This window comes from Hemiscyllium ocellatum, unplaced genomic scaffold (assembly GCF_020745735.1).
Source record: "Hemiscyllium ocellatum isolate sHemOce1 unplaced genomic scaffold, sHemOce1.pat.X.cur. scaffold_908_pat_ctg1, whole genome shotgun sequence".
NCBI lineage: Eukaryota > Metazoa > Chordata > Chondrichthyes > Orectolobiformes > Hemiscylliidae > Hemiscyllium > Hemiscyllium ocellatum.
Genome location: NW_026869302.1, coordinates 8,765 through 80,853, shown reverse-complemented (window position 1 = coordinate 80,853; position 72,089 = coordinate 8,765).

Here is a 72,089-nt window from a genome sequence, read left to right as displayed (position 1 = left end):
ATTTGCTGTCATTCAGTCTTCTGGTGCTATTACTGTAGAGAATGACAACATAAAGATCAAAGCCAAAGGCTCCGCAATCTCCTCCCTGGCTTCCCAGAGAATCCCATCTGGCCCAGAGGATTTATCTATTTTCACATTTTACAGAATTGCTAGCACCCCCCCCTCCCCGCCCTCCACCCCCTCTGGTGAAACGCAATCCCATCTAGGCTAGTAGCCTGTTTCTCAGTATTCTCCTCAACAACATTATCGTTTTCCAGTGTGAATACTGACAAAAAATATTAATTTTGCACTTCCTCTATCTCCTCTGACTCTAAGCACAACTTCCCAGTGCTGTCCCTGATTGGCTCTCATCTTACTCTTGTCATTCTTTATCCCTTTTATACCTATAGAAAGTGTTAGGATTTTCCCTGGTCTTATCCGCCAACAAATTCTCACGTCCCCTCCTCGCTCATCATAACTCTTTCTTTAGGTCTTTCCTGTCTAACTTGTAACTCTCAGTCACCCTAACTGAGCCTTCACATCTCATCCGAACATAAGCCTTCTTCTTCCTCTTGACAAGAGATTCAACTTCCTTTGTAAACCACAGCTCCTGCGCTTGAGAACTTCCTTCCTGCCTGACAGGTACATACTTATCAAGGACACACATTAGCTGTTCCTTGAATATGCTCCACATTTCGATTGTGCCCATGCCCTGCAGTTTCCTTCTCCATCCTATGCATCCTAAATCTTGTCTAACTGCATCGTAATTGCATTTCCCCAGCTGTAGCTCTTGCCTGTCTACATACTGTGTCAGAATACACTCCTGTGCACATTGGACAAAAACTGACACATCTAAAGTACTTGAACTATAGTATTCCCATTCAATGTTTGGGAAGGTGAAGTCTCTCATACAACTCTCTGTCACTCTCACCCCTATCTAGGATAATCTTTGCTATCCTATCCTCTAAATCTCTGGAACTTTTCAAAGGATTATAGAAAGTTCCCAACAGGGTGACCTCTCCTTTCCTGTTCCTATTCTCAGCCCATACCACCTCAGTTGACGAGTCCTTCAAAGTCCTTTCTGCAACCGTAACAACGTAACCGCAACAAATCCCAGGTTCCGACCCATGCTGCAAGTTCACCCACCTTATTCCAATGCTTCTGACATTGAAAATAGACACACTTCAAACCAACGGTTTTGCTTGCGACTCTGAAACCTTATTTCAGACCTCCCTATTCTCAACCTCCTCTATCCTCAAACTGCAATTTAGTTTCCCATTCCCCTGCTGAATTAGTTTAAAGACACCCAAACAGCATGAGCAAATCTCCTTCCCCTCTCCCCCTCCCCCAAGGATATCGGTATGCCTCTGGTTCAAGTGAAGACCATCGGGTTTATAGAGGTCCCACCTTGACCAGAAAGAGACCCAATTATCCAGGAATCCAAAACCCTCCCTCCTGTACCATCCCTGTATTCACGTGTTCAACTCCTCCCTCTCCCTATTCCTCACCTCGCTAGCACGTGGCACGTGTAACAAACTAAGGATAATAACTTTGTTTATACTAGCTCTAAGTTTCCATCCTAGCTCCCTGAATTTCTGCCTTAAATCCACATCTCTCTTCCCACCTATGTTATTAGTGCCTATGTAGACCATGACTTGGGGCTGCTCCCCCACCCCCTCAAGGATCCTGAAAACACGATCAGAGACATCTCGAACCCTGGCACCTGGGAGGCAACACACCAACCATGAGTCTGTCTCATTCCCAATGAATCTCCTCTCTGTCCCCCTAACTATGGAGTCTCCAATGACTAATGCTCTGCTCCTCTTCTGCTTTCCCTTCTGAGCAACAGGGACAGAATCTGAGTCAGAGACCTGTGCCCCATTGCTTACCCTGGTAAGTTGTTCCCTTAACAGTGCCGAAAATGGTATACCTGTTGTTGAGGGGATCGGCCACAGGGGATTCCTGCACTGCCTGCCGGTTCCCTTTCGGTCCCCTGACGGTAACCCATCCACTTTCTTCTTTTAGCTGAGGTGTGACTACCTCCCTATAACTCCTTTCAATAATCCCCCTCTGCCTCCCGAATGATCCGAAGTTCATCCAGCTCCAGCTCCAGTTCCCTACCACAGTTTTCGAGGAGCTGGAGTTGGATGCACTTCCCACAGATGCAGTCAGCAGAGACACTAGTGGTGACCCTTACCTCCCACATTCTGCTGCAGGAACCTTTTAACTGCCCTAACCACCATTCCCACCACTCTAAATTCCAAACGAGCCGACTGAAAAACTAAAAAGAGGAAAAAACGAGTCACCGTATCAATCTGGCGCTCAGGACCTTTCAGTTAGAGGCGGAGGACAGGTGGGAGACACTACTCCGGTAGTGTTGTGGGTAAAGCAACCACCCAAACATAAGGCCTCACTTACCCAGCAGTCCTGTGTCCACTCCTGCTCAGTGTGTGCTCTGCCTATACACGAGGTGAGTTCATAAACTTTACTCCAACTTTCCTGACGGGTCTCTGGTCCTCGCTGTCACTCCTCCCACTGAGAAAATCCCTCTAATGCGAGGGATTGGGTATTTATCCAGAAGCAGTTTACTGTTTGTCATTAAATAGACAGGGGGTAGCAGCAAAGGAAGAGGTCATACAGTCCAAGCAGAGGGTCCTGGCAGTACCTCTCCAGGCAAGCAGTCAGGGTGGTCATTGGTAAGTAATGAGGCTATTGCAATTCATTTCCACAACCAATATCTTTGATGAAGTGATGTGACACACACAGATTCCAATGATCGATACCTTCAATAGGTTGCTATTATTATTGAGCTCTGGGCCTGTTACTCACAAACAGGACAATTCCACTTCAGGCTCTCGGTTCCTGTTAGACACAAACAAGACCACTCAGCCCCTTTAGTCCATTACATTGGACCAGTATAAGGTCCATCCAGCCCCGGAAGCCTTGAGCACAGGAACAGGAGGAGGCCCATTCAGCCTCTCAGGTCTGTGAGAGAGGAACAGGAGAAGCTCCATTCACCCCCTTGGACCATGTTCAATGCTGCCCAGGTCTACAGAGAGACAATATCAGGAAACACAAAGGGTTAACAGTTTGTTTGTATTCTGGGGCTAATTGCTGCTTTCTCACTTTGACCCAGCTTCCTGCTTTCACTCACTGTGACAGACAGCAGTTCTGACTAAATACTCAAGGGGAACAATACAGGAAGTGGCCATTCCACCCTCCCCAGGCCAGCAGTCAGACAGGTCCAGAGTAACTAAAGTCACAACAAGAACTTACTGCCGCAACCAGGATCATTCCGTGCTGATGTTGTGAAAATATATTCCAATGAACAATTTCGGTTGTTAGGAAGATCTCGCTGTAGGGCTCAAAGTCTGTCATACAGGATATCTTTCTCGATCAAGGAGCGTGGGTAATGCAGAGACAGGAGCTTTGGGACATCTAGAGGAGGTGAAAGCTGCTCTAGAATTTCAAACATTTTATTGTTTTACCTTCTTGAAGCCTCCTGACTCTGAGGCGCGCCCATCAACCCAGAGGGACTCAAAGTAGTCTGCAAGGACATGGTCTAAAAGCAGTTCTGATCTCTCGAAAGCTGGTGACAAGAGGTGAGGTCTCATTAACTTCTTTCTGTTTCAGAGCTTGAGAGGGTGAGGCTGATGAAATATCTGGGAGCAGACACTGATCAAGAAATTTTACTTCCTGCTGTTACTTCTCCAAGGTAATGATATCGTCAGCTCGGACATGCTCATGGTTAATAATCTTTGTACAAGATTGGTATTATCGAGCTCTGTTTGGGAACCAGTGCAGCAGTGAGGCAGTGTACACACTCATACCTCGTCCTGGTCACCCATCACCCTGTGCTCACTGATATACACTGGCTCCCATCCTGACAACAGTCATGGAGTAACACAGAGATCCCACAGTGTACATTGCAGACCGAGAGGAGGTTACAGAGGGAGGGAGTGGAGAGCGGTGACAGAGAGACGGGAAAGCAGTGGTGATTATCATAAAGCTGAAGCTTTGTTAACCAATGGAATTCAGTGAATAAGGATTCAGTCATGAGGATGAGCTGGAATAAATACTGGGGAATGATGTTTACTCTGACACTGCAAGTTCAGTTACAATTTACTGAAACTTATGTTTTTTACTGATTTAGTTAGAATTTCCCACAAAGACAGCACAGCAGCTCCTAGAATAGACAGACTGGTCAGCGTCGCACTTCCTGTTCATTCTCACTGCTAGAAACCTCAATAAGGGTGTGAGATAACCGACAGAGAGAAGGGAGAGTGCAGGGCTGACATGTTCCCATGAAGGTGAAGGGAAGGACCAATAGGCTGAGAGAACCCTGAACGTCAGTTAATGCACAGGATTGGATACGGGAAAAAACCCTTTTGACAGGCACCAAGGGCTCCAAACACAATGTTTCAGAGGAGAAAATACAGGGGGTTCCTGAAAATGGGAATTAGGAGAACAACGAGGGGACATGAAGAAGCAATGGTGGGTACCATTACGGAAAACCCAAAGGTGGTTTATAAGTATATTCAGGGACAGAGAAGGAGCCGACCCCATTAGGGACCAAACGGGCAAACTGTGTGTGTGGGGCCAGATGACACAGCTGAGGTTCAAAATGAGTATGTTGTATCTGTGTTCACTGTAGAGAGGGACAAGGTAAGTCTGGGACTCAGGGAGGGAGAATCTCATATATTACAGTGAATTAGCATTGAGAAGGAGGAGATATTAACTGTTTTAATGGATCAGTCCCTTTGGCCCAGATCACATGTACCTCAGGCTGCTGTGGGAGGCAAAGGGAGGAGATTGCAGGCACCCCGACATTAATTTACAAATCCTCTCGTTTTGATGTGTTTTGATTTCTGATTGTCACATGCACATCAGTCCAGTGAAAGGTTTTGTGTGCAGTACAGATAGACCATACTTTACAAAGACCACCGTGTGATTGTACAGAGGGGGGAACACGGCTGCACAGAATTTGTACATAAAGCAAGATGAACATTAGGTTTGAAATTTGAGAGGTCCATTCAGAATCTAACATCAGCAGCAGGGAAGAGTCTGAACATGAACCTGTCGGTATCTATGTGGAAGGTTTTGTATCTCCTGCCTGGTGGAAGGGTTGGAAGAGATTAGAACCAGGGTGGGAGGCCTCTCTGATGCTGTTGGCTGTCACTCTGAGGCAAGGAGAGGTGTACATGGAGACAATGGACAGATGATCAGCTTGTGTGATGGTCTAGGCTGTGTTCACAACCCTCTGTCGTTATTTACAGGCCTGGGCAGAGCAGTTGCTGTTCCAAGACGTGATGTATCCAGCTAGAATGCTCTCCATGGTGCATCTGGAAAGGTGGGTGAGGGGCCTTATGCTGAATTTCCTTCACCTCCTGACATTAACGTGCTTCTTCACCATCACATCTACTTGGGGTGATCCAGGACACATTGTTGGTTATCGTCACTCCGAGGAATTTGATGCTGTCCACCCACTGCTCCTCATCCCCCCTCCACCTTTCTTCCAACCTCTATAACCTCCTCCAGCCCCTACACCCCTACCCTATCTTTGTAACCCCCTGCAGTCCATACACCCCCTCCCTATCTCTATAACCCTGTCCAGTCCTTACACCCCCCCATCTCTGTAACCTCCTCCAACCCCTACACCCCCTCCCTATCTCTGTAACCCTCTCCAGCCCCTACACCCCTCCATATCTCTGTAACCCCCTCCAGCCCCTACACCCCCTCCCTATCTCTGTAACCCCCTCCAACCCCTACACCCCCTCCCTATCTCTGTAACCCTCTCCAGCCCCTGCACCTCTCCCTATCTCTGTAACCCCCTCCAGCTCCTACACCCCTCCCTATCTCTGTAACCCCCTCCAACCCCTACACCCCCTCCCTATCTCTTTCACCTCCTCCAGTGGGTATGAACTTTCGAGATCTCTGTGCTCCTCCGATTCTCGAGTCCCTCCTGATTCCTTGGCTCCATTATTCTCCGATGTGCCTTCAGCTGCCAAGGGGCCCTGAGCCCAGGGATGAGTTCCTAAAACTCTCCAACTGTCATCTCTATCTCTGATGCTTTCTCTTACTCTTTCTTTCTCTCTCTGTATCTCTCTCTTTCCCTTGCTCCCAACATTTCACCACAGTATGTCATCAATGTCCTCTCTGACTCAGCCTTTTGTCACCTGTTTCCTGATATCCCCGGTGAACTCAGCATGAGACGATGGTGGATTCAGATGAACGGTCAGTCCTCAGCAAAGGACTCACCTTCATCTCCCTCCGTTCACGCATCAATGAATTTAATACACGCCGTGACGTCGAACACTTCTTCCGTTGCCTCAGCCTCCGAGCTAACTTTCACAATCAGGATTCCCGCCCACCTTCCAAGGACCCCTTCGCCCACCTCCAACACACTGCATCCACCTGGACACCCCGCACTGGCCTATTACCTGCCCTCGACCTCTTCATTTCCAACTGCGGCCGGGATATTAACCGCCTCAACCTGTCTACCCCCCTCCCCCACTCCAACCTCTCACCCTCACAACGCGCAGCCCTCCAATCCCTCTGCTCCAATCCCAACCTCACTATCAAACCAGCAGATAAAGGGGGCACAGCGGTAGTCTGGCGCACTGACCTCTACACCGCTGAAGCCAAACTCCAACTCGAGGACACCTCTTCCTACTGCCCCCTTGACCATGACCCCACCCCCCCATCACCAAACCATCATCTCCCAGACCATACAGAACCTCATCACCTCAGGAGATCTCCCACCCACAGCTTCCAACCTCATAGTCCGGGAACCCCGCACTGCCCGGTTCTACCTCCTTCTCAAGATCCACAAACCTGACCACCCTGGCCTACCCATTGTCTCAGCATGCTCCTGCCCCACTGAATGCATCTCTACCTACCTCGAAACTGTCCTATCCCCCTAGTCCAGGAACTCCCCACATACGTTCGAGACACCACCCACACCCTTCACCTCCTCCAAGACTTCGGTTTCTCCGGCCCCCAATTGCCTCATCTTCACCATGGATATCCAATCACTCTACACCTCCATCCGCCATGACGAGGGCCTCCAAGCCCTCTGTTTTTACCTCTCCCGACGTCCCCAACAGTACCCTTCTACCGACACTCTCATTCGTTTGGCTGAACTGGTCCTCACCCTTAACAATTTCTCCTTCAAATCCTACCACTTCCTCCAGACCAAAGGGGTAGCCATGGGCACCCGTATGGGCCCCAGCTATGCCTGTCTCTTTGTTGGCTACGTAGAACACTCGATCTTCCATAATTACACCGGCACCACTCCCCACCTCTTCCTCCGCTGCATTGATGACTGCATTGGCGCCACCTCGTGCTCCCGTGAGGAGGTTGAGCAATTCATCAACTTCACCAACACATTCCACCCTGATCTTAAATTTACCTGGACCATCTCTGACACCTCCCTCCCCTTCCTGGACATCTCCATCTCCATTAATGACGACCGACTTGATACTGACATTTTTTACAAACCCACCGACTCCCACAGCTACCTGGATTACACCTCTTCCCACCCTACCTCTTGCAAAAATTCCAATTCCCAGGAGGACCAGTTCCACCACAGAACAGACCAGATGGTCTCCTTCTTTAGAGACCGCAATTTCCCTTCCCACGTGGTTAAAGATGCCCTCCAACGTATCTCGTCCACATCCCGCACCTCCACCCTCAGACCCCACCACTCCAACCGTAACAAGGACAGAACGCCCCTGGTGTTCACCTTCCACCCTACCAACCTTCGCATAAACCAAATCATCCGCCGACATTTCCGCCAACTCCAAATGGACCCTACCACCAGGGATATATTTCCATTCCCACCCCTTTCCGCCTTCCGCAAAGACCATTTCCTCTGTGACTACCTGGTTAGGTCCACGCCCCCCCCCCCCAACGACCCACCCTCCCATCCTGGCACTTTCCCCTGCCACCGCAGGAACTGCAAAACCTGTGCCCACACCTCCTCCCTCACCTCTATCCAAGGCCCTAAGGAGCCTTCCACATCCATCAAAGTTTTACCTGCACATCCACCAATATCATTTATTGTATCCGTTGCTCCAAATGTGGTTTCCCCTACATTGGGGAGACTGGGAGCCTCCCAGCAGAGCGCTTTAGGGAACATCTCCGAGATACCCGCACCAATCAACCACACTGCCCTGTGGCCCAACATTTCAACTGCCCCTCCCACTCTGCCGAGGACATGGTGGTCCTGGGCCTCCTTCACAGCTGCTCCCTCATCACCAGACACCTGGAGGAAGAACGCCTCATCTTCCGCCTCAGAACACTTCAATCCAGGGCATCAATGTGGAATTCAACAGTTTCCTCATTTCCCCTTCCCCTACCTCACCTCAGTTCCAAATTTCCAGCTCAGCACTGTCCCCATGACCTGTCCTACCTGCCTTTCTTCTTTTCTACCTATCCACTGCACCCTCCCCCGCCTCCGACCTATCACCTTCATCCCCTCCCCCACTCACCTATTGTACTCTATGCTACTTTCTCCCCACCCCCACCCTCCTCTAGCTTATCTCTCCACGATTCAGGCTCTCTGCCTTTATTCCTGATGAAGGGCTTTTGCACGAAACGTCGATTTTACTGCTCCTCGGATGCTGCCTGAACTGCTGTGCTCTTCCAACACTCCCTGCCTTCTGTCAGCCAGCCAATTCTGAATCCAGATAGCCAAATCTCACTGTATCGCATACCTTCTGACTTTATGAGCTTATCAGGGGAACCTTCTCAAATACCTTGCTGAAGTCAATATACACCATATCAACTGCTCAACCTTCATCTCCCTGTCTCGTCACCTCCTCAAAGAACTCAATAAGGTTTGTGAGGCATGACCTGCCCCTTACAAAACCATGCTGACTGCCTTTAATCACGCTATGCTTTTCCAAATAGTCACAAATCCTATCCCTCAGAATTCTTTCCAAAACCTTGCTGACCACAGACGTAAGTAATTGCCAGGGATTTCACCTTTAAGCAACCACCGACCCTCAAACAGATCACTGTTTGGAGCAAACTGCCCAACTTTCAGGACAACACCATACAACCCTGTTATGGTAGACACTGCAAGGTGTGTCAGAGTGTCAACATGGATACCACCATTACACATGAGGACACCGCCCACCGTGTACGTGGCAGGTACTCATGCGACTCAGCCAATGCTGTCTACCTCATACGCTGCAGACAAGGGTGCCCTGAGGCATGGTACATTGGCAAGACCGAGCAGAGGCTACGTCAACGGATGAATGGACACCACACAATAATCAACAGACAGCAAATGGGATGGCCTCAACTGGGACCTTGGGTTCATGTCACACTACAGGTGACCCCATTGCACTGTACACACACAGACAGACATACACACACACACACACACAGACACTCCTAAACACACATTCCTACAGACGTACACACTCTCCTACTGGCCCATACACTCAAGCAGACCCTTTCTCATCCGCTCACACATACACTTACACATGCACCCTCTCACAGACGTATACCCCTTTACACTCACACACATGCACACACTCTCTCACAGAGACTCGGCGCCCCCCTGCGCAGACAGACACCCACATACACATATAAGTTTGTGGTGTGAATTTGTACTTGCAGAATTACTTTTACTTTGCTCAAAAACTGCATGAATCCATGTAAGATTCTGTAAATCTTTTTTTTAGATTAGATTCGGTCTGCCCACTGTGGGACAGACAGCCTCACACAGGGCAGCTCACACCTTCAATGCATTATCTGGGCTGACATGACGCCAGTTGTTAAAGTTCATTGAGAACATAACTTTTACATGTTTTGCGATTTACACATGAAAGAACTGAAACCAACATGTTCATTCTAAAAGATGAGAGACTTAACAAACAATATATAATTTTAGTTACATCATACTACACTTTTGCTGTAAATTCTGTAACTTGCGATCTTATGCTCCACACCATCTGATGGAGGAGCAGCGCTCTGAAAGCTAATGCTTTGTTGTGTGATTTTTAACTTTGTACACCCCAGTCCAACACTGGCATCTCCAAATCATAATCTAATGATGGCCAGATGAACACTTTTGGACAAACCAATTGGGGTCACTGATATACTTCAGAGAAGGAAATCTGCCATTCCTCTCCAGTCTCACCCTACATGTAACTCCAGACCCACAGCACCCAAAGATCCCTCTGTGTATCAACGCTCCTTAGGGTCCTGCCATTTATTTTATATTTTCCTAAACATTTGTCCTGGAAAAATGCATCACCTCACACTTATGCAGATTAAACTCTATCTGCCATTTCTCTGTCCAACTTTCCAGATGATCGAGATCCTGCTGAATCCATTCACAACCTTCCTCACTATCCACAACTCCACCAAAGTTCACGATGTTTGCAAACTTATTAAACAGACCGCTGACATTATCATCCAAATTATTTATCTGTTTCATAAACTACAGGGGGCCCAGCAGTGGACCCTGTTTAACACCACTGGTCACAGGCCCCCATTTCCCCCACATCTCTCCACAGGGACTCTCTGTGCTCTCTGACCAAGCCAAATTTGTATCTAACTGACCAACTCACCCTGAATCCTGTGTGCCTTTATCTTCGGAGCAAATTTACCATGAGGGACCTTGTCAAATGCTTGAGTTAAGTCTGAGTAGACAACATCCACTGCCCTTCCCTCATCAGTCATCCTCATCACTTCCTCAAAGCACTCAATCAAGTTTGTGAGGCAGACTTCCCCTGCATAAAGCCATGGGGATATCCTTCATCGGAACATTCTTTTCCAAGTATGAGTAAATCCTGTCTCTCAGAATCTTCTCCAATAAATACCGATGAGAACTTAAAATAATTTCTAACACTTTTGGAAAAACACTCATTGTTTTCACCTTGCTTGCTTTCTGTGACAGTGCGGCACATCCTTCGCACTGACCTTCTGACAGTGCAACATTGCTTCTGTACGAACCCACTCCGACAGTGTGACACTCCCTCAGCACTGACCCTCCGACAGTGCAACATTCCTTCAGTACTAACCCACCAACAGTGCAGCACTCACTCAGCACTGACCACTCTGACAGTGCGACACTCCCTCAACACTGACCGTCCAACGGTGCAACACTCTTTAAGTACTAAACCAACGACAATGGAGTGCTCCCTCAGCACTAACCACTCCGACAGTGCGACACTCCCTCAGCACTGACCCTCCGACAGTGCAGCACTCCCTCAGCACTGACCCTCCAACAGTGCGGCACTCCCTCAGCACTGACCCTCTGACAGTGCGGCACTCCCTCAGCACTGACCCTCCAACAATGCCCACTCCTTCAGCACTGACCCTCCAATAGTGCCCACTCCCTCAGCACTGACCCTCCGATGGTACAGTTCTCCTTCAGTATTAACCCACTGACAATGCCACACTCCCTCAGTCCTGAGCCCCTCAGATGTCTGCCTTAATGCGGTTGGTTCAGACAGAGAGTATAAATTTCAACAATGATGATGTAAATCTTTTCATGATTTGTCTCCATTTCTCTTCAGGTCTTTGCCAATGAAGTGGTTCCTCCTCTTGTCACTGCTCCTGCCTTCAGTCTGTGGTATGTGTCTTTCTCAATGTACATCTACATATGCAGAGGAGCCTTGTGAGAGAGGAGGGGAGACAGAGAGGGAGAGAGAGAAAGAGAGCGGGGTGGGGGAAGAGAGAGACGGGAGAGAGAGATACACAGAGAGACAGCAAAAGGCAGAAAGGATGAGGAAATATCTGTCGCAAAGACAGACCCTAATTAGAAATTGGAATGTGGAGAGACTGGGATATTATTAAGGGCAGCATGTTAATAAGTTTGACTGGGTGGGATATTAAAGGGAGCAGGGAGTGAGGGGGGGAGTGGGATTAGACTGGGTGGGATATTAAAGTGAGCAGGGAGTGAGGGGGAGAGTGGGATTAGTCTGGGTGGGATATTAAAGGATGTGGGGAGTGAGGGGAGAGTGGGATTAGACTGGGTGGGATAGGAAGAGGAATGAGGAGTATTATGACATGGGTATCCCCTCCTGCTTAATTTAAACCTGCAGCACAGGGAAGATTTATCCCCTGCAGTCATCTGTGAAAATCCGAGAGGTCAAGAACTATTTGAAGGAAAAATTAACAACTTTATTTCTAAAGGTATACGAGAGAATAACTATCCAGCAACTGTTTTCATCTCCTTCCTCTAACCTGTCTTTTACTTTCCCTTCTGCAATACTAGTCTCATTAAACCCCGATTAAAATTTACAAAACAAAACTTCTTATCTCAAAAGGCAGCTTTCTGTTCTTCTCTGTATTCCTGTCTTCATTCCTCCTTCTAGGGGATTCTGCTTCACAGGTTATTGATCAATAAAGGTACCTTTAAGAGAGCGATTTTTCAGGCAGTCTCTTCATGCTGCTGGCTTGGCAGCTCTCCTCCCAACTGTTCGATTTTCCTCAGTCTTTTACCCCCAAACAATCGGATTATGTCATTGCCATTTACAATTGTCAAAAAACTAAATTCAAACTTGATTGGAATGTGGTATTTTTCAGGGTATAATTTAAACTGACTGGCCTCACTCAAATTTGTTTTGTCGATTCATGGCAACCCAGCTAACCTAGCTTTTGACCAAGTGTTACATTGTTAGGTCAATGAGAACATTTGGTGCTGTCAGGTTATTCTGTGAGCTTTTAACTCTCTGACAAGTGCAGTTCACCCACATCCTCATAACAGGAGGCAAGGGGGAGCATAGGATTAGTCTGCATGGGATTTCAAATAATTCCTACCTATCTCTGCAGCCTCCTCCAGCCCATACACCACCTCACTATCTCTGTAACCTACTTTGGTCCCTACAGCGCCTCCCTATCTCTGTAACCTCCTCCAGCCCCTACACATCTTCCCTCTCTCTGCCACTTCCTCCAATCCCTACGACCCCTCCCTATCTCTGTAACCCCCTCCAGCATCTACACCCCTACCCTATGTCTGTAACCTCCTCTAGCACGCACACCCCACTATATCTCTACAACCCCATCCACAATCTACAGCACCTCCCTATCTCTGTAAGCCCCTCCAGCCGCACCACTCCCTCCCAATTGCTGTAACCTCCTCCAGCCCCTACACCCCTTCCTTATCTCTGTAACCCCCTCCAGCCCCTACACTCCCTCCCTATCTCTGTAAGCCCCTACAACCCCTCCCTATCTCTGTAACCTCCTCCAGTCCCTACACCCCCTCCACTTGTGTGTGTGTTGGGGAGGGGGGCGGTACAGTGGGAGGGAGCGACCGGAAGGAGAGGCCGTCGGTCAGAGACAGTCCTGAATAACTCCCATTGTGAATTTGGAGAAACGTCTTCACCCAGAGAGTCGGGGGAGAGAGGCGAATGTGGGACTCACTCCCACAGGGAGTTAGAGGGCAGGGCATGTGGGACTCACTCCCACAGGGAGTTAGAGGGCAGGGAATGTGAAACTCACTCCCACAGGGAGTTAGAGGGCGGGGAATGTGGGACTCACTCCCACAGGGAGTTAGAGGGCGGGGAATGTGGGACTCACTCCCACAGGGAGTTAGAGGGCGGGGAATGTGAGACTCACTCCCACAGGGAGTTAGAGGGCGGGGAATGTGGGACTCACTCCCACAGGGAGTTAGAGGGCGGAGAATGTGGGACTCACTCCCCCAGGGAGTTAGAAGGTGGGACTCACTCCCACAGGGAGTTAGAGGGCGGGGAATGTGGGACTCACTCCCACAGGGAGTTGGAGGGTGGGGAATGTGGGACTCACTCCCAAAGGGAGTTAGAGGGCAGGGAATGTGAGACTCAATCCGACAACTCCCTGTGGAAGTGAATCCTTTCCATGCATTGGTGCAGGGGAAGCTGGTTAAACACACGAGGGAGAGAGGGAGATGAAGATGAGGTGCTGAGGAAGCTGATCTGGAGCAGAAACCCTAGCATGGAGCAGAGAGGCCGAATGGAAAGTTCAGTGACAACACCATCAGTAAAACATTTCCCACCATGTCAACACTAACCGGATTGGTAACACATCTCTGTTTCAGATAAACCGAGAGATTTTCAGATTGTACACAGTGTGAATGGTGACGATAAGAGAGATTTAACGTCTGTGAATGAGCGGGACACTGTGAATATTAGCTGTACCAGTCAGAACAGTGACCCTGCAGTCTCAGGGTACAGCTGGTACAGACACACTCAGAACAAGCCAGTCAGCGGGCAGATACTGCTGTTTGAAAGCATCACCAAGGACGACAGTGGGAATTATCAATGTGAGGCTAGAAACAACGTTGGGACAGGGAGATCACACACCATCACCATCAGAGTGCAGTGTGAGTATCCCCAGAAACACAGCTCCTGAATTCATTCACCTGGTATTTCCAAACCTGGTCAAACAGCTTCTGGACAGAAACCATTAAAGGGCACATGCAGATAGAGTGCGGCACTGTCGGAGGGTCAGTGCTGATGGAGTGCCGCACTGTCAGAGGGTCAGTGCTGAGCGAGTGGGCACTGTTGGAGGGTCAGTGCTGAGGGAGCACTGCAATGTCGGAGGGTCACTGCTGAGGGAGTGCCGTACTGTCGGAGGGTCAGTGCTGAGGGAGTGCCGCGCTGTCGGAGGGTCAGAGCTCAGGGAGTGGGCACTGTGGAGGGTCAGTGCTGACAGAGTGGGCATTGTCGGAGGGTCAGTACTCAGGGAGTGCCGCACTGTGGGAAGGTCAGTCCTGAGTGAGTGGGCACTGTGGAGAATCAGTGCTGACGGAGTGCCGCACTGTCGGAGGGTCACTGCTGAGGGAGTGCCGCACTGTTGGAGGGTCAGTGCTGAGGGAGTGCCACACTGTCGGAGGTTCAGTGCTGAGGAAATGCCACACTGTCGGAGGTTCAGTGCTGAGGAAATGGGCACTGTCGTAGGGTCAGTGCTGAGGGAGTGCCGCACTGTCGGTGGGTCAGTGCTGAGGGAGTGTCGCACTGTTGGAGGGTCAGTGCTGAAGGAGTGCCGCACTGTCGGTGGGTCAGTGCTGAGGGAGTTGGCACTGTCGGAGGGTCAGTGCTGAGGGAGTGGGCACTGTTGGAGGGTCAGTGCTGAGGGAGTGCCGTACTGTAGGTAGCTCAGTGCTGAAGGAGTGGGCACTGTCGGAGGGTCAGTGCTGAAGGAGTGGGCACTGTCGGTGGGTCAGTGCCGAAGGAGTGGGCACTGTTGGAGGTTCAGTGCTGAGAGAGTGGGTGCTGTCGGACGGTCAGTGCTGAGGGAGTGGGCACTGTCGGAGGGTCAGTGTGGAAGGAGTAGGCACTGTGGAGTGTCAGTGCTGAGGGAGTGCCGCACTGTCGGAGGGTCAGTGCTGAGTGAGTGGGTACCGTGGAGGGTCAATGCTGAAGGAGTGCCGCACTGTCGGAGGGTCACTGCTGAGCGAGTGCAGCACTGTCGGTGGGTCAGTGCTGAGGGAGCGCCGCACTGTTCGAGGGTCAGTGCTGAGGGAGTGTCGCACTGTCGGAGGGTCAGTGCTAAGGGAGTGCATCATTGTCGGAGGGTCAGGGCTGAGGGAATGCTGCACTGTCAGAGGATCAGTGCTGAGGGAGTGGGCACTGTCGGAGAGTCAGTGCTGAGGGAGTGGGCACTGTCGGTGGGTCAGTGCTGAGGGAGTGTCGCACTGTTGGAGGGTCAGTGCTGAAGGAGTGCCGCACTGTCGGTGGGTCAGTGCTGAGGGAGTTGGCACTGTCGGAGGGTCAGTGCTGAGGGAGTGGGCACTGTTGGAGGGTCAGTGCTGAGGGAGTGCCGTACTGTAGGTAGCTCAGTGCTGAAGGAGTGGGCACTGTCGGAGGGTCAGTGCTGAAGGAGTGGGCACTGTCGGTGGGTCAGTGCCGAAGGAGTGGGCACTGTTGGAGGTTCAGTGCTGAGAGAGTGGGTGCTGTCGGACGGTCAGTGCTGAGGGAGTGGGCACTGTCGGAGGGTCAGTGTGGAAGGAGTAGGCACTGTGGAGTGTCAGTGCTGAGGGAGTGCCGCACTGTCGGAGGGTCAGTGCTGAGTGAGTGGGTACCGTGGAGGGTCAATGCTGAAGGAGTGCCGCACTGTCGGAGGGTCACTGCTGAGCGAGTGCAGCACTGTCGGTGGGTCAGTGCTGAGGGAGCGCCGCACTGTTCGAGGGTCAGTGCTGAGGGAGTGTCGCACTGTCGGAGGGTCAGTGCTAAGGGAGTGCATCATTGTCGGAGGGTCAGGGCTGAGGGAATGCTGCACTGTCAGAGGATCAGTGCTGAGGGAGTGGGCACTGTCGGAGAGTCAGTGCTGAGGGAGTGGGCACTGTTGGACGGTCAGTGCTGAGGGAGTGTCGCACTGTCGGAGGGTAAGTGCTGAGCGAGTGTGGCACTGTCGGAGGGTCAGTGCTGAGGGAGTGCATCACTGTCGGAGGGTCAGTGCTGAGGGAGTGCCGTACTGTCGGAGGGTCAGTGCTGAGGGAGTGCATCACTGTCGGAGGGTCAGGGCTGAGGGAGTGCCGTACTGTCGGAGGGTCAGTGCTGAGGAAATGCCGCACTGTCGGAGGGTCAGTGCTGAGAGAGTGCCGCACTGTCGGAGGGTCAGTGCTGAGGTAGTGGGCACTGTCAGAGGGTCAGTGCTGTGGGAATGCTGCACTGTCGGAGGGTCAGGGCTGAGGGAATGCCGCACTGTCGGAGGGTCAGTGCTGAGGGAGTGCTGCACTGTCGGTGGGTCAGTGCTGAGGGAGTGTCGCACTGTCGGAGGTTCAGTACTGAAGGAGTGGGCACTGTCGGAGGGTCAGTGCTGAAGGAGTGTGCACTGTTGGTGGGTCAGTGCTGAGGGAGTGGGCAGAGTCGGAGCGTCAGTGCTGAGGGAGTGGGCACTGTTGAATGGTCAGTGCTGAGGGAGTGGGCACTGTCGGAGGATCAGTGCTGATGGAGTGGGTCCTGTTGGAGGGTCCAATCCCTACACACCCTCCCTGTCTCTGTGACCCCCTCCAATCCCTTCCACCCCCGCCCTATCTCTGTAACCTCCTCCATCCCTTCCACCCCCTACCTATCTCTGTAACCTCCTCCATCCCTTCCACCCCCTCCCTATCTCTGTAACCTCCTCTATCCCTTCCACCCCCTCCCTATCTCTGTAACCTCCTCCATCCCCTCCACCCCCTCCTATCTCTGTAACCCTCTCTAGCCCCTCCATCCTCTCCCTATCTCTGTAACCCCCACCAATCAATACACCCCCTCCCTATCTCTGTAACCCCCTCCAGCCCCTACACCCCCTCCCTGTCTCTGTAACCTCCTCGAGTCCTGGCCTCTAGAGTAGCACCTGAATCCCACCACCGGCTCTGCTTTCAGCCGCCTATGACCCTGAGCTCAGATATTCCCTCGCTTCACCCCTCCATCTCCCTCTTTCCTCTCAGACATTGAGGAAAGCCGACCTCTTCTCCTGATGTTGTTGAAGCAACTTGCAGTCTCATTGCTGTTTCATCCTTTTCAATACAACACCTTATGGAGCAGGCGCTATGTCAGTGCAGGTTGAGTGTTGTTACCTTTTTTTTGTCACATTTCCTGGTTTCATTTCTGATCAGCAATCTTTCTGATGTTCCCCCACCCCACCCCTCAGAGACCCCCTGTCTCCTGTGGACCCGGATATGTGAGGGATTCTGAAATCTCGGAATCACGTCTCTCTCTCTCTCTCTCCCCACAGACGGACCGAGAAACGTGGGGATTATTTCTGAGGATACAGTGAAGGAGGGGACCGAGATCACGTTAACGTGTCGAGGTGAAGCCAACCCCCCGGTTCATACCTACAGCTGGAGGAAAATGTGCAACAGACAACGGAAAGGTCTGGGAGAAAATACCGACACGATTAGGATTCAACCCACCAGGAATGATACATCTTGTAGCTACATCTGTACAGCAGGGAATTCTGTCAGCTCCCGGGATTCTACACCCAAACACATTAATGTACAGTGTAAGTAAAGATGGTGTGGGATAACCAGAAAATAGCCCCCAGACCACACTCGGAGCACTGTGTTTAGATCCCTGGTCACCACAGTACAGTTGGATAGTCAGGCATGGGATTTGGGAGAATGTGCCATGATGTTCCACAGCTTTATCCCTCTCCCTGACCTGAATCGAGCTGTAATTCCTCTTATAGATGGTCCTGGAGATGTTACCATTGTTCGCAATGAGCCACAGGGAGAGGTGAAGGAGGGAGACCGGGTTACCCTGACCTGTAACTCCAGGAGTAATCCAGGAGCTCTCTACACCTGGTATAAGGACAGTGTGAACACAGCAGCTAACAAGGGGACAGGGAACATCCTGACCATTCGCTCCATCACCCCAACGGAATCTGGAGATTATTACTGCAAAGCGGAAAACGTTATTGGAAGACAAACTTCAAAGAGCTTCAGGATCGAGGTGCTCTGTGAGTGACATTCCCAGGTTGACCTTTTCCCAATGTAAACTCCCCGGTCTCTGTCACTACTCACTGCATGAGAGCTCCTTATCCAAAACATCACTGTCCCCCGGTCTCTGAACTCACAGCGAGTCCCTTTCCCCAGTCACCCTCCTCTCACTCCCTCTCCTGCATCGTTCCCCAGTCCAGCAACACATCGATTGTAAAACTCCCATTCTTGGCATTCAACATCCTCCATCACCGCCTTCCTCTCTCTGTAACCCCCTCCAGTCCCTACACTCCCTCCCTATCTCTGTAACCCCCTCCAGCCCCTACACTCTGTCCCTATCTCGAGAAACACCTCCAGCCCCTATATCCCCTCCCTATCTCTGTAAACCCCTCCAGCCCCTACACCCCCTCCCTATCTCTGTAACCCCCTCCAGGCACGACACCCCCTCCCTATCTCTGTAACCCGCTCCAGCCCCTACACCCCCTCCCTATCTCTGTCGACCCCAACATCCCGTACAACCCCTCCCTATCTCTGTAATGCCCTCCAGCACCTCCACCCCCTCCGTATTTCTGTAACCCCCTCCAGCCGCTACTCCCCCTCCCTTTCTCTGTAACCCCCTCCAGCCCCTACACCCACTCCCTATCTCTGCAACCCCCTCCAGACCCTACACCCCCTCCCTATCTCTGCAACCCCCTCCAGACCCTACACCCCCTCCCTTTCTCTGTAATCATATCCAGCCCCTACACCACCTCCCTATCTCTGTTACCTCATCCAGCTGCTACACCCCCTCCCTATCTCTGTAACCCAATCCAGCCCCTACACCCCCTCCCTATCTCTGTAACCCCCTCCAGTCCCTACGCCCCCTCCCTATCTCTGTAACCCCCTCCAGCCCCTACATCTGCTCCCTATCTCTGTAACCCCCTCCAGCCCCTACATCCCTCCCTATCTCTAACCCCCTCCAGGCCCTACACCCCCTCCCTATCTCTGTAACCCCCTCCAGCCCCTACACCCCCTCCCTATCTCAGTAACCCCCTCCAGCCCCTACAATCCCTCACTATCTCTGTAACTCCCTCCAGCCCCTACACCCCCTCCCTGTCTCTGTAACTCCCTCCAGTCCCTACACCCCCTCCCTACTCTGGCCTCTAGAGTAGCACCTGAATCCCACCACCGGCTCTGCTATCAGCCGCCTCTGACCCTGAGCTCAGATATTCCCTCGCTTCACCCCTCCATCTCCCTCTTTCCTCTCAGACATTGAGGAAAGCCGACCTCTTCTCCTGATATTGTTGAAGCAACTTGCAGTCACATTACTGTTTCATCCTTTTCAATGCAACACCTTCTTCAGCAGGCGCTACATAAATGAAGGTTGTGTGTTGTTGCCTCTTTATTTGTCACATTTCCTGGTTTCATTTCTGATCAGCAATCTTTCTGGTGTTCCCCCAACCTGCCTTTCGGAGCCCCCTGTCTCCTGTGGACCCGAATATGTGAGGGATTCTGAAATCTCGGAATCAGCTCTCTCTCTCTCTCTCTCCCCACAGATGGACCGAGAAACGTGTAAGTAAAGAGGATGTGGGATAACCAGAAAATAGCCCCCAGACCAAACTCGGAGCACTGTGTTCAGATCCCTGGTCACCACACTACAGTTGGATAGTCAGGCATGGGATTTGGGAGAATGTTCCATGATGTTCCACAGCTTTATCCCTCTCCCTGACCTGAATCGAGCTGTAATTCCTCTTATAGATGGTCCTGGAGATGTTACCATTGTTCGCAATGAGCCACAGGGAGAGGTGAAGGAGGGAGACCGGGTTACCCTGACCTGTAACTCCAGGAGTAATCCAGGAGCTCTCTACACCTGGTATAAGGACAATGTGAACACAGCAGCTAACAAGGGGACAGGGAACACCCTGACCATTCGCTCCATCACCCCAACGGAATCTGGAGATTATTACTGCAAAGCGGAAAACATTATTGGAAGACAAACTTCAAAGAGCTTCAGGATCGAGGTGCTCTTAGATTAGACTTACAGTGTGGAAACAGGCCCTTCGGCCCAACAAGTCCACACCGACCCGCCGAAGCGCAACCAACCCATACCCCTACATTTACCCCTTACCTAACAATACGGGCAATTTAGCGTGGCCAATTCACCTGACCTGCACATCTTTGTGACTGTGGGAGGAAACCGGAGCACCCGGAGGAAACCCACGCAGACACGGGGAGAACGTGCAAACTCCACACAGTCAGTCGCCGGGTCTACAGGCGCTGTGAGGCAGCAGTGCTAACCACTGTGCCACCGTGCCGCTTGATGTCACTCTGTGAGTGACATTCCCAGGTTGACCTTTTCCCAATGTAAACTCCCCGGTCTCTGTCACTACTCACTGCATGAGAGCTCCTTATCCAAAACCTCACTGTCCCCCGGTCTCTGAACTCACAGCGAGTCCCTTTCTCCAATCACCCCCCTCTCACTCCCTCTCCTGCATCATTCCCCAGTCCAGCAATATCTCGATTTTCCAATTCCCACTCGTCACTTTCAAATCCATCCATCACCCCCTCCCTATATCTGTATCCTCTTCCAGCCCCTATATCCCTTCCCCCTGTAACTACCTCCAATCCCTAATCAGTCCCTATCTTTATAACCTCCTCCATCCCCTACATCCCTCTCTATCTCTGCGTGCTCCTCCAGCCCTTACACATCTCTCTATCTCCCTAACCATCTCTAGCCTTGACCCCCCCTCCCTATCTCTGTAAACCGCTCCAGCCCTGACACCCCTCCCTATCTCTGTAACCACTACCAGTCCCTACACCCCCTCCCTATCTTTGTAACCCCCTCCAACCCCTACAACCCCCCGTGTCTCTCTAACCTCCTCCAAACCTTGACCAATCTCTATCTCTGTAACCTGCACCAGCCCCTTCAGACCCTCCCTATCTCTATCATCTGCTCTAACTCCTACATCCCTCCCTGTCTCTGTACTTTCCTCCAGCTTCTACATCCCCACCCTATCTCTGTAAACTCCTTCAGCCCCTACACCATATCTCTGTGACCTCCTCTAATCCCTATATCCACTCTCTATCTCTGTGACCCCCTCCAGACCGTAGATCTCCTCCCTATGTCTGTAACCCCCTCCCTACCTCTGTAACTCCTCCAGCCTCGAGATCCCCTTCATATCTCTGTAACCCCCTCCATCCGCGGGATCCCCTCCCTATTTCTGTAACCCTCAACAACCCCTTCCTATCTCTGTAACGACCTCCAGCTCCTATAACCCTCCCTATCTCCATAACACCCTCCAGCCCCTAACCCCCTCCTCCCTCTCTCTGTAACCCCCTCCAGCCTCGACACTCCCTCCCTATCTCTGTAACCCCCTCCATCCCTGACACCCTCTTCATATTTCTGTAACCCCCTACACGCCATCCCTATCTCTATAACCCTTCACCAGCCCTTATGCCCCTTCCCTATCTCTGTAACCTCCTACAGCCCCTACAACCCCTCCCTATCTCTGTAACCCACTCCAGCCCCAACCACCTCCCTATCACTGTAAGCCCTCCAGCTCTTACACCCCGTTCCTATCACTGTAACCCCCTCCAGCCCCTTCCTATCTCTGTAACACCCTTTAGCCCCTACACCCCCTTCCTATCCGTGTAACCTCCTCCAGTCACTACACCCCCTCCCTATCTCTGTAACCCCCTCCAGCCTCTACACCCCCTCCCTGTCTCTGTAACACCCTTTAGCCCCTACACCCCCTTCCTATCTCTGTAACACCCTTTAGCCCCTACACCCCCTCCCTATCTCTGCAACCCCCTCCAGCCCCCACAACCCGTCACTATCTCTGCAACCCCCTCCAGCCCCTACACCCCCTCCCTATCTCTGTAACCACCTCCAGTCCCTACACCCCCTCCCTATCTCTGTAACCTCATCGCGTCCTGGCCTCTAGAGTAGCACCTGAATCCCACCACCGGCTCTGCTTTCAGCCGCCTATGACCCTGAGCTCTGATATTCCCTCGCTTCACCCCTCCATCTCCCTCTTTCCTCTCAGACATTGAGGAAAGCCGACCTCTTCTCCTGATGTTGTTGAAGCAACTTGCAGTCACATTACTGTTTCACCCTTTTCAATGCAACACCTTCTTCAACAGACGCTACGTAAATTCAGAGATTGTATTGTTGACATGTCATTTTTCCGGGTTTCATTTCTGATCAGCAATCTTTCTGATGTTCCCCCACCTCACCCCTCAGAGCCTCCCTGTCTCCTGTGGACCCGGATATGTGAGGGATTCTGAAATCTCCGAATCACGTCTCTCTCTCTCTCTCTCTCCCCACAGACGGACCGAGAAACGTGGAGATTATTTCTGAGGATACAGTGAAGGAGGGGACCGAGATCACGTTAACGTGTCGAGGTGAAGCCAAACCCCCGGTTCATACCTACAGCTGGAGGAAAATGTGCAACAGAGAACGGAAAGATCTGCGAGAAAATACCGACACGATTAGGATTCAACCCACCAGGAATGATGCATCTTGTAGCTACATCTGTACAGCACGGAATTCTGTCAGCTCCCGGGATTCTACACCCAAACACATTAATGTACAGTGTAAGTAAAGAGGGTGTGGGAAATACAGAAAATAGCCCCCAGACCACACTCGGAGCACTGTGTTTAGATCCCTGGTCTCCACACTACAGTTGGATAGTCAGGCATGGGATTTGGGAGAATGTTCCATGATGTTCCACAGCTTTATCCCTCTCCCTGACCTGAATTGAGCTGTAATTCCTCTTATAGATGGTCCTGGAGATGTTACCATTGTTCGCAATGAGCCACAGGGAGAGGTGAAGGAGGGAGACCGGGTTACCCTGACCTGTAACTCCAGGAGTACTCCAGGAGCTCTCTACACCTGGTATAAGGACAATGTGAACATAGCAGCTAACAAGGGGACAGGGAACATCCTGACCATTCGCTCCATCACCCCAACGGAATCTGGAGATTATTACTGCAAAGCGGAAAACGTTATTGGAAGACAAACTTCAAAGAGCTTCAGGATCGAGGTGCTCTGTGAGTGACATTCCCAGGTTGACCTTTTCCCAATGTAAACTCCCCGGTCTCTGTCACTACTCACTGCATGAGAGCTACTTATCCAAAACGTCACTGTCCCCCGGTCTCTGAACTCACAGCGAGTCCCTTTCCCCAATCACCCCCCTCTCACTCCCTCTCCTGCATCATTCCCCAGTCCAGCAATATCTCGATTTTCCAATTCCCACTCGTCACTTTCAAATTCATCCATCACCCCCTCCCTATATCTATATCCTCTTCCAGCCCCTATATCCCTTCCCCCTGTAACTACCTCCAATCCCTAATCAGTCCCTATCTTTATAACCTCCTCCATCCCCTACATCCCTCTCTATCTCTGCGTGCTCCTTCAGCCCTTACACATCTCTCTATCTCCCTAACCATCTCTAGCCTTGACCCCCTCCCTATCTCTGTAAACCGCTCCAGCCCTGACACCCCCTCCCTATCTCTGTAATCTTCTGGCCACTGAACACTCTCCCCATCTCTGAACCCCCTCCATATCTTTTAATCTCCTCCAGCTCCATCACTCCATCCCTATCTCTGTAACCCCCTCCAGCCCCTACACCCCCCTCCCTATCTCTGTAACCTCCTCCAGCCCCTACACCCCCTCCCTATCTCTGTAACCCCTCTCCAGCCCCTACACCCCTCCCTATCTCTGTAACCACTACCAGCCCCAACACCCATTCCCTATCTTTGTAACCCCTCCGTGTCTCTCTAACCTCCTCCAAACCTTGACCAATGTCTATCTCTGTAACCTGCACCAGCCTCTTCAGACCCTCCCTATCTCTATCATCTGCTCTAACTCCTACACCCCTCCCTGTCTCTGTACTTTCCTCCAGCTCCTACATCCCCACCCTATCTCTGTAAACTCCTTCAGCCCCTACACCATATCTCTGTGCCCTCCTCTAATCCCTATATCTACTCCCTATCTCTGTGACCCCCTCCAGACCGTAGATCTCCTCCCTATGTCTGTAACCCCCTCCCTACCTCTGTAACTCCTCCAGCCTCTAGATCCCCTTCCTATCTCTGTAACCCCCTCCATCCGCGGGATCCCCTCCCTATTTCTGTAACCCTCAACAACCCCTTCCTATCTCTGTAACGACCTCCAGCTCCTATAACCCTCCCTATCTCCATAACACCCTCCAGCCCCTAACCCCCTCCTCCCTCTCTCTGTAACCCCCTCCAGCCTCGACACCCCCTCCCTATCTCCGTAACCCCCTCCATCCCTGACACCCTCTTCATATTTCTGTAACCCCCTACGCGCCATCCCTATCTCTATAACCCTTCACCAGCCCTTATGCCCCTTCCCTATCTCTGTAACCTCCTACAGCCCCTACAACCCCTCCCTATCTCTGTAACCCACTCCAGCCCCAACCACCTCCCTATCACTGTAACCCCTCCAGCCCCTACACCCCCTCCCTATCTCTTTAACCCCTTGTAGCCTTTACACCCTTTCCCTATCTCCGTAACCCCCTCCAGTCCCTACACCCCCTCCCTATTTCTGTAACCACCTCCCGCCCCTAAACCCCCTCGCTATCTCTGTAACCCGCTCCCGCCCCTACACCCCCTCCCTATCTCTGTAACCACCTCCAGCTCCTACACCCCATCCCTATCTCTGTAACCCCCTCCAGCCGCTACACCCCCTCCTAATTTCTTTAACACTCTCCAGTTCCTATACTCTCTCCCTGTCTCTGTACTCTCCTCCAGCCCCTCCACCCCTCCCAATCTCTGTAACCCCCGCTAGCCCCGACACTCTCTCCCTATCTCTGTGAGCCCCTCCACACCCTTCCTATCTCTATAACCTCCTTCAGCCCCTACATGCCTCCCTGCTTTGTAAACCCTCCAGTCCCTACACATCCTCCCTATCTCTGTATCCCCCTCCAGTCCCTACGCCCCCTCCCTATCACTGTAACCCCTCCAGCCCCTTCCTATCTCTGTAACACCCTTTAGCCCCTACACCCCCTTCCTATCCGTGTAACCTCCTCCAGTCACTACACCCCGTCCCTATCTCTGTAACGCCCTCCAGCCCCTACACCCACTCCCTGTCTCTGTAACACCCTTTAGCCCCTACACCCCCTTCCTATCTCTGTAACACCCTTTAGCCCCTACACCCCCTTCCTATCACTGCAACCCCCTCCAGCCCCCACAACCCCTCACTATCTCTGTAACCCCCTCCAGCCCCCACAACCCCTCCCTATCTCTGTAACCCCCTCCAGCCCCTACACCCCCTCCCTATCTCTGTAACCACCTCCAGTCCCTACACCCCCTCCCTATCTCTGTAACCTCCTCGAGTCCTGGCCTCTAGAGTAGCACCTGAATCCCACCACCGGCTCTGCTTTCAGCCGCCTATGACCCTGAGCTCAGATATTCCCTCGCTTCACCCCTCCACCTCCCTCTTTCCTCTCAGACATTGAGGAAAGCCGACCTCTTCTCCTGATGTTGTTGAAGCAACTTGCAGTCACATTACTGTTTCACCCTTTTCAATCCAACACCTTCTTCAACAGACGCTACGTAAATTCAGAGATTGTATTGTTGACATGTCATTTTTCCGGGTTTCATTTCTGATCAGCAATCTTTCTGGTGTTCCCCCACCCCACCCCTCAGAGCCTCCCTGTCTCCTGTGGACCCGGATATGTGAGGGATTCTGAAATCTCCGAATCACGTCTCTCTCTCTCTCTCCCCACAGACGGACCGAGAAACGTGGAGATTATTTCTGAGGATGCAGTGAAGGAGGGGACCGAGATCACGTTAACGTGTCGAGGTGAAGCCAAACCCCCGGTTCATACCTACAGCTGGAGGAAAATGTGCAACAGAGAACGGAAAGATCTGCGAGAAAATACCGACACGATTAGGATTCAACCCACCAGGAATGATGCATCTTGTAGCTACATCTGTACAGCACGGAATTCTGTCAGCTCCCGGGATTCTACACCCAAACACATTAATGTACAGTGTAAGTAAAGAGGGTGTGGGATATACAGAAAATAGCCTTAGACCAAACTCGGAACACTGTGTTCAGATCCCTGGTCACCATACTACAGCTGGATAGTCAGGCATGGGATTTGGGAGAATGTTCCATGATGTTCCACAGCTTTATCCCTCTCCCTGACCTGAATCGAGCTGTAATTCCTCTTATAGATGGTCCTGGAGATGTTACCATTGTTCGCAATGAGCCACAGGGAGAGGTGAAGGAGGGAGACCGGGTTACCCTGACCTGTAACTCCAGGAGTAATCCAGGAGCTCTCTACACCTGGTATAAGGACAATGTGAACACAGCAGCTAACAAGGGGACAGGGAACATCCTGACCATTCGCTCCATCACCCCAACGGAATCTGGAGATTATTACTGCAAAGCGGAAAACATTATTGGAAGACAAACTTCAAAGAGCTTCAGGATCGAGGTGCTCTTAGATTAGACTTACAGTGTGGAAACAGGCCCTTCGGCCCAACAAGTCCACACCGACCCGCCGAAGCGCAACCAACCCATACCCCTACATTTACCCCTTACCTAACAATACGGGCAATTTAGCGTGGCCAATTCACCTGACCTGCACATCTTTGTGACTGTGGGAGGAAACCGGAGCACCCGGAGGAAACCCACGCAGACACGGGGAGAACGTGCAAACTCCACACAGTCAGTCGCCGGGTCTACAGGCGCTGTGAGGCAGCAGTGCTAACCACTGTGCCACCGTGCCGCTTGATGTCACTCTGTGAGTGACATTCCCAGGTTGACCTTTTCCCAATGTAAACTCCCCGGTCTCTGTCACTACTCACTGCATGAGAGCTCCTTATCCAAAACCTCACTGTCCCCCGGTCTCTGAACTCACAGCGAGTCCCTTTCTCCAATCACCCCCCTCTCACTCCCTCTCCTGCATCATTCCCCAGTCCAGCAATATCTCGATTTTCCAATTCCCACTCGTCACTTTCAAATCCATCCATCACCCCCTCCCTATATCTGTATCCTCTTCCAGCCCCTATATCCCTTCCCCCTGTAACTACCTCCAATCCCTAATCAGTCCCTATCTTTATAACCTCCTCCATCCCCTACATCCCTCTCTATCTCTGCGTGCTCCTCCAGCCCTTACACATCTCTCTATCTCCCTAACCATCTCTAGCCTTCACCCCCCCTCCCTATCTCTGTAAACCGCTCCAGCCCTGACACCCCTCCCTATCTCTGTAACCACTACCAGTCCCTACACCCCCTCCCTATCTTTGTAACCCCCTCCAACCCCTACAACCCCCCGTGTCTCTCTAACCTCCTCCAAACCTTGACCAATCTCTATCTCTGTAACCTGCACCAGCCCCTTCAGACCCTCCCTATCTCTATCATCTGCTCTAACTCCTACATCCCTCCCTGTCTCTGTACTTTCCTCCAGCTCCTACATCCCCACCCTATCTCTGTAAACTCCTTCAGCCCCTACACCATATCTCTGTGACCTCCTCTAATCCCTATATCCACTCTCTATCTCTGTGACCCCCTCCAGACCGTAGATCTCCTCCCTATGTCTGTAACCCCCTCCCTACCTCTGTAACTCCTCCAGCCTCTAGATCCCCTTCATATCTCTGTAACCCCCTCCATCCGCGGGATCCCCTCCCTATTTCTGTAACCCTCAACAACCCCTTCCTATCTCTGTAACGACCTCCAGCTCCTATAACCCTCCCTATCTCCATAACACCCTCCAGCCCCTAACCCCCTCCTCCCTCTCTCTGTAACCCCCTCCAGCCTCGACACTCCCTCCCTATCTCTGTAACCCCCTCCATCCCTGACACCCTCTTCATATTTCTGTAACCCCCTACACGCCATCCCTATCTCTATAACCCTTCACCAGCCCTTATGCCCCTTCCCTATCTCTGTAACCTCCTACAGCCCCTACAACCCCTCCCTATCTCTGTAACCCACTCCAACCCCAACCACCTCCCTATCACTGTAAGCCCTCCAGCTCTTACACCCCGTTCCTATCACTGTAACCCCCTCCAGCCCCTTCCTATCTCTGTAACACCCTTTAGCCCCTACACCCCCTTCCTATCCGTGTAACCTCCTCCAGTCACTACACCCCCTCCCTATCTCTGTAACCCACTCCAGCCTCTACACCCCCTCCCTGTCTCTGTAACACCCTTTAGCCCCTACACCCTCTTCCTATCTCTGTAACACCCTTTAGCCCCTACACCCCCTCCCTATCTCTGCAACCCCCTCCAGCCCCCACAACCCGTCACTATCTCTGCAACCCCCTCCAGCCCCTACACCCCCTCCCTATCTCTGTAACCACCTCCAGTCCCTACACCCCCTCCCTATCTCTGTAACCTCATCGCGTCCTGGCCTCTAGAGTAGCACCTGAATCCCACCACCAGCTCTGCTTTCAGCCGCCTATGACCCTGAGCTCAGATATTCCCTCGCTTCACCCCTCCATCTCCCTCTTTCCTCTCAGACATTGAGGAAAGCCGACCTCTTCTCCTGATGTTGTTGAAGCAACTTGCAGTCACATTACTGTTTCACCCTTTTCAATGCAACACCTTCTTCAACAGACGCTACGTAAATTCAGAGATTGTATTGTTGACATGTCATTTTTCCGGGTTTCATTTCTGATCAGCAATCTTTCTGATGTTCCCCCACCTCACCCCTCAGAGCCTCCCTGTCTCCTGTGGACCCGGATATGTGAGGGATTCTGAAATCTCCGAATCACGTCTCTCTCTCTCTCTCTCTCCCCACAGACGGACCGAGAAACGTGGAGATTATTTCTGAGGATACAGTGAAGGAGGGGACCGAGATCACGTTAACGTGTCGAGGTGAAGCCAAACCCCCGGTTCATACCTACAGCTGGAGGAAAATGTGCAACAGAGAACGGAAAGATCTGCGAGAAAATACCGACACGATTAGGATTCAACCCACCAGGAATGATGCATCTTGTAGCTACATCTGTACAGCAGGGAATTCTGTCAGCTCCCGGGATTCTACACCCAAACACATTAATGTACAGTGTAAGTAAAGAGGGTGTGGGAAATACAGAAAATAGCCCCCAGACCACACTCGGAGCATTGTGTTTAGATCCCTGGTCTCCACACTACAGTTGGATAGTCAGGCATGGGATTTGGGAGAATGTTCCATGATGTTCCACAGCTTTATCCCTCTCCCTGACCTGAATTGAGCTGTAATTCCTCTTATAGATGGTCCTGGAGATGTTACCATTGTTCGCAATGAGCCACAGGGAGAGGTGAAGGAGGGAGACCGGGTTACCCTGACCTGTAACTCCAGGAGTAATCCAGGAGCTCTCTACACCTGGTATAAGGACAATGTGAACACAGCAGCTAACAAGGGGACAGGGAACATCCTGACCATTCGCTCCATCACCCCAACGGAATCTGGAGATTATTACTGCAAAGCGGAAAACGTTATTGGAAGACAAACTTCAAAGAGCTTCAGGATCGAGGTGCTCTGTGAGTGACATTCCCAGGTTGACCTTTTCCCAATGTAAACTCCCCGGTCTCTGTCACTACTCACTGCATGAGAGCTACTTATCCAAAACGTCACTGTCCCCCGGTCTCTGAACTCACAGCGAGTCCCTTTCCCCAATCACCCCCCTCTCACTCCCTCTCCTGCATCATTCCCCAGTCCAGCAATATCTCGATTTTCCAATTCCCACTCGTCACTTTCAAATTCATCCATCACCCCCTCCCTATATCTATATCCTCTTCCAGCCCCTATATCCCTTCCCCCTGTAACTACCTCCAATCCCTAATCAGTCCCTATCTTTATAACCTCCTCCATCCCCTACATCCCTCTCTATCTCTGCGTGCTCCTTCAGCCCTTACACATCTCTCTATCTCCCTAACCATCTCTAGCCTTGACCCCCTCCCTATCTCTGTAAACCGCTCCAGCCCTGACACCCCCTCCCTATCTCTGTAATCTTCTGGCCACTGAACACTCTCCCCATCTCTGAACCCCCTCCATATCTTTTAATCTCCTCCAGCTCCATCACTCCATCCCTATCTCTGTAACCCCCTCCAGCCCCTACACCCCCCTCCCTATCTCTGTAACCTCCTCCAGCCCCTACACCCCCTCCCTATCTCTGTAACCCCTCTCCAGCCCCTACACCCCTCCCTATCTCTGTAACCACTACCAGCCCCAACACCCATTCCCTATCTTTGTAACCCCTCCGTGTCTCTCTAACCTCCTCCAAACCTTGACCAATGTCTATCTCTGTAACCTGCACCAGCCTCTTCAGACCCTCCCTATCTCTATCATCTGCTCTAACTCCTACACCCCTCCCTGTCTCTGTACTTTCCTCCAGCTCCTACATCCCCACCCTATCTCTGTAAACTCCTTCAGCCCCTACACCATATCTCTGTGCCCTCCTCTAATCCCTATATCTACTCCCTATCTCTGTGACCCCCTCCAGACCGTAGATCTCCTCCCTATGTCTGTAACCCCCTCCCTACCTCTGTAACTCCTCCAGCCTCTAGATCCCCTTCCTATCTCTGTAACCCCCTCCATCCGCGGGATCCCCTCCCTATTTCTGTAACCCTCAACAACCCCTTCCTATCTCTGTAACGACCTCCAGCTCCTATAACCCTCCCTATCTCCATAACACCCTCCAGCCCCTAACCCCCTCCTCCCTCTCTCTGTAACCCCCTCCAGCCTCGACACCCCCTCCCTATCTCTGTAACCCCCTCCATCCCTGACACCCTCTTCATATTTCTGTAACCCCCTACACGCCATCCCTATCTCTATAACCCTTCACCAGCCCTTATGCCCCCTCCCTATCTCTGTAACCTCCTACAGCCCCTACAACCCCTCCCTATCTCTGTAACCCACTCCAGCCCCAACCAACTCCCTATCACTGTAAGCCCTCCAGCTCCTACACCCCCTCCCTATCTCTTTAACCCCTTGTAGCCTTTACACCCTTTCCCTATCTCCGTAACCCCCTCCAGTCCCTACACCCCCTCCCTATTTCTGTAACCACCTCCCGCCCCTAAACCCCCTCGCTATCTCTGTAACCCGCTCCCGCCCCTACACCCCATCCCTATCTCTGTAACCACCTCCAGCTCCTACACCCCATCCCTATCTCTGTAACCACCTCCAGCTCCTACACCCCATCCCTATCTCTGTAACCCCCTCCTGCTCCTACACCCCCTCCCTATCTCTGTAACCCCCTCCAGCCGCTACACCCCCTCCTAATTTCTTTAACACTCTCCAGTTCCTATACTCTCTCCCTGTCTCTGTACTCTCCTCCAGCCCCTCCACCCCTCCCAATCTCTGTAACCCCCGCTAGCCCCGACACTCTCTCCCTATCTCTGTGAGCCCCTCCACACCCTTCCTATCTCTATAACCTCCTTCAGCCCCTACACGCCTCCCTGCTTTGTAAACCCTCCAGTCCCTACACATCCTCCCTATCTCTGTATCCCCCTCCAGTCCCTACGCCCCCTCCCTATCACTGTAACCCCTCCAGCCCCTTCCTATCTCTGTAACACCCTTTAGCCCCTACACCCCCTTCCTATCCGTGTAACCTCCTCCAGTCACTACACCCCCTCCCTATCTCTGTAACCCCCTCCAGCCCCTACACCCCCTCCCTATCTCTGTAACCCCCTCCAGCCCCTCCCTGTCTCTGTAACACCCTTTAGCCCCTACACCCCCTCCCTATCTCTGTAACACCCTTTAGCCCCTACACCCCCTTCCTATCACTGCAACCCCCTCCAGCCCCCACAACCCCTCACTATCTCTGTAACCCCCTCCAGCCCCCACAACCCCTCCCTATCTCTGTAACCCCCTCCAGCCCCTACACCCCCTCCCTATCTCTGTAACCACCTCCAGTCCCTACACCCCCTCCCTATCTCTGTAACCTCCTCGAGTCCTGGCCTCTAGAGTAGCACCTGAATCCCACCACCGGCTCTGCTTTCAGCCACCTATGACCCTGAGCTCAGATATTCCCTCGCTTCACCCCTCCATCTCCCTCTTTCCTCTCAGACATTGAGGAAAGCCGACCTCTTCTCCTGATGTTGTTGAAGCAACTTGCAGTCACATTACTGTTTCACCCTTTTCAATCCAACACCTTCTTCAACAGGCGCTACGTAAATTCAGAGATTGTATTGTTGACATGTCATTTTTCCGGGTTTCATTTCTGATCAGCAATCTTTCTGGTGTTCCCCCACCCCACCCCTCAGAGACCCCCTGTCTCCTGTGGACCCGGATATGTGAGGGATTCTGAAATCTCCGAATCACGTCTCTCTCTCTCTCTCCCCACAGACGGACCGAGAAACGTGGAGATTATTTCTGAGGATGCAGTGAAGGAGGGGACCGAGATCACGTTAACGTGTCGAGGTGAAGCCAAACCCCCGGTTCATACCTACAGCTGGAGGAAAATGTGCAACAGAGAACGGAAAGATCTGCGAGAAAATACCGACACGATTAGGATTCAACCCACCAGGAATGATACATCTTGTAGCTACATCTGTACAGCACGGAATTCTGTCAGCTCCCGGAATTCTACACCCAAACACATTAATGTACAGTGTAAGTAAAGAGGGTGTGGGATATACAGAAAATAGCCTTAGACCAAACTCGGAACACTGTGTTCAGATCCCTGGTCACCATACTACAGCTGGATAGTCAGGCATGGGATTTGGGAGAATGTTCCATGATGTTCCACAGCTTTATCCCTCTCCCTGACCTGAATTGAGCTGTAATTCCTCTTATAGATGGTCCTGGAGATGTTACCATTGTTCGCAATGAGCCACAGGGAGAGGTGAAGGAGGGAGACCGGGTTACCCTGACCTGTAACTCCAGGAGTAATCCAGGAGCTCTCTACACCTGGTATAAGGACAATGTGAACACAGCAGCTAACAAGGGGACAGGGAACATCCTGACCATTCGCTCCATCACCCCAACGGAATCTGGAGATTATTACTGCAAAGCGGAAAACGTTATTGGAAGACAAACTTCAAAGAGCTTCAGGATCGAGGTGCTCTGTGAGTGACATTCCCAGGTTGACCTTTTCCCAATGTAAACTCCCCGGTCTCTGTCACTACTCACTGCATGAGAGCTCCTTATCCAAAACCTCACTGTCCCCCGGTCTCTGAACTCACAGCGAGTCCCTTTCCCCAATCACCCTCCTCTCACTCCCTCTCCTGCATCGTTCCCCAGTCCAGCAACACATCGATTATAAACTTCCCACTCAACACTTTCAAATTCATCCATCACCCCCTCCCTATATCTATATCCTCTTCCAGGCCCTATATCCCTTCCCCCTGTAACTACCTCCAATCCCTAATCAGTCCCTATCTTTATAACCTCCTCCATCCCCTACATCCCTCTCTATCTCTGCGTGCTCCTTCAGCCCTTACACATCTCTCTATCTCCCTAACCATCTCTAGCCTTGACCCCACTCCCTATCTCTGTAAACCGCTCCAGCCCTGACACCCCCTCCCTATCTCTGTAATCTTCTGGCCACTGAACACTCTCCCCATCTCTGAACCCCCTCCATATCTTTTAATCTCCTCCAGCTCCATCACTCCATCCCTATCTCTGTAACCCCCTCCAGCCCCTACACCCCCCTCCCTATCTCTGTAACCTCCTCCAGCCCCTACACCCCCTCCCTATCTCTGTAACCCCTCTCCAGCCCCTACACCCCCTCCCTATCTCTGTAACCACTACCAGCCCCAACACCCATTCCCTATCTTTGTAACCCCCTCCAACCCTCCGTGTCTCTCTAACCTCCTCCAAACCTTGACCAATGTCTATCTCTGTAACCTGCACCAGCCTCTTCAGACCCTCCCTATCTCTATCATCTGCTCTAACTCCTACACCCTTCCCTGTCTCTGTACTTTCCTCCAGCTCCTACATCCCCACCCTATCTCTGTAAACTCCTTCAGCCCCTACACCATATCTCTGTGACCTCCTCTAATCCCTATATCCACTCCCTATCTCTGTGACCCCCTCCAGACCATAGATCTCCTCCCTATGTCTGTAACCCCCTCCCTACCTCTGTAACTCCTCCAGCCTCTAGATCCCCTTCCTATCTCTGTAACCCCCTCCATCCGCGGGATCCCCTCCCTATTTCTGTAACCCTCAACAACCCCTTCCTATCTCTGTAACGACCTCCAGCTCCTATAACCCTCCCTATCTCCATAACACCCTCCAGCCCCTAACCCCCTCCTCCCTCTCTCTGTAACCCCCTCCAGCCTCGACACCCCCTCCCTATCTCTGTAACCCCCTCCATCCCTGACACCCTCTTCATATTTCTGTAACCCCCTACACGCCATCCCTATCTCTATAACCCTTCACCAGCCCTTATGCCTCTTCCCTATCTCTGTAACCCACTCCAGCCCCAACCACCTCCCTATCACTGTAAGCCCTCCAGCTCCTACACCCCGTTCCTATCACTGTAAGCCCTCCAGCCCCTACACCCCCTCCCTATCTCTTTAACCCCTTGTAGCCTTTACACCCTTTCCCTATCTCCGTAACCCCCTCCAGTCCCTACACCCCCTCCCTATTTCTGTAACCACCTCCCGCCCCTAAACCCCCTCGCTATCTCTGTAACCCGCTCCCGCCCCTACACCCCATCCCTATCTCTGTAACCACCTCCAGCTCCTACACCCCATCCCTATCTCTGTAACCACCTCCAGCTCCTACACCCCATCCCTATCTCTGTAACCCCCTCCTGCTCCTACACCCCCTCCCTATCTCTGTAACCCCCTCCAGCCGCTACACCCCCTCCTAATTTCTTTAACACTCTCCAGTTCCTATACTCTCTCCCTGTCTCTGTACTCTCCTCCAGCCCCTCCCAATCTCTGTAACCCCCGCTAGCCCCGACACTCTCTCCCTATCTCTGTGAGCCCCTCCACACCCTTCCTATCTCTATAACCTCCTTCAGCCCCTACACGCCTCCCTGCTTTGTAAACCCTCCAGTCCCTACACATCCTCCCTATCTCTGTATCCCCCTCCAGTCCCTACGCCCCCTCCCTATCACTGTAACCCCTCCAGCCCCTTCCTATCTCTGTAACACCCTTTAGCCCCTACACCCCCTTCCTATCCGTGTAACCTCCTCCAGTCACTACACCCCCTCCCTATCTCTGTAACCCCCTCCAGCCCCTACACCCACTCCCTGTCTCTGTAACACCCTTTAGCCCCTACACCCCCTTCCTATCTCTGTAACACCCTTTAGCCCCTACACCCCCTTCCTATCACTGCAACCCCCTCCAGCCCCCACAACCCCTCACTATCTCTGTAACCCCCTCCAGCCCCCACAACCCCTCCCTATCTCTGTAACCCCCTCCAGCCCCTACCCCCCTCCCTATCTCTGTAACCACCTCCAGTCCCTACACCCCCTCCCTATCTCTGTAACCTCCTCGAGTCCTGGCCTCTAGAGTAGCACCTGAATCCCACCACCGGCTCTGCTTTCAGCCGCCTATGACCCTGAGCTCAGATATTCCCTCGCTTCACCCCTCCATCTCCCTCTTTCCTCTCAGACATTGAGGAAAGCCGACCTCTTCTCCTGATGTTGTTGAAGCAACTTGCAGTCACATTACTGTTTCACCCTTTTCAATCCAACACCTTCTTCAACAGACGCTACGTAAATTCAGAGATTGTATTGTTGACATGTCATTTTTCCGGGTTTCATTTCTGATCAGCAATCTTTCTGATGTTCCCCCACCCCACCCCTCAGAGACCCCCTGTCTCCTGTGGACCCGGATATGTGAGGGATTCTGAAATCTCCGAATCACGTCTCTCTCTCTCTCTCCCCACAGACGGACCGAGAAACGTGGAGATTATTTCTGAGGATACAGTGAAGGAGGGGACCGAGATCACGTTAACGTGTCGAGGTGAAGCCAAACCCCCGGTTCATACCTACAGCTGGAGGAAAATGTGCAACAGAGAACGGAAAGATCTGCGAGAAAATACCGACACGATTAGGATTCAACCCACCAGGAATGATGCATCTTGTAGCTACATCTGTACAGCACGGAATTCTGTCAGCTCCCGGGATTCTACACCCAAACACATTAATGTACAGTGTAAGTAAAGAGGGTGTGGGATATACAGAAAATAGCCTCAGACCAAACTCGGAACACTGTGTTCAGATCCCTGGTCACCATACTACAGCTGGATAGTCAGGCATGGGATTTGGGAGAATGTTCCATGATGTTCCACAGCTTTATCCCTCTCCCTGACCTGAATTGAGCTGTAATTCCTCTTATAGATGGTCCTGGAGATGTTACCATTGTTCGCAATGAGCCACAGGGAGAGGTGAAGGAGGGAGACCGGGTTACCCTGACCTGTAACTCCAGGAGTAATCCAGGAGCTCTCTACACCTGGTATAAGGACAATGTGAACACAGCAGCTAACAAGGGGACAGGGAACATCCTGACCATTCGCTCCATCACCCCAACGGAATCTGGAGATTATTACTGCAAAGCGGAAAACGTTATTGGAAGACAAACTTCAAAGAGCTTCAGGATCGAGGTGCTCTGTGAGTGACATTCCCAGGTTGACCTTTTCCCAATGTAAACTCCCCGGTCTCTGTCACTACTCACTGCATGAGAGCTCCTTATCCAAAACCTCACTGTCCCCCGGTCTCTGAACTCACAGCGAGTCCCTTTCCCCAATCACCCTCCTCTCACTCCCTCTCCTGCATCGTTCCCCAGTCCAGCAACACATCGATTATAAACTTCCCACTCAACACTTTCAAATTCATCCATCACCCCCTCCCTATATCTATATCCTCTTCCAGGCCCTATATCCCTTCCCCCTGTAACTACCTCCAATCCCTAATCAGTCCCTATCTTTATAACCTCCTCCATCCCCTACATCCCTCTCTATCTCTGCGTGCTCCTTCAGCCCTTACACATCTCTCTATCTCCCTAACCATCTCTAGCCTTGACCCCCTCCCTATCTCTGTAAACCGCTCCAGCCCTGACACCCCCTCCCTATCTCTGTAATCTTCTGGCCACTGAACACTCTCCCCATCTCTGAACCCCCTCCATATCTTTTAATCTCCTCCAGCTCCATCACTCCATCCCTATCTCTGTAACCCCCTCCAGCCCCTACACCCCCCTCCCTATCTCTGTAACCTCCTCCAGCCCCTACACCCCCTCCCTATCTCTGTAACCCCTCTCCAGCCCCTACACCCCCTCCCTATCTCTGTAACCACTACCAGCCCCAACACCCATTCCCTATCTTTGTAACCCTCTCCAACCCTCCGTGTCTCTCTAACCTCCTCCAAACCTTGTCCAATGTCTATCTCTGTAACCTGCACCAGCCTCTTCAGACCCTCCCTATCTCTATCATCTGCTCTAACTCCTACACCCTTCCCTGTCTCTGTACTTTCCTCCAGCTCCTACATCCCCACCCTATCTCTGTAAACTCCTTCAGCCCCTACACCATATCTCTGTGACCTCCTCTAATCCCTATATCCACTCCCTATCTCTGTGACCCCCTCCAGACCATAGATCTCCTCCCTATGTCTGTAACCCCCTCCCTACCTCTGTATCTCCTCCAGCCTCTAGATCCCCTTCCTATCTCTGTAACCCCCTCCATCCGCGGGATCCCCTCCCTATTTCTGTAACCCTCAACAACCCCTTCCTATCTCTGTAACGACCTCCAGCTCCTATAACCCTCCCTATCTCCATAACACCCTCCAGCCCCTAACCCCCTCCTCCCTCTCTCTGTAACCCCCTCCAGCCTCTACACCCCCTCCCTATCTCTGTAACCCCCTCCATCCCTGACACCCTCTTCATATTTCTGTAACCCCCTACACGCCATCCCTATCTCTATAACCCTTCACCAGCCCTTATGCCTCTTCCCTATCTCTGTAACCTCCTACAGCCCCTACAACCCCTCCCTATCTCTGTAACCCACTCCAGCCCCAACCAACTCCCTATCACTGTAACCCCTCCATCCCCTCCCTATCTCTTTAACCCCTTGTAGCCTTTACACCCTTTCCCTATCTCTGTAACCACCTCCCGCCCCTAAACCCCCTCGCTATCTCTGTAACCACCTCCCGCCCATACACCCCATCCCTATCTCTGTAACCACCTCCCGCCCCTAAACCCTCTCGCTATCTCTGTAACCCCCTCCCGCACATACACCCCATCCCTATCTCTGTAACCACCTCCAGCTCCTACACCCCATCCCTATCTCTGTAACCCCCTCCAGCCGCTACACCCCCTCCTAATTTCTTTAACATCTCCAGTTCCTCTCCTCTCTCCATGTCTCTGTACTCTCCTCCAGCCCCTCCAAATCTCTGTAACCCCCGCTAGCCCCGACACTCTCTCCCTATCTCTGTGAGCCCCTCCACACCCTTCCTATCTCTACAACCTCCTTCAGCCCCTACACGCCTCCCTGCTTTGTAAACCCTCCAGTCCCTACACATCCTCCCTATCTCTGTATCACCCTCCAGTCCCTACGCTCCCTCCCTATCACTGTAACCCCCTCCAGCCCCTTCCTATCTCTGTAACACCCTTTAGCCCCTACACCCCCTTCCTATCCGTGTAACCTCCTCCAGTCACTACACCCCCTCCCTATCTCTGTAACCCCCTCCAGCCCCTACACCCCCTCCCTGTCTCTGTAACACCCTTTAGCCCCTACACCCCCTTCCTATCTCTGTAACACCCTTTAGCCCCTACACCCCCTTCCTATCTCTGCAACCTCCTCCAGCCCCCACAAGCCCTCACTATCTCTGTAACCCCCTCCAGCCCCCACAACCCCTCCCTATCTCTGTAACCCCCTCCAGCCCCTACACCCCCATCTCTGTAACCACCTCCAGTCCCTACACCCCCTCCCTATCTCTGTAACCTCCTCGAGTCCTGGCCTCTAGAGTAGCACCTGAATCCCACCACCGGCTCTGCTTTCAGCCGCCTATGACCCTGAGCTCAGATATTCCCTCGCTTCACCCCTCCATCTCCCTCTTTCCTCTCAGACATTGAGGAAAGCCGACCTCTTCTCCTGATGTTGTTGAAGCAACTTGCAGTCACATTACTGTTTCACCCTTTTCAATCCAACACCTTCTTCAACAGACGCTACGTAAATTCAGAGATTGTATTGTTGACATGTCATTTTTCCGGGTTTCATTTCTGATCAGCAATCTTTCTGGTGTTCCCCCACCCCACCCCTCAGAGACCCCCTGTCTCCTGTGGACCCGGATATGTGAGGGATTCTGAAATCTCCGAATCACGTCTCTCTCTCCCCACAGACGGACCGAGAAACGTGGAGATTATTTCTGAGGATACAGTGAAGGAGGGGACCGAGATCACGTTAACGTGTCGAGGTGAAGCCAACCCCCGGTTCATACCTACAGCTGGAGGAAAATGTGCAACAGACAACGGAAAGATCTGCGAGAAAATACCGACACGATTAGGATTCAACCCACCAGGAATGATACATCTTGTAGCTACATCTGTACAGCAGGGAATTCTGTCAGCTCCCGGGATTCTACACCCAAACACATTAATGTACAGTGTAAGTAAAGAGGGTGTGGGATATACAGAAAATAGCCCCCAGACCACACTCGGAGCATTGTGTTTAGATCTCTGGACTCCACATACAGTTGGATAGTCAGGCATGGGATTTGGGAGAATGTTCCATGATATTCCACAGCTTTATCCCTCTCCCTGACCTGATTCGAGCTGTAATTCCTCTTATAGATGGTCCTGGAGATGTTACCATTGTTCGCAATGAGCCACAGGGAGAGGTGAAGGAGGGAGACCGGGTTACCCTGACCTGTAACTCCAGGAGTAATCCAGGAGCTCTCTACACCTGGTATAAGGACAGTGTGAACTCAGCAGCGAACAAGGGGACAGGGAACATCCTGACCATTCGCTCCATCACCCCAACGGAATCTGGAGATTATTACTGCAAAGCGGAAAATGTTATTGGAAGACAAACTTCAAAGAGCTTCAGGATCGAGGTGCTCTGTGAGTGACATTCCCAGGTTGACCTTTTCCCAATGTAAACTCCCCGGTCTCTGTCACTACTCACTGCATGAGAGTTACTTATCCAAAACTTCACTGTCCCCCGGTCTCTGATCTCATAGCGAGTCCCATTCCCCAATCACCCTCCTCTCACTCCCTCTCCTGCATCATTCCCCAGTCCAGCAACACATCGATTATAAACTTCCCACTCATCACCTTCAAATTCATCCATCACCCCCTCCCTATATCTATATCCTCTTCCAGCCCCTATACCCCTTTCCCCTGTAACTACCTCCAATCCCTAATCAGTCCCTATCTTTATAACCTCCTCCATCCCTCTCTATCTCTGCGTGCTCCTCCAGCCCTTACACATCTCTCTATCTCCCTAACCACTTCCAGCCCTGACACCCCCTCCCTATCTCTGTAACCTCTTCTGGCCACTGAACACCCTATCTCTGTAACCCCCTCCCTATCTTGTAACCTCCTCCACATCCATCCCTATCTCTGTAACCCCCACCAGCCCCTTCACCCCCTCCCTATCTCTGTAACCCCCACCAGCCCCTACACCCCCTCCCTATCTCTGTAACCACTACCAGTCCCGACATCCACTCCCTATCTTTGTAACCCCCTCCAGCCCCTACAACCCTCCGTGTCTCTCTAACTTCCTCCAAACCTTGACCAATGCCTTTCTCTGTAACCTGCACCAGCCCCTTCAGACCCTCCCTATCTCTATCATCTCCTCTAACTCCTACACCCCTCCCTGTCTCTGTACTTTCCTCCAGCTCCTACATCCCCACCCTATCTCTGTAAACTCCTCCAGCCCCTACACCCTATCTCTGTGACCTCCTCTAATCCCTGTACCCACTCCCTATCTCTGTGATCCCCTCCAGACCATGGATCTCCTCCCTATGTCTGTAACCCCCTCCCTACCTCTGTAACCCCCTCCAGCCCCTAGATCCCCTTCCTATCTCTGTAACCCCCTCCATCCGCGGGACCCCCTCCCTATTTCTGTAACCCTCAACATCCCCTTCCTATCTCTGTAATGACCTCCAGCCCCTATAACCCTCCTTATCTCCATAACACCCTCCAGCCCCTAATCCCCTCCTCCCTATCTCTGTAACCCCCTCCAGCCTCTACACCCCCTCCCTATCTCTGTAACCCCCTCCATCCCTGACACCCTCTTAATATTTCTGTAACCCCCTACACGCCATCCCTATCTCTATAACCCTTCACCAGCCCTTATGCCCCTTCCCTATCTCTGTAACCTCCTACAGCCCCTACAACCCCTCCCTATCTCTGCAACCCACTCCAGCCCCAACCACCTCCCTATCATTGTAACCCCTCCAGCACCTACACCCCCTCCCTATCTCTGTAACCCCCTCCAGCCCCTACATCTCTCTGCATGTCTGTAACCACCTCGAGTCCTGGCCTCTTGAGTATTGCCTGATTCCTGCTCCTGTCGGCTCTGCCTTCAGCTGGCAACGAATCTGTGCTCTTTTTTGTCACTTTTCCTGGTTTCATTTCTGATCAGCAATCTTTCTGATGTTCCCCCACCCCACCCCTCGGAGACCCCCTGTCTCCTGTGGACCCGGATATGTGAGGGATTCTGAAATCTCGGAATCATGTCTCTCTCTCTCTCCCCACAGATGGACCGAGAAACGTGGAGATTATTTCTGAGGATACAGTGAAGGAGGGGACCGAGATCACGTTAACGTGTCGAGGTGAAGCCAACCCCCCGGTTCATACCTACAGCTGGAGGAAAACGTGCAACAGAAAACGGAAAGGTCTGCGAGAATATACCGATACAATGAGGATTCAACCCACCAGGAATGATGCATCTTGTAGCTACATCTGTACAGCAGGGAATTCTGTCAGCTCCCGGAATTCTAAACTCAAACACATTAATGTACAGTGTAAGTAAAGAGGGTGTGGGAAATACAGAAAATAGCCCCCAGACCACACTCGGAGCACTGTGTTTAGATCCCTGGTCTCCACACTACAGTTGGATAGTCAGGCATGGGATTTGGGAGAATGTTCCATGATGTTCCACAGCTTTATCCCTCTCCCTGACCTGATTCGAGCTGTAATTCCTCTTATAGATGGTCCTGGAGATGTTACCATTGTTCGCAATGAGCCACAGGGAGAGGTGAAGGAGGGAGACCGGGTTACCCTGACCTGTAACTCCAGGAGTAATCCAGGAGCTCTCTACACCTGGTATAAGGACAGTGTGAACACAGCAGCTAACAAGGGGACAGGGAACAACCTGACCATTCGCTCCATCACCCCAACGGAATCTGGAGATTATTACTGCAAAGCGGAAAACGTCATTGGAAGACAAACCTCAAAGAGCTTCAGGATCGAGGTGCTCTGTGAGTGACATTCCCAGGTTGACCTTTTCCCAATGTAAACTCCCCGGTCTCTGTCACCACTCACTGCATGAGAGCTACTTATCCAAAACCTCACTGTCCCCCGGTCTCTGAACTCACAGCGAGTCCCTTTCCCCAATCACCCTCCTCTCACTCCCTCTCCTGCATCGTGCCCCAGTCCAGCAACACCTCAATTGTAAAACTCCCATTCTTGGCTTTTAACACCCCCCATCTCTGTAAGCCCCTCCACTCCCTCCCTACCGCTGTAACCCCCTCCAGCCCCTCCCTACCACTGTAACCCCCTCCAGCACCTACACCCCCTCCTATCTCTGTAACCCCCTCCAGCCCCTCCCTATCTCTGTAACCCCCTCCAGCACCTACACCCCCTCCCTATCTCTGTGACCCCCTCCAGGTGCCACATCCTTCTCTGTTTCTGCATCCCCCTGCTGTCCCTGCTTCCCTCCCTACTTCTATAACCCCCTCCAGCCTCTGCACCCCCTCCCTACCTCTGTAGCCACCTCCAGCCCCTACACCCCACTATCTCTGTAACCCCCTCCAGCCCCGACACCCCGTCCTTATCTCAGTAACTCCTTCCAGACCCTGCACGCCCTCCCTTTCGCAGGAACCACCTCCAGTTTCAGCCTCTTGAATATTTCCCGAGTCCCATCGCTCTCCCCTTAGTTACCCTGACCTTTGACATTCTGTCCCTAAATCATTTTAACTCTCCCTTTCTCTTTCTCTTCCTAATAAACTGAGCCCTTTGACTGAAGAACTGTCCATTTTTCTGCCCTGTGGGATCTGTGACTGAATCTCCTGTGACTTCGCCCCTTGCAATGTCTCCCTTAGTGAGTGATGCTCAGGTAGTGCTGTCTCTCACTGAGGGTCTTGTCCCTTTCTGTCAGATGCCCCTCGGAATGTGAAGGTGTCGATCTCTCCATCAGACAGTGAGATACACGAAGGTGACAACATCACCCTGAGCTGTACCAGCGACAGTAACCCCCCAACCAGCTGGTACAAGTGGGTACGGAGACAGGGAGAGGAGACTGAGCCTCTGGAATCATCTGAGAGAGACCTGACCTTGTACAGAATCACTCCCAAACAGGAGGGTGTGTACTCCTGTGAGGCTGGGAACACGGTCGGTGCCAACAGGTCGGACGGTCGCACGATAGATGTTGTCAGTAAGTAAGCAGCTCTGATATTGACCTCTGACCCCCTGCCCTCACCCAGAGTGTTCAGCACAGCCCTCAGTGTTCACATTGCTTTACTCCTAGGGCAGTATGGCTCCCTGTCTGTTACCCTCACAGAATCCCTCCAGTGTCAATATTCTGGGGGTTACCATTGAGCAGAAACTCAACTGGACCCACCACATCAACCCAGCGGCAACAAGAGCAGGTCAGAGACTGGGAATCCTGCAGCGAGGAACTCCCCTCCTGACTCCCCCAAAGCCTGTCCCACCATCGACAAGGCCCAAGGCAGGAGGGTGAGGGAATACTGCCCACTTGCCCCTGGGTGGGGGTAGCTCCAACAACACTCGACAAGCTCGACACCATCCAGGGACAAAGCAGCCCCCATTGGAGTGGCCTCAGACCCACAAACATCCCCTCACACCCTCCCCCACCGACACTCAGTCGCAGCAGTGTGTACCATCCCCTCCCTCCCCCACCGACACTCAGTCGCAGCAGTGTGTACTGTCTCCTCCCTCCCCCCACCGACCCTCGGTAACAGCAGTGTGTACCATCCCCTCGTTCCCCACACCGACGCTCAGTAACAGCAGTGTGTACCGTCCCCTCCCTCTCCCCACCGACCCTCGGTAACAGCAGTGTGTACCATCCCCTCCCTCTCCCCACTGACGCTCAGCAGCAGCAATGTGTACCATCCCCTCCCTCGCCCCACCCCGCCTCAGTAACAGCAGTGTGTACCATCCCCTCCCTCACCCCACCGACACTCAGTAACAGCAGTGTGTACCATTCCCCATCCCTCCCCCCAGCGACGCTCAGTAGCAGCAGTGTGTACCATCCCCTTCCTCCCCCCACTGACACTCAGTAACAGCAGTGTGTACCATTCCCTCTGTCCCCCACCGACGCTCAGTAGCAGATGTGCGTACCATCCCCTCCCTCCCCCCACCGACACTCAGTAACAGCAATGTGTACCATCCCCTCTCTCTCCCCAGCGATGCTCTAACAGCAGTGTGTACCATCCCCTCCCTCCCCCCACCAACGCTCAATAACAGCAGTGTACCATCCCCTCCCTCCCCCACTGACGTTCAGTAATAGCAGTGTGCCCCATCCCCTCCCTCCCCCCATCGACCCTCAGTAACAGCAGTGTGTACCATCCCCTCCCTCCCCCCCGACGCTCAGTAACAGCAGTGTGCACCATACCCTCCCTTCCCCACTGACGTTCAGTAATAGCAGTGTGCCCCATTCCCTCCCTCCCCAACTGACACTCAATAACAGCAGTGTGTACCAACCCTCCCTCCCCCCACTGACCCTCAGTAACCGCAGTGTGGACCATCCCCTCCCTCCCCCCACTGATGCTCAGTAACAGCAGTGTGTACCATCCCCTCCCTCCCCCAACCGATGCTGAGTAGCAGCAGTGTGTACCATCCCATCCCTCCCCCCACCGACGCTCAGTAGCAGCAGTGTGTACCAACCCCTCCCTCCTCCCACCGACGCTCAGTAGCAGCAGTGTGTACTATCCCATCCCTCCCCCCACCGACGCTCAGTAGCAGCAGTGTGTACCAACCCCTCCCTCCCCCCATTGACCCTCAGTAACCGCAGTGTGGACCATCCCCTCCCTCCCCCCACCGATGCTCAGTAACAGCAGTGTGTACCATCCCCTCCCTCCACCCGCCCTCAGTAACAGCAGTGTGTACCATCCCCTCCCTCCCCCAACCGATGCTGAGTAGCAGCAGTGTGTACCATCCCATCCCTCCCCCCACCGACGCTCAGTAGCAGCAGTGTGTACTATCCCCTCCCTCCCCCCACCGACGCTCAGTAACAGCAGTGTGTACCATCCCCTCAATCCCCCCACCGACGCTCAGTAACAGCAGTGTGTACCATCCCCTCCCTCCCCCCACCGATGCTCAGTAGCAGCAATGTGTACCATCCCCTCCCTCTCCCATTGACACTCAGTAACAGCAGTGTGTACCATCCCCTCAATCCCCCCACTGATGCTCAGTAACAGCAGTGTGTACCATCCCCTCCCCCCACCTCAGTAACAGCAGTGTGTACCATCCCCTCCCTCCCCCCACCCCCCTCAGTAACAGCAGTGTGTACCATCCCCTCCCTCCCCCACCCCCCTCAGTAACAGCAGTGTGTACCATCCCCTCCCTCCCCCCCCACCCCCCCTCAGTAACAGCAGTGTGTACCATCCCCTCCCTCCCCTCTCAGTAACAGCAGTGTGTACCATCCCCCCAACCCCACTCAGTAACAGCAGTGTGTACCATCCCCCCAACCCCACTCAGTAACAGCAGTGTTGTACCAGCTACAAGATGCTCTGCAGAAACTCACCAAAGACCCTCAGGCAGCACCTTCCAAACCATGGCCACTTCCATCTAGAAGGACAAGGGGCAGCAGGTACATGGGAACACCACCCCCCTGCAAGTTCCCTCCGAGCCCCTCACCATCCCAACTTGGAAATATATCGGCTGTTCCTTCCTGGGTCAGAGTCCTGGGATTCCTTCCCTCAGGGACATAGTGGGTCTACACCACAGCACATGGACTGCAGCGCGTCAAGGAGGCAGCTCACCCCCACCTTCCCAAGGGGCAAGTGGAGACAAGGAATAAATGCCGGGCCCAGCCAGTGAAACCTGTATCCCACAAATGTGTGAAAAACCTTACCCAATGTCGGCAGAATGAAAGAGGGCTTCAGGAATTGCTCATTCGCTAATTCCCTCAAGTTGATGACTGGGAGGTTTTCACAGTTTCCTGCTGTGGTCTCCTTAACTGAGAAAGGATTTCCTCACCCTACACAGTTGGCAGTTCTCCCGATTGATCCCTGGAACGTGGGGCTGAGAAGTGATACAGTCCATCAGGCTGATCTTCTCTGGGGTTGCCAGGAATGAGAGGCTATCCGACTGCGTTCCAGTGAGCTCTGACATAACCAATGGGCAAAATCACTCCAATAACCAGGAAATATACTAATGGGACTAAAAGCTGATAGGTCCTCTGATCCTGATGGGATATATCCCAGAATATTCAAGGCGTTAGTTACAGAGAGGTACTTAAGGTAATGTCCCAGCAATCCATCGATTCTGGAAAAGTCCCAGTGGATTGGGAAATTGCTAATGCAACACCTTTGTTGAAAAGAGGAGAGATAAAACAGGTTCCTACTGGTGTGTTAGCTTAACATTTGTTACTGGGAAATGTTAGAGATGATTCAAAAGGGTATAATCGCAGACCATATAGAAATACAGAATATGATTAGGCAGAGACAATATGGCTCCATGAAGGGAAAGTCATGACTCAGAAATTTACTAGAATTCTTTGAGGAGTGAACAAGCAGGATCGACAAAGGGGCTTGGAGTGAATGTCATATATTGAGTTTATAGAAAGTATTTGCCAAGGTTCCACACATTAGGCTGTTTAATAAGACCAGAGCCCATGGTGACAGAGGTAGTTAATGAGCAGGGATAGAGGACTGCCTAACGAAGAGAAGACAGGGAGTTGGGATAAGAGGGATAACAAGGAGAGAGTCACAGGGACCAGTGCTGGGACCACAATTATTTACAAAATCTCCTTGTGACTCGGTTCGGAAAAGTGAATGTCCTGAAGCTAAGCAGACAAAAAATACATGGGAATGCAAGTGTCATCGAGCCACAGAGATGTACAGCAGGAAACAGACCCTTTGGTTCAATTATTCCATGCCGACCCAGAAATCCTAAATCAATCTAGTTCCATTTGCAGCAGTTGGCCCATATCCCTCTGAATCCTTCCTCTTCATATACTCATCCAGATGCCTTTGAAATGCTGTACTTGTACCAGCCTCCACCCTCAGGTCCATTTTATATCTTTTGCCTCTCACCTTAATCCTATGCCCTCTAGTTTTGGATTACCCTGTCCGAGGGAAAAGACTTTAGCCATTCACCTTTTCCATGCCCCTCATAATTTTATAAACCTCCCTCAGCCTCCAACACTCCAGGGAAAACAACCCCAGCTGATTCAGCCTCTCCCTATAACTCAAGCCCTCCAACTTGAGCAACATCCATGTAAATCTCTCCTAAACCCTTTCAAGTTTCAGAAAATCTTTCTTATAGCAGGGAGACCAGAATTCAACACTGTATTCCAAAAGTGGCCTCACCAATGTCCTGTACAGCTGCAACATGACCTTCCAACTCCAACACTCAATGCACTAACCAATAAAGGAAAGCATATCAAACACCTTTTTCGCTATCCTGTCTACTTGAATGAACCTACTAAGGGGAATCTTATCAAATGCCTTGCTGAAGTCCATATACACCAGATCCACTGCTCAACCTTCATCAACCTGTCTTGTTACCTCCTCATTAAGATTTGTGAGGCATGACCTGCCCCTCACAAAGCCATGCTGACTGCCTTTAATCACGCTATGCTTTTCCAAATAGTCATGAATCCTATCCCTCAAAATTCTTTCCAAAACCTTGCTGACCACAGACATAAGACTGACTGGTCTGTAATTGCTAGGGATTTCCCTATTACCCCTCTTGAAAAGAGGAACAACATTCACCACCTTCCAATCCTCCGGCACAACTCCCATGGAGAGTGAGGAAGCAAAGATCTTCAGCTGCGGCTTAGCAATCTCTTTTCTTGCTTCCCGGAGCAGCTGAGGATAAATCTGGTCTAGCCCTGGGGAGTTATCAATCTTAATATTTGCCAACATTTCCAGCACACCAACTTCATCAATCTTGAGCTGGTCAAGCCTGTATCCCAGCTCCTCAAAATTCTTATTCACAACAAGATCCCTTTCATTAGTGAAAACTGAAGTTAAAAAGACTCATTCAGGGCTTCTCCTATCTGCTCAGACTGCACGCACAAGTCCCCTCCGCTATCCCTGATCGGCCCTACCTTCTCCCTGATCATTCTCCTATTCCTCACGTATGAATATGATTTGAATTCTCCCTAATCCTTCCTGCCAAGCCTTTCTCGTGCCCCCTCCTGGCTCCCCTTAGTCCATTTCTGAGCTCCTTACTGGCAAACCTATAATCCTCTAAAACTGTGCTAGCTCCTTGCTTCCTCCATCTTACATAAGCTGCCTTCTTCCTTTTGACAAGAAGCTCCTCTGTTCTCATCATCCAAGGCTTCTTAATCTTACCCCTTTCGGTGGAACAATTGCTCCCAGTCTGTACTTCCCAAATTCTGTCTGATCATGTTATAATTTCCTTTTCCCCAATTAAATATCTTCCCTTGGTAACTGCTCCTTTCCCTCTCCAAGGCTATGGTAAATGTGATTCTGGATCAGTGGTGCTGGAAGAGCACAGCAGTTCAGGCAGCATCCAATGAGCAGCGAAATCGACGTTTCGGGCAAAAGCCCTTCATCAGGAATAAAGGCAGTGAGCCTGAAGTGTGGAGAGATAAGCTAGAGGAGGGTGGGAGTGGGGAGAGAGTAGCAGAGTACACGATGGCACAGTGGTTAGCACTGCTGCCTCACAGCGCCTGTAGACCCGGGTTCAATTCCCGACTCAGGCGACTGACTGTGTGTGGAGTTTGCACGTTCTCCCCGTGTCTGCGTGGGTTTCCTCCGGGTGCTCCGGTTTCCTCCCACAGTCCAAACGTGTGTGGGTTAGGTGAATTGGCCATGCTAAATTGCCCATAGTGTTAGGTAAGGGGTAAATGTAGGGGTATGGGTGGGTTGCGCTTCGGCGGGGTTGGTGTGGACTTGGGCCGAAGGGCCTGCTTCCACACTGTAAGTAATCTAATCTAATCTACAATGGGTGAGTGGGGGAAGAGCTGAAGGTGATAGGTCAGGGAGGAGTGGATAGGTGGAAAAGAAGATAGGCAGGTTGGACAAGTCCGGACAAGTCATGGTGACAGTGTCCAGCTCAGCACTGTCACCATGACTTGTCTGGACTTGTCCAACCTGCCTATCTTCTTTTCCACTTATCCACTCCACCCTCTCCTCCCTGACCTATCACCTTCATCTCTTCCCCCACTCACCCATTGTACTCTATGCTACTCTCTCCCCACCCCCACCCTCCTCTAGCTTATCTCTCCACACTTCAGGCTCACTGCCTTTATTCCTGATGAAGGGTTTTTGCCAGAAACATTGATTTCGCTGCTTGTTGGATGCTGACTGAACTGCTGTGCTCTTCCAGCACCACTGATCCAGAATCTGGTTTCCAGCATCTGCAGTCATTGTTTTTATCTATGGTAAATGTGAGGCAGTTGTGATCACTGTCACCAAAGTGTTCTCTCACCGTGAGATCTGACACCTGTCCTGGATCATTACCGAGCACCAAATCCAAAATGGCCTCTCCCTTTGTCGGTCTGTCTACATACTGAGTAAGGAAACCCTCCTGAACACACCTGACAAAAACGGCTCCATCCAAACCATCTGCATGAAGTGGTTCTAGTTGATATTGGGAAAGTTGAAATCACCCATAACAACAACCCAGCTACATCTGCATTTTCCAGAATCTGCCAGTCTATGAGTTCTTCGATCTCCCTACTGCTATTAGAGGGGGTGTAGAAAACAGGTGACTGTTCCCTTGCTGTTCCTAACTTCCACCCATACTGACCCAGTAGACAAACCTTCCTCAACAACCTTCATTTCTGTAGTTCTGATGCACTCTCTGAGTAGCAATGCTACACCGCCGCCCCCCCCCCCCCCCCCCCTTTTTCCACCCTGTGTTCTTTTTAAAAATTCAAAACCCTGGAACATCTAGGAACTGTTTCTGCTCATGTGAAACCCACGTCTCTATTATGGCCACAATATGTTATGGCCAAGAACTGATCCATGCTCTAAGTTCATCACTCTTTTATTTCTGACATTCCTTGCATTAAAGCACTCACACTTTAACTAATTGCTTTGTTTCATCACGTGAAAAACCTTCCCGGTAGATTCACTACATCCTGTCACTGCCCCATCTACAACTACCCCCTCTCAGACATGTGGCTCTGATTCCCCACCCTTGCCAAACTAGTGTAAACCCTCCTGAATCACACGAGCAAATCTCCCACCCAGGGCATTTGTGTCCCTCCAGTTCAGGTGCAACCCATCCTTCATGTACAGGTCCCACCTTCCCCAGAAGGTATCCCAATGGTCTAGGTATCTGAAGCCCTCCCTCCTGCACCAGCCTCGCAGCCACGTGCTAAGCTGCATTCACTGACTGTTCCTCACCTATCTTGTGGCACCGTTAGCAAACCTGAGATCACTACTCTACTCATCCTGCTCTTCAGCTTCCAACCTAACTCTCTGTTGTCACTTTTCAGATCCTCAATCACTTTCCTGGCTATAACATTGGTGACAATATATACTACGATTTCTCGCTGCTCCCCCTCCCCCTTCAGAATCTTGTAAACCCGATCAGCGACATCCCGGACCCTGGAACCGAGGAAGCAACATACCTTCCGGGAGTCCCGTTCCTGACCACAAAATCTCCTGTCAATCCGTCTAATTATTGAGTCCCCCACCACTAGCGCTTTTCTATTCGCCCCCTTCCCTTCTGAGCCACAGTGCCAGGCTCAGTGCCAGAGATCTGACAACTGTGGCTTTCCCCTGGTAGGCCGTCCCCACCAGCAGTATCCAAAACAGTACACTTATTGCTGAGGGGAACAGCCATAGGGAATCCCTGCCTTATCGGTTGATTCCCTTTCCTCCCCCTGACAGTAACCCAGCTGGAGTGACCACCCCCTTGTACATCCTCTCAATTTCTCCCTCAGCCTCCCAGATGATCTGTAGCTCATCCAGCTCCAGCTACCTAACTTGGTTTTCAAGGAGTTGGAGTTGGGTGCACTTCCCGCAGATGTGGTTGGCAGAGACAAGTGCAGTGTCTCTCACCTGCCACATTCTGCAGGAAGAACATGCAACTGCCCAAATATCCATACCCCGCTACGCTGAAAGCCCACACGGGACTAAACAACTGAAGAGAAGAGAAAAAAAGAGAAACCCTGAAAACTTACTGAGTTTACAGACCCTGAGTACAGTTAGAGGATGTGGGTTGGAGGGAGGCCCTACAGTGTAGCGTCTTGGGTTTAGATCTCACCCACTTGAAAACTTCCCGGTAGCCCTCGCTTCTCTCAGCCCTCTCTCCTTGCCGCTCTGTTCAAAACATTTTGTTTTTTACTCACCTTCCCAGCAGTCCCCTGCTCCTCCCTCGCACCTCTCGACAAATGGAGGCCCTGATGCCTGAGGTAAGTATTTTAAACAGTTTTACTCACCTTCCCAGTAGTCCCCTGCTCCTCCCTCGCACCTCTCAACAAATGGAGGCCCTGACGCCTGAGGTAAGTATTTTAAACAGTTTTACTCACCTTCCCAGCAGTCCCCTGCTCCTCCCTCGCACCTCTCGACAAATGGAGACCCTGACGCCTGAGGTAAGTATTTTAAACAGTTTTACTCACCTTCCCAGCAGTCCCCTGCTCCTCCCTCGCACCTCTCGACAAATGGAGGCCCTGATGCCTGAGGTAAGTATTTTAAAGTTTTACTCACCTTCCCAGCAGTCCCCTGCTCCTCCCTCGCATCTCTTGACAAATGGACCCTAATTAGACTCCACTTTCAAGGAACTATGAACCTGCACTCCAAGGTCTCTTTGTTCAATAACACTTCCTCAGACCTTACCATTAAGTGTATAAGTCCTCCCTGATTTGCCTTTCCAAAATTCAGCACCTCACATTTATCTAAATTAAATTCCATCTGCCACTCCTCAGCCCATTGGCCCATCTGATCAAGGTCCAATTGTAATCTGAGGTAACCCTCTTCACTGCCCACTGCATCTCCAATCTGCAGAGGGATGTAAACACGTTTCGCTGAGGGCAAGGAAGGGCGGCACCATAGCTCAGTGGTTAGCACTGCTGCCTGGAAGTGTCAGGGACCATGGTTCAATTCTGGCCTTGAGCAACTGTCTGTGTGGAGTTTGCACATTCTCCCCGTGGGTTTCCTCCGGGTGCTCTGGTTACCTTGCATAGTTCAAAGATGTGCAGGTCAGGTGAATTGCCCATAGTGCTAGGTGCATTAGTCAGGGGCAAATTTAGGGAAATGAGTCTGGGTGGGTTAATCTTTGGAGGATCAGTGTGGACTTGTTGGGCCGGAGGGCCTGTTTCCACACTATAAGGACTGTAATAAAAAAAACAATGTGGGAAAATGTGAGATTGTGCATTCTGACAGGAAGAATAGAGGAGCTGAAGATTAGTTAAATGGAGAAAGACTGCAACACAGAGGGATTGGGGGTTCTCTTGCATAAATCACAAAGGTTTTGTGCTCAAGTTCAGCAGGTAACAGGGAATGCAAATGGACAGACCAGACCCGACAAGAGTAGCGGGCAGAATGAGAGAGCTGCATTCTTGAACTACTGCAGTCCATGCGCTGTATGCAGATCCACAGTGTCCCTTAGGGAGGGAATTCCAGGCATTTGAAACAGCCGATATATTTACTGGTCAGGAGGTTGATATGCTTGGAGGGGAACTTGCAGGGGGTAGTGTTCCCATCTATCTGCTGCCATTGTCCTTCTAGATGGAAGTGGCCGTGGGTTTGGAAGGTGCTGCCTGAGGATCTTTGGTGAGTTTCTGTAGTGCATCTTGTAGCTGGTACACACTGCTGTTACTGAGCGTTGGTGGGGGAAGGGAGCGAGGGGATGTTTGCCGGTGTGAGGCCAATCCAGCAGGGACTGCTTTGTCCCTGGATGGTGTTCATAGCAATCACAGATATGGAAGAGACTGTAGCTTTCCCACTGCCCACCATCATCTTCATCTTCAACGCTGTACTGTCATCAGTGACCATTCCCACAACTGACCTTCTGATGGAGGGAAGGTCATTGATGAAACAGCTGAAGATGGTTGGGTCAAGGACACTATCCTGAGGAACTCCTGCAGAGATGTCCTGGAGCTGAGATGACTGACCGTCCAACAACAACCATCTTCCTGTGTGCCAGGTATGACTTGAACCAGCGTAGGGTTTGCCCTCGATACCCATTGATACCAATTTTGCCAGGGCTCTGTGATGCCACACTCGGTCGAATGCAGCCTTGATGCCAAGGGCTGTCCCACTCCCCTCCCCTCGGGTATTCAGCTCCTTTGTCCATGTTTGACCCAAGGCTGGAATGAGTTCAGGAGCCAAGGAGCATGAGATTTTAATTTGTGGTGATAATCTTGCACTTAACTTTCTCCATCAAAGGAAGCTTCGTCAAACTCTCAATTGGAATTAGCATGGCAGTACTGATCTCTGTTCTCACAGTGGTTTTGGTGATCGTGTGTTACAGAAGGTAAGCACTTTTAGATCGCACCTTCAAATACAATACAGTGCAACATTTGAAAAGGTTTCTATCAAACCCCAGTTAAACCACACTCTGAACACTGTGCACAGTTCCAGTCTCTGTATCCCTCAGTCAGACCCACACTCGGAACACCATGCACAGTTCCAGTCTCTGTATCCCTCAGTTAGACCCACACTAGGAGCACTGTGCACAGTTCCAGTCTCTGTATCCCTCAGTCAGACCCACACTTGGAGCACCGTGTACAGTTCCAGTCTCCGTATCCCTCAGTCAGACCCACACTCGGAGCACCGCGCACAGTTCCAGTCTCTGTATCCCTCAGTTAGACCCACACTCGGAGCACTGTGCATAGTTCCAGTCTCCGTATCCCTCAGTCAGACCCACACCTGGAGCACCGTGCACAGTTCCACTCTCCGTATTCCTCAGTTAGACACACACTCGAAGCACCATGCACAGTTCCAGTCTCCGTATCCCTCAGTTTGATCCACATTCGGAGCACTGTGCACAGATCCCACTTCCATATTGTGAGAAAGACACCAACTCATTTGAGAAGTCTCATGAGCTATTGATTTTAATGATCCCAGAATTAAGTAATTCTAATGCTTGGAAGAGAGTAAATTCATTGGGGCTGTTTACTCTTGAAAAGAGGAGGCTGAGGGATGACCTGATCGAGATGGTTAAAATGCTGAAAGGGGTTTCAATCAGGGAGATGTAGAGAAGGTGTTAGTATTTGTGTGGGGATGGCGGAGACCAGAAAGAGGGGCCATTGAAAGAAGACTGGGGAGTCATGTTGAGGTTGAAGAGGGCGTTGGTGAGGCCTCTTGAGGAATACAGTGTCCAGTTCTGGTCGCCCTGGCATAGGAAGGATATTATTAAACTGGAGAGAGTTCAGGAGAGATTTCCCAGGATGTTGCTGGGAATGGGAAGGTTTGAGTTAAAATAATAGACTGGATTGGCTGGGACCTTTTCCACTGGAGCATAGGATGCTGAGGGATGACCTTACAGATGTTTATAAAATCATGACAGGCATAGATATGGTGAATAACAAGGGTCTTTTCCCTCAGGTGGGTGAGTTCAAAACTAGTGGTCATATTTTTAACAGAAAAAAGTTTTACAAGGACATGAGGGGTAACTGCCAGAAGAAGTGGTGGATGTGGGTACAGTTACAACATTTAAAAAACATTTGGATCAGTACATAAATAGGAAAGATTTGGAGGGATATGAGCCAAATGCAGGCAAGTGGGACTAGTTTTGTTGGGAACATGGAGGATTAGTCCATCCCAAGCGTCTGTTTCCATGCCGTATCACTCTATGACTCTAAGACAGACCCGAATAAATCCAGTGAGGAATACAGGAGAAACGCCTTCTCTAAGACAGTGGGGGGGAATGTGGGACTCGCTCCCACTGGGAGTGCGGGAGGGGAATGTGTAATTCACTCCCCCAGGGAGTGGGGGAGTGAGGGATTATGGAACTTGTTCCCAGGGCTGTGGTATTGACCCAGGGACCTGCGGACCTTCTCTGAATGTAATAATCTGTGCTCTGTCCTCTCAGGAAACAGAAGAAGACTGATTCTACCAGCCCACAATGCACTGAGGCAACAAACACTGTCTACAGCGTGGTCATGAAACGGAATCAGGTTAGTGTGGAAACAGCAGGAAGTCCAATGCAGGGTAAGCTCTGTGAGGCCATTCTTCCCCTCTTAGCTAATACCAATTCAACATGATTGAGTGATCGACTGTCCCACCCTCACTTCCAGGGGCTCAGAGATCGATCGATCTCACGGTCTAGAATATACTGAGCAATTATACTCTCCAAGGGAGAGAATTCCAAAGATATCAGCCCCACGCCCACCCTGGCCGTGAACGCGTTTACTGTATTCCCAAACACAGACTGGGACCCCACACCCATCTCAGTCCCCAGATTTCCAGTCTCCAGTCTGGGTGGAGTGGGGGTGATGGGAGCAGCTTCTCTGAACCCCTGTCCCCAGCTCAGCTCCTCCTGAAGTAACACAGCCAGTGGGGGATGTTTGTTATTGGAGTGAGACAACTGCTCACAGGCTTCAGTCAGAGGAATGACTGCTATTCATACTGGTGATGTAGTTTCAGTGATAAATATCAGCACCCAGGGCAATGATGCCTCAGCACTGACCTACCGACAGTGCAGCACTCCCTCAGCACTGACCCTCCGACAGTGCAACGCTCCCTCAGCACTGACCCTCCGACAGTGCAGCGCACCCTCAGCACTGACCCTCCGACAGTGCAGCGCTCCCTCAGCACCGACCCTCCGACAGTGCGGCACTCCCTCAGCACTGACCCTCCGACAGCGTGTTGCCCCCTTGACACTGACCCTCCAACAGTGCGGTGCTCCCTCGGCACTGACCCTCCAATAGAATGCCGCTCCCTCAGCACTGACCCTCTGACAGTGCGACATTCCCTCAGCAATGACTCTCTGACCGTGTGGCGCTCCCTCAGCACTGACCCTCCAACAGAGCGGCACCCCCTCAACATTGACCCTCTGACAGTGTGGCATTCCCTCAGCACTGACCCTCCACAGTGTGGCGCTCCTTTAGTACTGACTCTCTGGCCGTGCTGCATGCTCTCAGCACTGGCCGTCTGAAAATATGGCGCTCTCTCAGCACTGACCCTCCGACAGTGCAGCACTTCCTCAGCACTGACTCTCCAACATTGTGGTGCTCCCTCAGCACTGACCCTCCGACAGTGCGGTGCTCCCTCAGCACTAACCCTCTAACTGTGCAGCAGTCCCTCAGTACTGACTCTCTGACAATGCAGCACTCCCTCAGCACTGACCCTCCGACAATGTAGCACCCGCTCAGTACTGACTCTCCGACAGTGAGGCACTCCCTCAGCACTGACTCTCTGACAATGCAGCACTCCCTCAGCACCTACCCTCCGACAGTGCGGTGCTCCTTCAGCACTGACCCTCCGACAATGCAGCACTCCCTCAGTACTGACTCTCCGACAGTGTGGCACTCCCTCAGCACTGACCCACTGATAGTGCCCGCTCCCTCAGCACTGACCCTCTGACAGTGCCCACTCCCTCAGCACTGACCCTCCGACAGTGCAGTGCTCCCTCAGCACTGACCCTCCAACAGTGCAGCACTCCCTCAGCACTGACCCGCTGATAGAGCCCGCTCCCTCAGCACTGACCCTCTGACAGTGCCCACTCCCTCAGCGCTGACCCTCCAATAGTGCCCACTCCCTCAGCACTGACCCTCCGACAGTGTGGTGCTCCCTCAGTACTGACTGTCCAACAGTGTGGCACTCCCTCGGCATTTACCTTCTGACAGTGCGGCGCCCCCATAGCACTGATCCTCCAACAGTGCGGCACTCTCTTGGTAGAAATATAGAGGAAGTTATTTGCAGAGAGAGAAAAACTCAAATAAAGACATCGAGAGATTGCTCATGAAAGAGATGGAGAGAGGCGAGAACATAGATTTTGAGAGAGAAACAGTGACAGACAGCAACAGAGATTGAGCATTTGAGAACCAGAGAGATTGCGAGTGTGATACACAAATAAAGAGAGATAAAGAGACAGAGATAGGAAATCGAGAGGTAAAACGATAGAAAGGCAGAGGAGATTGAGCAAGAGATACAGAGAGAGAGAGAGCGGGAGTGATATGCAGAGAGAGGTAGACAGAGAGACTGAGAGTGAGAGAGATGGGTGATAAACTGGATAAGCTGATCCCCCGAAGTTGTTTAGTGTAGGATTGTGTTGCTGGGATATGTTGAACAGGGTGAGGCCCTATCTAAATGCACGCTGCTGAGCAGCAATGTCGGCTGACCCTGATGCTGCTCTTGTTGTATTCCCTGCAGGCGAAGGAGAGGACGGTGTATGAGAACGTGATGATGACCGAGAGCACGGACTCTCAGGGGCACACCCCCCCAGATGACCCTGTTGAATATGCGACCATTAACTTTGGGACCAGTTCCCAGACCCCGGAGGGACAGAAACAAACAGGAGCCACTTGGTAATGTCTCAGTGAGGGCTAGAACCACCCAGTAACACCGGGACCCCTTGGCACTGGAGAATGAGCCGGGTCTGGGACGAGGGATTGGCTTTGACTGGGTTACTTAATAGGGGTTAGTACGAAGCTGCTTGGCCAAATGGCCTCTTTCTGTCCCATTGGTACTTTGGTATTTCAACATATTGTCTAGTTATCACCATTGTTAACAGCTAACCTGAGAATGCAACTTTTGAAAAAAAGGTTTTGTGATTTACACATCAAAGAAGTGAAACTATCATGATATTCTGGACCTGAACAAGACCTTGGTTCAGCCTCAACTGGGGATTGGGTCCAGTTGTGGGCCCCACATTATCAGGAAGATGGGAAAGAGAGAGAGCAGGAGCGATTCACATGAATGGGTCCAGGGATGAGAACCCTCCATGATGAGGATGGATTGAAGATGTTGGGGACTGTTCCCCTGGGAGAGAGGAAGGCTGAGGGAGAGTGAGATTCAATCGAGGGTTTCATAACTATGTGCGGACCGAGTCGATATGGAGAAGCTTCCTGCTCAGAAAGGAAACAAGATAGGTTTTACAGTGACGGGCAGATGGAGTGAGGGAGGAAACCGTGTTCCCGCAGCGAGTAGGTGGGTGTGGGATGTACTGTCTGGAAATGTGGGGGCGAGGTTCAATTGGAGCATCGGGGAGGGGCATTGGATGGGGATTAGAATAGAGATGGGGGGGAGGTGAAGGGACTGGGGGATAGAGCCATTGGATGGGAACTGGGATAGAAATGGGGGCCGGAAGATGGGGAGGAAAGGGAGGGGTTTGGAGATACAGCCATTGGATGGGGATTAGATTAGATTCCCTACAGTGTGAAACAGGCCCTTCGGCCTAACAAGTCCACGCCGACTCTCCGAAGAGTAACCCATCCAAACCCCTTTTGCCCTCTGACTAATGCACCTAACACTATGGGCAATTGAGCATGACCAATTCATCTGACCTGTACATCTTTGGACTGTGGGAGGAAACCGGAGCACCCGGAGGAAACCCACGCAGACACGGGGAGAATGTGCAAACTCCACACAGACAATTGTCAGAAGTTGGAATCAAACCTGGGACCCTGGTGCTGTGAGGCAGCAGGGCTAACCACTGAGCCACTGTGCCGCCTATTGGGGAACTGGGAGATGGGGGGGAAAGGGAGGAGATTGGGAGATAGAGCCATTGGATGGGGTTTGGGACAGAAATGGGGAGGGGAGGGGGAGGCAGGGAGATGGACACTAGGAAATGCTGCCCATTTGAAGAGCTAGCACAAGGATGATGGCCCAAATGGCCTCCTCTGTGTTGTGACTCCCAGAGACCTTCCTGAAACAGAGGGGTGCTCACAGGTCCCCATTGCAGAGTTTAATTCATTCCCAAACACAGCGTTTCAATCTGGCTGTAATTACAATAATATTAATTAATTGTTTTGATGCTGAGCAAAGGAAGGGGTTGGAGCAATTGGTGGGATAAGGGGCATATATGGGTTTGGAGTGTGTAGGGGGTATATGGGTTTGGAGGGTGTTGGGGTGGGGGTATTTGGATCTGGAGGCTTTTGGGGTGGCGGCTATATGAATCTGGAGGCTGTTGGGCATGGGTTTGGGGGGGTACATGGGTCGTGTAGGGTATTGGAGCTGAGGGTATATGGGTTTGGAGGGTGTTGGGAGGTGGTGGTTGTATGGTTTGGAGGGTGTTGGGATTTGGGGCAGATGGGTTTGCCGTGTGTTAGGGGGTATATGGGTTTGTTGTGTGACGGGGCTGGGGTTGGGGCGGATGTGTGTATTGTACTTGACCCGAGGCTCCCCCCAAGACCATCACCAGAATGAGGGGTTGGGTCAGGTTTCCAGTTTGTACCTGCTGACTGTTCAATATCGGCAGATTGAGTGTGTGTGCGTGTGTGTGCGCATGCGCGTGCATTGGTGTGTCTCTGTCTGCGTGTGCGCGGATGGGGAAGACACAGAGAGGAGAGGTCCCAGAGATATTTATTGCTCCTTCCAGCTCATACTATGCTTTCTGACATTCACAGGGGGAAAGGCAAAAAGCCTCTGAAAGGGAGACCTGACAACGATCCGACAGTCATCTACAGCTTGATAAAGAAGGCACCATCTCCATCCCAGGTATAACAGCCCTCGTCACCAAGAGGCTGGAGGGAGTGGGTTAGCGGGGGCTGGGTGGGGACACTCGCTGACTGGGTTCAATCCCAGGGACAGAGAGACACAGAGTGCAGACACGGCATTACATCCGAGAGCCCCCAGACCGTCCCATCGGAATGATGGCTCCAGAGGGGTCAGAACTGAAGGAGTGCCACTCTCATGCTCCCAGCAGACACCCTCCCATAACATGGGAATGATTCATTGACAACAGAAGGAAGCTTGGAACCAGTAACCATCAGAACAGAAAAAGTTACCATGTTGTGGGAGGGTGTCTGCTGGGAGCATGAGAGTGGCACTCACTCAGCACTGACCCTCTGACAGTGCCCACTCCCTCAGCACTGACTCTCCAACAGTGTGATGCTCCTTCAGTACTGACATTCCAACAGTGCGGCTCTCCTTCAGCACTGACCCTCCAACAGTGTGGTACTCCCTCAGTACTGACCCACTGACATTGCAGCATTTCCTCAGTGCAGGGCTCCCTCAGCAATGACCCTCCACCAGTCCGGCACTCCCTCAGCTCTGACCCTCCGACAATGCGGCGATGTCTCAGCACCTACCCTCCAACAGTGCTCACTCCCTCAGCACTAATCCGAAGACAATGCGGCACTCCCTCAGCACTGACCCTCTGACAGTTGAGCACTGCCTCAGCACTGATCCTCCAACTGTGTGACACTCCCTCAGCATTGACCCTCAGATAGTGTGGCACTCCCTCAGCACTGACTCTCCAACAGTGCAGCACTCCCTCAGCACTGACCCTCTGACAGTTGAGCACTGCCTCAGCACTGATCCTCCAACTGTGTGACACTCCCTCAGCATTGACCCTCAGATAGTGTGGCACTCCCTCAGCACTGACTCTCCAACAGTGCAGCACTCCATCAGCACTGACCCTCCATCACTATGACAGTTACTCAGCACTGACCCTCTAACAGTGCCCACTTCCTCAGCACTGACTCTCCAGCAGTGCAGTACTCTCTCGGTACTGAAAGTGACAGAGTGATCAAGACAAGTTCAGTCACAGAGAGGCACAGTGAGCTAGAAATACGGAGGCAGTTATTTGGAGAGAGAGAGATAAATGGAGAGAAACAGAAGTAAAGATGGCAATAGATTGATAAAGAAAGAGATGGTGAAAGACTTGAACATGGAGAGTTATAGAGAGAAACAGTAAGAGAACAACAGAGAAGGAGCATTACAGAGCCAGAACGATTGAGTGATACACAAATAATGTGAGATAAAGAGATAGAGATTGTAAATTGAGAGGTAATGCGATAGAATGGCACAGATCGGGAGAGGAAATAGAGCAAGAGATACAGAGATAGAAATACACAGAGGGAGAGAGAGAGAGAGAGTGAGATACACAGAAAGTGATAGCAGAGAGATGTTGACAGAGACTGAGGGTGAAAGAGATGGGTGATAAACTGGATAAGCTGGTCCATACTATATCCTGAAGTTGTTTAGTGTAGGATTGTGTTACTGGGATATGTTGAGCAGGGCAAGGCGCTATCTAAATGCACGTTGTTGAGCAGCAATGTCGGCTGATCCTGCTGTTGTTCTTGTACTCTATGCAGGCAAAGGAGAACGTGTATGAGAACGTGATGATGACCGAGAGCACAGACTCTCAGGGGCACTCCTCCCCTGATGACTGTGTCGAGTATGCAACCATTAACTTTGGGGCCAGCTCCCAGACCCCGGAGGGACAGAAACAACCAGGAGACACTCGGTAATGTCTCAGTGAGGGCTAGAACCACCCAGTAACACCGGGAGCCTGTGGCACTGGAGAATGAGCTGGGACGAGGGATTGGCGCTGACTGGGTTACTTAATGGGGGATAGTACAGAACCGCTTGGCCAATTGGCCTCTTTCTGTCCTATTGGTACTCTGGCATTTCTCAACAGAGTAACATTGAATAGGACCAGACAGGGTCAACACAGGAAGGATGTTGCCAATATCCGGGGTGGGGGTAGTTCGGATCCAGGGAGTCACAGTCTAAGGGAGACGGGGGATGACTGAGATGAGGAGAAATGTCTTCACCCAGAGAGTGGGGGAGCCTGTGGGATTCTCACACACAGGACATTGTTGAGGCCAGAACATTGAAGAAGGAGTTAGATCCAGCTGTTCGGGATAAAGGGATCAAAGGAAATGGGGGAGAACGTGGGAATGTGTTGGATCAACAATCATGATCTTGAATGGCTTGAATGGTCAAATGGCCTACCCCTGTTCCTACTTTCTATGTGTCCACCACAGGAGGCAGGAGTGATGCTGGACCTGAACAAGACCTTGGTTCAGCCTCAACTGGGGGATTGGGTCCAGTTGTGGGCCCCACATTATCAGGAAGATGGGATAGAGAGAGAGAGAGCGGGAGTGATTCACAGGAATGGGTCCAGGGATGAGAACCCTCCATGATGAGGGTAGATTCAAGACATTGGGGACTGTTCTCCTGGGAGCGAAGAAGGCCAAGGGAGAGGGAGATTCAATCCAGGTTTTCAAATTCATGGGGGGGTGGGGTGGTGCGGGGGTGGAGGGGTGGTTTGGGGCGGACAGAGTCAATAGGGAGAAACTATCTCGCTCAGAAAGTGACCATGAAAGGAAGAGGGGCATAGATTTGAAGTAATGAGCAGATGGAGCAAGAGGATTTCAGGGAGGAAACCGTGCTCTCCAGCGAGTAGTTAGGGTGTGGCATGTACTGTCTGGAAATGTGGGGAAGGATCAACTGGAGCGTTGGGAAGGGGCATTGGATGGGGATTGGAATAGAGATGGGAGTCAGAGAGATGGAATGGAGGGAAAGGGAAGGGATTGGGGGATAGAGCCACTGGATGGGGTTTGGGATAGAAATGGGGGGCTAAGAGATAGAGGGTAAGGAGGAGATGGATACTAGGGAATGCTGCTCGTTTGAAGAGCTGGCACAAGAATGACCTCCTTCTTCGATCTCCTCCTTCACGCGTCAGTGAATCCCACAGACATTTCTGAAATAGGTCGGTTGGTACGGGTCCCCTTTGCAAAGGTTAATTCATTCCCCGACACAGCATTTCAATCAGGCAGTAATTACAATAACATTAACTAATCTTTTTGATGCTGAGTGAAGGAAGAGCTTGGAACAATTGGTGGGTTAAGGGGAATATACGGGTTTAGAGGGTGTTTGGGTGGGGGTATATGCATTGAGAAGGTGTGGGGGTAGGGGCTACATGAGTCTGGAGGGTGTTGGGATGTGGGGAATATAGGTTTGGAGGATTTTGGGGGTGAGGGTATATGAGTTAAGAGGGTATTGAGCATGAGGGTATTTGGGTTTGGAACGTTTTGGGAATATATTGGTTTGTCAGATTTTGGGAATGGTGTGAATGTGGGTTTGGAGGGTGTTGGGGATGGGGAGTATATGGGTTTGAAGGGTGCTGGGGTGTGGAGTGTATGAATTTGGAGGGTTTTAGGGGTGGGGGTTATACAGGTTTGGAGGGTGTTGGGGATGGGGAGTATATGGGTTTGAAGGGTGCTGGGGGTGTGGAGTGTATGAATTTGGAGGGTTTTAGGGGTGGGGGTTATACAGGTTTGGAGGGTGTTGGGATTTGGGGGTATGTGGGTTTGTCGTGTGTTAGGGGTAGGGGTTATATGGGTTTGTTGTGTGACGGGGCTGGGGCTGGGGGAAACGTGGGGATTGTATTTGACTCGAGGCTCCCCCCAGACCATGACCGGAATGAGGGGTGGGGTCAGGTTTCCAGTTTGTATCTGCTGACTATTCACTATCTGCAAGTCATGGAGTGTGTGTGTGTATGTGTATCTGTGTCAGTCAGTGCACGCGTATCTGTGTGTATCTGTGAGTGTGTTTCTGTGTTCATATATGTGTGTGTCTCTTTGTATGCGTGTGTGCATATGTATGTGTGCATCTCTGCGTGTGTGTATGTATCTCTGTCTGCGTGTGTGCGGATGGGAAGATACAGGGAGGAGAACTCCCCGTAATAATTTTTGCTCCTTCCAGCTCACAGTGTGCTTTCTCACATTCACAGGGGGAAAGGGAAGAAGCCTCTGAAAGCGAGACCTGACAACGATCCGACTGTCATCTACAGCTTGATAAACAAGGCACCATCTCCATCTCAGGTACAACAGCCCTCGTCCCCAAGAGGCTGGAGGGAGCGGGTTAGCGGAGGCTGGGTGAGGACACTGACTGGCTGGGTTCGATCCCAGGGACAGAGAGACACAGAGTGCAGACACTGCATTACATCCGAGAGCCCCCAGACCGTCCCATCGGAATGATAGCTCCAGAGGGGCCAGAGGGTCAATACTGAGGGAGTGCCACTCTCTCCCATGTTCCCAGCAGACACCCTCCCATAACATGGGAATGATTCAGTGACAACAGAAGGAACCTTGGAACCTATAACCATCAGAACAGAAACAGTTACCATGTTGTGGAAGGGTATGTGCTGAGAACACGGGAGAGTGCAGAACTCCCTCATCACTGACCTTTCGACAGTGCCCACTCCCTCAGCATTGACCCTCTGACAGTGCCCACTCCCTCAGCACTGACCCTCTGACAGTGTCCACTCCCTCAGCATTGACCTTCTGCCAGTGCGGCACTCCCTTCGTCCTGACCCTCTGACAATGCGGCACTCCATCAGGACTGACCCTCCAACAGTGCAGCACACTCTCAGTACAGATCCTACGACAGTGCGGTGCTCCCTCAGCATTGACCGTCTGACAGTGCAGCAGTCCCTTAGCACTGATCCTTCACCAGTGACATTTGCTCAGCACTGACCCTCTGACAGCGCCCGATCCCTCAGCACTTAGCCTTTGACAGTGCCTGCTTCCTCAGCACTGAGCCTCCCACAGTGCAGTACCATCTTGGTACTGAAAGTGACAGAGTGAATGAGACAGGTTTAGTAATAGTTAGAGAGGCACAGTGACGTAGAAATATGGAGGCAGTTATTTGGAGAGAGCAAGAAAAATGGAGAGTAACAGAGCAACATAGAAAGAGCATTAGAGAGCCAGCGAGATAGAGAGAGTGATACATTAATATCGGGGGATAAAGAGATAGAGATAATAAATCGAGAGGTAATGTGATAGAATGGCAGAAATAGGGAGAGGAGATAGAGCAAGAGATACAAAGGTAGAGATACACAGAGGGAGAGAGAGAGAGTGAGTGATACACAGAAAGAGGTAGACAGTGAGGCTGGGATGCTAGAGATGGGAGATAAATTGGATAAGCTGATCCACACTGTCCCTCGAAGTTATCTGCTGTTGGGTTGTGTTGCTGTGATATGTTGAACAGGGCGAGGCGCTATCGAAATGCATGTTGCTGAGCAGCATTGTTGGCTGACTCTGCTGCTGCTGATGTTGTATTCCCTCCAGGCGAAGGAGAAGATGGTGTATGAAAACATAATGATGACTGAGAGCACGGACTCCCCCCACCTCCTCATCCCCCTCCCTTCCCCCCGACAATGACTGTGTCGAGTATGTGATCATTAACTTTGGGGCCAGCTCCCAGACCCCGGAGGGACAGAAACAAACTGGAGCCACTCAGTAATGTCCCAGTGAGGGCTAGAACCACCCAGTAACACCGCGACCCCGTGGCCCCTGATAATGAGCCTGGTGTGGGCTGAGGGATTGGCTCTGACTGGGTTACTTAACAGGATAGTACAGAGATGCTTGGCCAAATGGCCTCTTTCTGTACCATACAGACTTTCCATGGGGGTTGTTACCCTGGTAATGATTCAGTGACAGTAGAAGGAATCTTGTGCCCAGTAACCGTCAGAACAGAAACAGTTACCTTGTTGTGGGAGGTTGTGTGCCGGGAATGAGGGAGAGTGTAGTAATTCCTCAGCACTGACCCTCCGACAGTGCCCACTCCCTGTGTGCTGACCCTCTGACAGTGCCCACACCCACAGCACTGACCCTCCAAGGGTGTGGCACTCCCTCAGCAGTGACCCCGTGACAGTGCCAGCTCCATCATCACTGACCCTCCAATAGTGCTCACTCCCTCAGCACTGACCCTCCAACAGAGTGGCACTCCCTCAGCACTGACCCTCTCACTGTGCCCACTCCCTCAGCACTGACCCTCCGACAGTGTCCATTCCCTCAGCCCTGATACTCCTACAGTGCCTGCTCCCTGAGCACTGACCCTCTCACTGTGCCCGCTCCCTCAGCACTGACCCACTGACAGTGCAGCACTCTCTCAGCACTGACCCTCCGATACTGCACACTCCCACAGCACTGACCCTCTGACAGTGCACACTTCCTTAGCACTGACCCTCTGACAGTGCACACTTCCTCAGCACTAACCCTCTGACAGTGCACACTTCCTCAGCACTGACCCTCCGACAGTGTGGCACTCCCTCAGCACTTACACTCCGATATCTTGCAATGGTGCTTGCTTGCCCATGGAATAACAACGCTGCACACAGAATCTTTCGAAGTGGATAAGGTTTCACATTGCAGCTAACCCTGGCTTATTGCTGTCCCAGTAGCTCCCTCACTATTACCACCTGCTGTAAGCTATAAGGGACCCCATGGATTTCTCCCTTGGGTTAAATAACTGAGACAGAATTTGCACTGCTATATCAAAAACACCATGAGAGTTTTGCAACTCAAAATGTTACATGCTGCATCTTTCTTGAGCTCTGTGATGCAAAGTCACAGTTTGAACCACTGAGGGGAACTCTGTACTCAAGTGTCAACAAGAATTCTTCAAGTTAAGAACAATCTGCCCAAGGACCAACTTGTTGAACTATCGAGTGTAAAGGAGAATTCAGGAGAGAGAAGCTACCAGACTGCAGACAGAAAGCAGTCACCTCTCCCTCTCTCCCTGAAGAGGAAGGAGCAGTGCTCTGAAGGCTAGTCCTTCCAAATAAAACTGTTGGGCTATAACCTGTTGTTGTGTGATTTAGAACTAAAAAAGGAAAGCATTCCGAAACAAGAAAAGACCTAGGTCCAACCGATCAACCACTGAATCAAAGCTTGACCATCGCCTATAGACAGCAATGTCATCCTTCGTGAAATCCACAAGACTGTGAGAAAGTAACTTTCCAATTTATGGTCTGTACTGTTTACGTTCGGAACTTTGTTTCTCCTGTCAATATTATTTTTCCATCAGTAGTATGTGTGTTAAACCAACTGTCTTTGTCAGAACCACGAATGAATCTGTGTGGACCTGGAGTTTTTAAAGGGCTATAGTTTAACTTGCATAGAAGTAAATTGCAAATTCTTTCTTTTCTCATCTTAAAGTCACTGGTGTTACGATGTAGAGTTACCTTCTGTCCATGATGGAACTTGGTATGAATTCTGATTTTCTCGACTCACAGGCAACCAGTCAAATTGATCATTTTGTTGGTCTCAGGGGGATTCTGGATGTTTAGAGACAGCTTCTGGGACCATGGGGCACAATCATTGATGGTCCACATTTCCCCATGGAGTTGTGACCACACTGAAGCAGTTCCAGACTGGAATCTGAATGGTGTGGTCCTCGAATTCGGAGCTTCACTGTCACTGTGCCACAAGTCCCCACCCTACAAGGGAGTGGCCACTGACCTCTTTGTTCAACAACACACCATTCCCGCCCCACCCCCCCCCCCACATCTGCTCACTCTGATCAACATGGGACAATAGCAGGCAATGCTGCAACACTGTTTAATAGCATTCTAAAAATTCCCCCCTCCCCCCACTGCCCAAGCCAGCTCTCGGGACCATACATCAGCCACCATTTGATACCAGGACATTGGTGGTTCTATTGAGAAGGAACACGTTTGGCCAGAATCCTTGCTTTACAGCCGCAGTGGCGACATTCCCCCAGGCACTTCTTCACAACGTTGTAAAGGGTTATTGAAATTGTCATAGACCCCAAGGCTCAAGGGGTTGCTGTCTCATCTGAGAGCGAGGGGACTGGTGGTGAGATTAACCCAAGAGACGCCACACCTCTCACACATGGTGGTTTAGGTAGCACTGCTGCCTCACAGCGCCAGGGAGCCAGGTTTGATTCCAGCCTCGGGCAGATGTCCATGTGGAGTTTGCACATTCTCCTCGTGTCTGCGTGGGTTTCCTCCGGGTGCTCCAGTTTCCTCCCACAGTCCAAAGATGTGCAGATGTGTAGCCATGGGAAATTGTCCCACAGTGTCCAGGGATGTAGAGGTTAGGGTGGATTGGTCAAGAGAAATTGTCCCATAGTGTTTAGGGATGTACAGGTTAGGTGGGTTAGCCATGGGAAATGCAGGGTTACAGGGAAAGGGTACAGGAATGGTTCAAGGTGGAGTGTTCCTTGGAGTGTTGATGTGAACATGTTGGGCTGAATGGTTGTTGCCACACTGTGGGAAATCTATCATCTAAGACCTTGGCAAGACGGGAATGTCATTCATCCAGGGTCCTAAGGTCCCTCTGACCACTAACGGTCCCGGTAAAAACAACGGTTACTACCAATGTCTGAGAAAACCAAAATAATGATCACTGAGCATCACCAGTGGCAGGAAGATGTCATTGCAGCATGACATGTTTACATGGGAAATTTCCATGAGAAGTCATACAGTGTGTGTAATAAGGTCAGCCAGGTAAAGCTCCTGAATCTGAGTTCCCTGATTGGGGCTGTTCACCCATTCCAATCAAGGAGCCCTGGCTGACAGACAGAAACAGCAGTGTCGGGTATTCTCTTCACTCTGAGAACTGGCTCCGAGGAAATTAGATCTGCGTCAAAATCTCTGTATGTGTAAATAAAGGGAGACTTGGTGACAGGATACCGGTTTCTATGGAGTTATTTCAGTGGCGATGAGAGTTATGCACATTCCTGAAGAAAGTCACTCACAATGGTTGTCTTTGAGCTGGTGTAATCACTTCTGACATCATGCCATTATTTGGGAAACTTGACTCATTCGATCCTGTTGTTGAAGACTGGGCCCAGTGTGTGGAAAGAATGTGTTGATTTTTCCAGGCTACTGACACTGGTATAGATGGAAAGCAACGAATAATTCTCCTGACAGCTTGTGGATCTGCAGCTTTTTCGGTTATTAGGAGCCGAATGTATCCTGAGGCATCACATATTAAAACATTTCCAATTGATGGATTTAGTTAAGGAATATAACAACCCCAAACCTCCTCTGATTCTGAGACACTATTGGTTTTACTAGGGGAGTCCATGTCGGAATTTTTGATGAGGATAAGATGACTGGCAGAGACATGTAACTTTGGGTTAACCCTTAATGTGATGCTGAGAGGCTGCTTGGGACATGGGATTAATGAGATAACCATGCAAAAGCGCCCCCTAGCTGAAGCTCAACTGGACTTCAAACAGGCATTACAACTGGAGTTATCATTGGAAAATGGCCAGTGGAGCACGAGTTACAGGGTTTTCCGATGGAAGTGGACACCCTCGCCAGTCCGACTGAGCTTGGGGAACGTCACTTGAGTGAAGGCAACTGCACAGCCTCACTCAGGACACATCCTGAACGGAGGGACTCTAGGTCAGCCCACAGCAAAACCCCAAACAAAACCAAGCCTCAGCTAAAGGATTCAAATTTTCTTCAGGATCCAGGCCAGCGAGCCATTGTAGTTGCGGCCAGGACATTACAGAGATAGGGATGGGTGGAGGGACCAAAGGACTTTACAGAGAGGGGGAGGATGTATAGGGGTTGGAGAAGGCTACAGAGATAGGGAGGGGGTGTAGAGGTTGGAGTAGGCTACAGAGATGGGGAGGGCGTGTAGGGGCCGGAGGGGGCTACAGAGATAGGGAAGGAGAAGAGGGGCTTGATAAGGGTACATGGATAAGGAGGGGTATAGGGGCTGGAGGGGGTTACAGAGACTGGGAGGGTGTGTAGCGGCTGGAGGAGGTGACAGAGATAGGGAGGGGTTCTAGGGGTTGGAAGAGGTTACAGAGATAGGTACATGGTGTAGGAGCTGAAGGATTTTACAGAGATGGGGGGGTGTAGGGTTAAGAGGAGGTGACAGCGATAAGAAGTGGACAGTGGCTGAAGGAGGTTACAGAGACAGTAAAGGTTGCAGTTGCTGCTGCTGGAGGTTAGTGTGATAGGGAGAGGTGTCGGGACTGGAGGAGGTTAGTGTGATATGGAGGGGTGTACAGGCTGGTGGAGGTATCAGAGGTAGGAAGGGCGTATAGAAACTGAAGGAAGTTACAGATATATGGAGGAGTGTACAGGCTGGAGGAGTTGACGGAGATGGGGAGGTGTGTAGGGGCTGGAAGAGATAACACAGACAGGGAAGGGATGGTGGTTCAGGAGGAGGTGACAGGAGATAGGGATATTTATAGGGGCTGGAGGAGGTTACAGAGATAGGGAGGGGTGTAGGGGCTGAGGGACATTACAGAAATAGAGATTCCTGCATTCTAGACTTACCTTGTCCCTCTCTACAGTGAACACAGATACAACATACTCATTTTGAACCTCAGCTGTGTCTTCTGGCCCCACACACACAGTTTGCCCGTTTGGTCCCTAATGGGGTCGGCTCCTTCTCTGACCCCAAATATACTTATAAACCACCTTTGGGTTTTCCGTAATGGTACCCACCATTGCTTCTTCATGTCCCCTCGTTGTTCTCCTAATTCCCATTTTCAGGAACCCCCTGTATTTTCTCCTCTGAAACATTCAGTGTTTTGAGCCCTCGGTGTCTGTCAAAAGGGTTTTTTTCCCGTATCCAATCCTATGCATCCACTGACATTCAGGGTTCTCTCAGCCTATTGGTCCTGCCCTTCACCTTCATGGGAACATGTCAGCCCTGCACTCTCCCTTCTCTCTGTCGGTTATCTCACACCCTTATTGAGGTTTCTAGCACAGGGAGAATGAACAGGAAGTGTGATGCTAACCAGTCTGTCTATTCTAAGAGCTCCTGTGCTGTCTTTGTGGGAAATTCTAACTAAATCAGTAAGAACATAAGCTTCAGTAAATTGTAACTGAACTTGTCAGAGTAAACATCATTTCCCAGTATTTATTCCAGCTCATCCTCATGGCTGAATCCTTATTCACTGAATTCCATTGGTTAACAAAGCTTCAGCTTTATGATAATCACCACTGCTTTCCCATCTCTCTATCACCGCTCTCCACTCCCTCCCTCTGTAACCTCCTCTCGGTCTGCAATGTACACTGTGGGATCTCTGTGTTACTCCACGACTGTTGTCAGGATGGGAGCCAGTGTAAATCAGTGAGCACAGGGTGATGGGTGACCAGGACTAGGTGTGAGTGTGTACACTGCCTCACTGCTGCACTGGTTCCCAAACAGAGCTCGATAATACCAATCTTGTACAAAGATTATTAACTGTGAGCAAATCTGAGCTGACAATGTCATTACCTTGGAGAAGTGACTGCAGGAAGTAAAATTTCTTGATCAGTGTCCACTCCCAGATTTTTCATCAGATTCTCCCTCTCAAGCTCTGAAAGAGAAAGGAGTTAATGAGACCTCACCTCTTGTCCACAGCTCTTGAGAGATCAGAACTGCTTTTAGACAATGGCTGTGTTTATTCCCTCTGGGTTGTGGGTGCTCCTCAGAACATCAGGAGGCTTCAAGAAGGTAAAATAAAAAATGTTTGAATTTTTATAGCAGCTTTCACCTCGTCAGGATGTCTCAAAGCTCCTATCTCTACATTACCAACATTCCTTGATCTAGAAAGATATTCTGTATGATTTGGAGATGCCGGTGTTGTTCTGGAGTGGACAAAGTCATCAGGTGATGAAGGAGCGGCGCTCTGAAAGCTAGTGCTTCCAGTTAAACCTATTGAACTATAAGCTGGTGTTGTGTGATTTTTAACTTGATATTCTGTATGACAGACTTGAACCTTACAGTTAGTTCGCAATCATAAATCAAAGCATCTTCACGTCCAAGAATCTCTTTAATAATGTAAAGGGCCATTTGAATTAACCAACAACAAGCAACTTAAGTTAAGCAGATCTTCCACTTCTCACTTAAGTGTTT